We start from the raw sequence: 72,089 nt of genomic DNA, 5'->3' as shown, positions 1-72,089 counted from the left end.
CGTCCAACTGCTTCTGCAGTTCCCGCAACTCCAACGGTGCCATACGATATGGGGCCTTTGAAATAGGCGCAGTACCGGGCACGAGATCAATCTGAAACTCGGTGAGTCGACGATGCGGTAATCCCGGAATCTCTTGAAACACATCGGGAAAATCGCATACCACCGGCAACTGGTCGACGCTCAACTCTAAGGTTTACTCTAAGGCACAAGACATCAATCAAGACAACGGCTCTCCTCTGGGCTCAACAATGAATCGAACGCCGACTATACAAAACGTGACTGTCCTCGCCGAGCAATCCAATATGGCGTGATACTCGGCAAGCCAATCCATGCCTGGATGACATCAAACTCGGACATAGGCAAAGCAAACAGTCGGCAGGCAAAAACATATCCCCAACCAAAACGGGCAAGACAAGCAAAATCGGCCCAACATCAGCCTTCCCCAAGGGAGTCGACATTGACAATCCCTCATGGGCAGACTCTATCGGCAAACTCAATCGGAAAAAACTCTCGGCCACGAAAGAATGCGATGCACCATAATCAAACAACACACGTGCAATGCATGCAGATACAAGAAGTATACCCTCAACGACTCCCCTAATAACTAAGGATCCTGCCGCATAAAATCTAGCCTGAGCCGGCCGAGGAGGTGCCTGTCCCCTCGTGCCGCCGTCCCCTCAGCTGCCGCTGATGGGTCTGTTAGAGTTACTGGAGGTGTCGGCGCCGGTGCCGGTGCCGATGCCGCCGCCGAGGTGGTCTCGGTGGTGAGGGCTGCTGTCGCTGCGTGGGGGCCTCTGCCGCTGCTGTGGGGGTCTCTGCTGCGGCTATGGTGGAGGCTGCTGTGGACCTCTCTGCTGCTGCTGTGGGCGAGGACACTCCCACATACGGTGTCCTGTCGCACCGCACCTAAAACAAGTGCCAGAGAACTGTCTCGGAGGTGGTGCTGGAGGTGCTGGGGGTGCTGCTGGTGCTCGAAAGGCTGGGCGACCTGTGCGCCTCTGCTGAGGTCGACCCTGCTGCGTATCACTAGAAGAAGCCTGCCTCTTCCTGGTCCCTCCTCTGACCGCGATCAGACTGAGAACCGTCCCACTCAGCCTCAAAAATCTGGGCCTTCCGCACCACTTCCTCGAAGGTAGGGAGCTCGTGCCCAATAACACGGCCTCGAAGACCGTAACGTAAGCCGGCCTCGAATCGGCGGGCTCTCCGCTCCTCATCATCCACTAAGTAAGGTGCAAATCTGGACAATGCTACAAAACGAGCAGCATACTGAGCCATCATATCGCCCCGCACCAAGGCCTCAAACTCCAACGCTCACGACGTCGGATGTGATCGGAAAAATACTGTTGGTCAAACCGATCCACAAAATCCTCCCAAGTCCATACAAAGTCAACGCCCGCTGCTCGGGAGACTGTGCTCAGCCTCACCATGGAGAAGAAATGCGGCTAATCGGACTCGCCGCTCAGTCGCGCATCCCATCGTCTCAAATATCTTCTCTACATCGGCGCGCCACCTCTCAGCTACGGTCGGGTCTGGCTCACCCTGGAAATGCGGGGGATCGAGGCGTCGGAACTCTCGAAGGAGGGCACTCGAGCGCTCCTGCTCTGCCTGTGGCCGGTGAAACGATCGGGGTCTCGCTCGCCTCGAAGTGCGGCCACACTGCGGCAGATTCTGTGAATCGGGAAGCACTCACAGATACGGTAGGCTCCGCACCGGTCTCTGGTGGAGGAGCTGCACCCATAGGCTGGGCAGCATGAATCCCTGGTAGGGGAGCGGCATCCTCACGCTGGGCAGTAGGAATCTCGGGTGGTGCAGCAGGAATCGTAGGTGGCAGTGCGGGAGCCGCAGGTGGTGGAGCGGGAGTCGATCGGGTCACTCTCCTGCGCGCCATATCCTACAGAAAAGAGCGAAGGTGCCTATCAACTTTGAAACTCTCGAAGGCACACTCGTTAAGGATCGGTAATAAATGATCGCTAGGCTACTCGAACTTAGGACTTAAATCATTCATAGCAGATATGTAATGTTGTTTTTGGTTATTCCCGAGTTATGCTCTGATACCACACTACTGTCACGCCCCAAACTAAAAAATGGGGCTCACAAAATTTTCGATCGCCCAATCTGGCGCCGACAACCTCCGTAGAACCTCATTCTTGGCTCTCAGTGCCCATTCTCTAGGTTCCGATCCTGGGATACTACGAGGAGGATTTTCAACATCAGTTTGATTCGTAATAAGCATATCCAAAGGCATAACCCACAAACAACAACCAAAAACTCTATCACATTTCCACTATGATAAAAAACTTTACAAGTACAATGAGCATAAGGGAAATACAATTTAGATAGACCAATACTCCATAAGAAGATCTGGCACGCGTCCAGCGCTGCTGCGATCCAACGTCACCTGCACGCAACGGTCGTGCATAAGCTTATAGAAAGCTTAGAGGGTGGTGAAAGTTTATGCTCAAGGTGATAATGTAGCTATACAATATCAGAGTAATGCGGAACATGCTGATGAATGCCAAGAATACCATTAGCCGTACCAAGGCCATGCGGTGCAAAGAATGATGTCGGCCATACCAAGGCCATGCAATGCGAAATGCAAGTCAAGCATACAAATCCTCATCTAAGTCCACATGTCAATACGGCTCAAATCTGGAATATCGGGGTCTAGTACACTCCAAGCCGATTGCCGCCCCATCGCGCGCAATAAGGTGAGTGGAAAAGACCTCACTATCCGCCCGCCAATATCGGGCTCGGCTCGTCAATAGCGGACCCATTCCTCGAGCTGGTCAGACTAGCATTGCCCCCTACTCTCGGGCGGGTAAGGCCGCACCCCCTTCCAACCGACCACGACACAGTGGAAAGCGCAACCGTCTGGTAATCGGCACTCAGCGCTCATGCATCCACTCGGTCTAGACGTTGGAGCAACCTCCTGGTACCATAAGGGTTTAGGGACTTTCACCCAGGGATATCTATCGCACCCCATGTAGAACAGTATTTCCGGTATCCAATCCTGCCAACCACGATACGTCTGTGGAGGCTACGGCCCTGATGTCGCTAGGGCATACAGTAACCATATCACACAATGCGAATGCATGAATCACACTATCCAGTCATGCAGCAATCCTGCGCGTATCGTGCGCTCATGTAGGGCAACACCCCTTGTACGGGAGTCCCTAACAATCTGCCCAAAGACATATGCTATGATCAGTCATCTCTCATATCAAGCATACATATGATGCATATGATCATGAATCATGGAATTTAAATATGTTATATGGGGTGGATGACGTGCATAACGAAGGTGGGCCTAGACGGCCTACACATAACATGCACGAGCCTAACAATGGGCCCTAGGGAAAGTCATAATGCGGCATTTAACCACACTATACTTGCAATGTGGACATCAAACCACCATTGCTCCCAAGGCATAGCCCTGACGTAAACATCATCACATAAATTATTTTGGGATTACACATTGCAATGGACCTTAGGTACATCCATTGGGCCCTTAAATACATCAAATTAGCCAAGTCACAAGGGCCTTATATTCATTAAGTGGGGCCACACCAATGGGCCTTATGTACATTGCAATGGGCTATAACCCGGGGCTTCAGAACATATCAAATAGGCCTAATCTTATGGGCCTTATGTGTATCACATGGGCCACACCAATGGGCCCTAAATGCACATCAAATGGGCCTCAACCCATAGGCCCCAATATGTCTTAATGGGCCTTAAACCATGGGCCCTTAATACCTCAAATGGGCCTTGGGCCCATAATACATCAAATGGGCCTCGACCCTTGGGCCTTGCACATACATCAAAGTGGGCCTCAACCATGGGCCATAAGTACTGAGGTGGGCCTCAATCACGGGCCTCAATATTGGTAACAAATATATGCACAAAATATAGTATATAATATATGTATAGTATATAATATATATATATATATACATAATACATATAATATTATATGAAATATAATATTATATATATATATATATATATATATATATATATACACACACACATCACAGTGGGCCCACACACTCATCACAGTGGGCCCAAGCACTCATCCCAGTGGCTCCACGTCCACCGTCCAGGCGGACGGTGGGAATGAAACACTTACATCAATGTGGGCTCCATGTGGGGCCCACCATAAGGTTTAGATGCCATCCGAACCATTGATAAGGTCACATGGGCCTTGAAGGGTGAGAACAATTCTCACCCTGATCCCACATGACAGTGGGCCCGGAAGGGTTTCAAAGGTAAATGTTCAATCCCACTATTTCACACGGTGTGGGCCACCCGAGTATTGGATCGTTCTGATTTTGGGGTGGGCCCACGTCGATAGTGGCCCACCCGATGAACGGGTTTGATGGCACATAAACGTTAGGGTGGGGCCACGCCAGGCCGTGGGTGGTCGAGCAGCGTCGCCCGGACGGCGTGCGTGGCGTGCTCGCACAGCAGCAATAATGCTTCTTCATTTTTTTATTTTTGTTGTTTTTCCTTATGTTTAGAGTTTTGAAGTGGGGTCCACATCCAGTTAATCTACACCGTCCAGCGTTCTTCCATGGCTCACCACGAGCAAAACAAGTCCAATATTGGACATATTTCAATGTACAACAACTCAAGGAAGTTTTCAATGGTGAAAACCACCATTTGCTACGGTATGGCCCGCCTGAAAGTCTGATGGATCCCATCTTTCAGGTCAACGGCTAAAAAGAGCTTGGGAAGGGAATGGATGGTGTGGATTTAATACATACATCAAGGTGGGGCCTACATGAGGGGACAACCCCCGTGGCAAGCTAATATTTATGTTTTTTTTTTTTTCCAAAACGTCCAGCGGACGCTGGACCATTGAAAATAAATTAGGGGTGGGCCCTGCTTAGGTGGGCCACCTCATGGAAAATGGTGTGGATATTACACACAAAGTGGGCCCCACTTGTAGGTGATTTGGATGGAATACATACCCTATGGTGGGGTCCATTCAAGTGGGCCACACAACCTCATCATCTTACAACAAAATAAAATAAATGAAATAAAATTAAAATAAAAAGGGAGAGAGATAGAGAGTGAGACCGTGTGATGGAGGGACCCCGGCACTATGGGCCCTCCCTTGCACTAAATCATACATTAAGTGGGTCCCATTACAAGTGGGTCCATGGAATTGAAATCCAACGGTGGAGATCCCTTCTCCACTAAAATAAATGGTCTAGATGACCCTAAACATGGAAGGAAATAAACATCATGATGGGGTCCATGGAGAATGGCCCCATCATGGAATGATCATGATGATCCAAGTGGGCCATCGGCCACATCTTAGGGTCCAAAGTGAGATCCACACCATTAATCGGTTGGCCTCACTTGGTCCATCTTAAAAAAAAATGAAAATCTACCCTATTAAGACACCCACCACTTGATCTTCTTGCTCCCTAGGCTTCCTTGGTTCCTTGAGCTCCTCTTTGATGGTGGAAGATGAGAAATGGATGGTTGAGATGAGAGATGAAGGGGGTGGGAAAGGTGGGCCACACAAGTAGTTTGGGAGAAATGGGAGAGGGTCTCATACGTAAGGATTTTTTTTTTTGCTTGAAAGAAATATGAAGGAATAAAGGAGAGAGGGAGAGATAAGAGAGAGGGAGAGATAGCTTAGGTAGGAAATGATGAGTTGTAAGAGAGGGTGGCTAGCATTAAATGCTTGTAAGAGGGATAGGGGTAGGTAGGGTGGCTATAGCTAGGGTAAGAGGAATAGGGGTAGGTAGGGTGGCTATAGCTAGGGTAGGGTGGCTATAGCTAGGGTAGGGTGATGTCATCATTCTCATAATTTTCTAGAGATTAGTGCCACATGGAATAGGTGGGCCCCGCAATACGCGGTCCACGGCCATAATAATGCATAGTCCCCAACTTATGATCTAAGCGTCGGTTTGACGCACAAGACGCGGCGTTGGAATCGCAGCGACGGAGCGGTCGCTATGATACAACTTTCGGATCAAGCCGTCGTCGGTGCGCGGAACCTGGCCTAGGATCGTGTGCAAACACCGGATATGGTACGGATTGGCTACTGACAGATTGGCTACTGACAGGTTGAATAGCGACACCGTTGCTGAAGTGATGTCACCAAGTTCCGTGGGCCTCACCATGATGTATGTTTTGTATTCATGCGGTCCATCCATATGGAGAGATCATTTTAGGGTAAGGTCCACAGAATGAGTCATATCCAAAGCTCATGGACTCCACCAAAGAAAACAGTTGGGAGACTGACACTAGCATTAAAAACTTTTAAATGGCACAAAAGTTTTCAATCAAGCTGATATTTGTGTTTTCCCTTCTTTAATGTCTTTGTTAACTTTTGAAAAGGTTGGATTCGAAAAAACATCATGGTGGGCCTAGGAAGGTTTCAACGGTGGGCATCGATCTTCCGGCTGTTTTCTATGATGGGTCCACTAAATATTTGAATATGCCTCGCTGATGCCTTAAAATAATATCTCCAAATGAATGGATGCCGTGGATACAACACATGCATAGGTGTCTACATAACTTGGTGACGTCACTTCCGTAGCTAGTCTAGTTACTCAACCTGCAAGCATCCAATCCGCGTCCCGTAAGCTTGGATGAAGGGAAGCAGATATCAACTCTGACGCGTAACTTGGTCAATCACGACTGTTTCCTATGTATGGTTCACCTCATAATTAGATCTGCTTTTTTATACATAACATACACATTAAGGTGGGCCCCACGATAAGGGCCACACCGTCTTGGGTGAGTACAGGGTCTCACCTATTATTATTATTATTATTAATTTTTTTTGTTTTGTTTTTTTTATTTTTTCTGTTAGCTTTGTTAGTACACTCACTGTTAGTTCACACTTCACTGTTAGCCACCCCCAGTAGGGAAGACCTCAGTATTGGAACGAGATATCTTTCACTCAGTCTACCCTATGAGTGGCTCGAACGAGTTCACTGGCATGGTTTTCCTCCTCTTGATCAGAGCAAAACACACGTGGGGCCAAGGTTTGGTAATCCAGACCGTTGTTCTGCTGCATCCTACTCTTAACGGACAATGACTTAAAAAATCTCTTCAAAAAACCTTTTGATTCATGACTTAAGATCAATAGCAGAATGAGACATCCATCAACGGTCCAGATCCAACTGAAAAGGGTCCCGCCGTTGGTGGCTAGGATCTTACGATCTTACGATCTTAGGGGTCTGTGGATGAGTTGCATATACTTTCGTATCAAACAGACTGATGGTCTCGATAATCAAAGGCATGGGCCTACTTATCAGAAATGAAAACCTCAGTGTGCTGGACTCGGATTCGGCAGTGACCCCTATAGTAACGAGGTCGGTGATTTAAAAAGCTTTGTGGGCCCACCATTATGTATATGTTTTATCCACGCCGTCCATCCATTTTTCCAGATCATTTTAGGATATGATCCTGAAAATGAGGCATGTCCAAATCTCAGGTGGACCACATCACATGAAATAGTGGTGATTGAATGCCAACCATTAACAACTTCTTAGGGCTCATTTAAATGTTTATTTTCCATTGAACCGGTTGATTAGGTCACATAGACCTGGATGAAGGAAAAATATAAATATCAATGTTAACCAAAACTTTTATGACCCCTCAAGAACATGGAGTGTGAGTTAAATCCATGTTCAAATTGATGCAATTCATCCGGAGAACTCTGTTTAAATCATTCCTGTGATCCCTTCTAATCTCGAATCCCCTTTTCTGTAGTTAATGAGATGAATTGAATCAAGATTTCTATTTTTTTGGTCATCAATCAAATCCCTATTCAAAACATATGACTTGAAAATCATATAACTATTTAGGATTAAGAAGCAATTACAAAGCTTGGGGTAAGAATGAGTTGTGTTTGGAGTGCTGAAAATAATATTAGTATGTTTGCTTGTAGGGATAAGGTCAGATAGAGGAATTGTCTATTATGTTATATCATTAGGGTAGTATTGTGATCCATCTGAGATTTAGATCTACTTAATTTTTTGGCTCATGACTTAAAATGAGCCAGAAAATGGATGGACAGCATGGATAAAACACATGCATCATGGTGGGGCCACAACTTTTTAATTTAGAACCAACTAGTACTGACTTTGGTACTGGAGTAGTCGCTACCGAATGTGGGATGCTAGTATGTGAAAGGCTTTTGCAAGAAGTTCGTGCACTGAAAACCTAGGTATGGCTTACCGTGATATTTGTGTGAAATCCACTCCGTCCATGCGTTTTGTAAGATTAGGATAGGGGTTCAATGCAATACTCAAAGTGGGTCGAAAATGTGAGGATTGAATGTCCATAGTTGAAATATTTGTGGGGTAATATAAATTTTGAATCAATCTATTATTCATGTTTTCAATTCATCTCAATAAGAGTGACATTATGAACCGTATGAATGACATGTTCGAATTGATGAATTGAATCAAGATTTCTATTTTTTCGTCATCAATCAAATCCCTATTCACAACACATGACTTGAAAATCATATAACTATCTAGGATTAAGAAGCAATTGCAGAGCTTGAGGTGAGAATGAGTTGTGTTTGGAGTGCTGAAAATAATATTAGTATGCTTGCTTGTAGGGATAAGGCCAGATAGAGGAATTGTCTATTATTTTATATCATTATGGTAGTATTATGATCCATCTGAGATTTAGATCTACTTAATTTTTTGGCTCATGACTTAAAATGAGCTGGAAAATGGATAGACAACATGGATAAAACACATGCATCATGGTGGGCCCACAACTTTTAAATTTAGAACCAACCGGTACTGCCTTTGGTACTGGAGTGGTCGCTACCGAATGTCGGATGGTAGTATGTGAAAGGCTTTTGCAAGAAGTTCGTGCAATGAAAACCTAGGTGGGGCTTACGTGATACTTGTGTGAAATCTACTCTGTCCATGCGTTTCGTGAGATCAGGATAGGGGACCCAAAAAGAGACCTGATGCAATACTCAAAGTGGGTCGAAGATGTGAGGATTGAATGTCCATAGTTGAAATATTTGTGGGGCAATATGAGTTTTGAATCAGTCTATTATTTATGTTTTCAATTCATCTAAATAGGAGTGACATTATGAACCGTATGGATGACATGTTCGAATTGATGTTTTGAATAAAGATTTTTATTTTTTCGTTATCAATCAAATCCCTATTCACAACAGATGACTTGAAAATCATATAACTATTTAGGATTAAGAAGCAATTGCAAAGCTTGGGGTAAGAATGAGTTGTGTTTGGAGTGCTGAAAATAATATTAATACGTTTGCTTGTAGGGATAAGGCCAGATAGAGGAATTGTCTATTATGTTATATCATTAGGGTAGTATTGTGATCCATCTGAGATTTAGATCTACTTAATTTTTTGGCTCATGACTCAAAATAAGCTGGAAAATGGATGGATAACATGGATAAAACACATGCATCATGGTGGGCCCACAACTTTTTAATTTAGAACCAACTAGAATTGACTTTGGTACTGGAGTGGTCGCTACCGAATGTGGGATGCTAGTATGCGAAAGGCTTTTGCAAGAAGTTCGTGCACTGAAAACCTAGGTAGAGCTTACTGTGATATTTGTGTGAAATCCACTCTGTCCATGCGTTTTGTGAGATTAGGATAAGGGACCAAAAAAGAGACCAATGCAATACTTAAAGTGGGTCGAAAATGTGAGGATTGAATGTCCATAGTTGAAATATTTGTGGGGTAATATAAGTTTTGAATCATCTATTATTCATGTTTTCAATTCATCTCAATAAGAGTGACATTATGAACCGTATGAATGACATGTTCGAATTGATGAATTGAATCAAGATTTCTATTTTTTCGTCATCAATCAAATCCCTATTCACAACACATGACTTGAAAATCATATAACTATCTAGGATTAAGAAGCAATTGCAGAGCTTGAGGTGAGAATGAGTTGTGTTTGGAGTACTGAAAATAATATTAGTATGTTTGCTTGTAGAGATAAGGCTAGATAGAGGAATTATCTATTATGTTATATCATTAGGGTAGTATTGTGATCCATCTGAGATTTAGATCTACTTAATTTTTTGGCTCATGACTTAAAATGAGCTGGAAAATGGATGGACAGCACGGATAAAACACATGCATCATGGTGGGCCCACAACTTTTTAATTTAGAACCAACCGGTACTGACTTTGGTACTGGAGTGGTCGCTATCGAATGCTGAATGCTAGTATGCGAAAGGCTTTTGCAAGAAGTTCGTGCACTGAAAACCTAGGTGGGGCTTATTGTGATATTTGTGTGAAATCTACTCTGTCTATGCGTTTTGTGAGATTAGGATAGGGGACCCAAAAAGAGACCTGATGCAATACTCAAAGTGGGTCGAAGATGTGAGGATTGAATGTCCATAGTTGAAATATTTGTGGGGCAATATGAGTTTTGAATCAGTCTATTATTTATGTTTTCAATTCATCTAAATAGGAGTGACATTATGAACCGTATGGATGACATTAAACATCGCTTTCAACCCCAAGGAGGTTTTAATGGTAAGACCTACCAACATTTTCTTTTAATGCAATACACTTGAGTCTAGGATAATTTTCCTTTTTGATTTAAATTCTTAAAATGATCTCACAAAACAGATTCAAGGGTTAGATTTCATACAAACATAACGACGGGCTACACCTAAGTTTCCAGTGCATGGCCTTCCTGGGCAAAAGCTTCGCAGGAAATCCGCGTCCTGCAAATACTCGGCAGTTGACAATCAATCTCGATATGAGAATCAAATCACAACAACTACGACGGCCTTGTCGCATTCCTAGCTTCCTACGACTGGAGTTATTTGATACTCTGGCAGACCATAACGGTTGATACGCCGGCACTTGTTGTTCGCATTTTATTGGTGATGCGATTGATGATGACAGAAGCTATGACGTTGTTCGGCTTTTGCTTTTTGTTTTTTGTTTTTTTGTTTTTTCGGTCATGTACTTTAACACGTGGCACTCACTCATTCGACGATTTTAACAAATGAACCGGTTCTGGTGGGCCACCCTCAGGTTTCAAAATCCACGGCTAGAAATCCAAAAGTAAAAGCGTTGAAAAATGATACAATGAACCGTTTACTAAGCTTGGTTGCGTTTAAAAAAAGGAATGGACGTCGTTGATAAACAGATACATCACGGTGGGCCCCACAAATATATGGTCGCACCTTACTAGGTACGAGCGGGGTCGGACGCAATCCGCTTCCTTTCAAAGGTTGTAAGAAACAGTGTACCGAGGGCGGCAGATTCTTATTCATCGTTTTCGGCGCGGATTTCCTGCGAAAGCCTTTAAGCTTTTCCCAGGAAGTTCCTGAGCTGGGAACTTAGGTGGGGCCCACCGTGAAGTTTCTCAGGAATCCACTCCGTCCATCCGTTTCGTGATCTATTTTAGGAGATTAAACCAAAATTTAACTGTATCCAAGACTCAAGTGGGCCGTACTAAATGAAAAGGTGGTTAGGGAAATTCTTACGGTTGAAACTTTCCTGGGTTCAAAAGTGATGTTTACATGCCATCCATACCGTTATTAACGCAGGAATTCCTACTGGGATGAACTTAAAACACAAATATTAGCATTATTCAAAACTTCTGTGGTCCCACGAATATTTCAACTATGGATGTTCAATTACAACGTTTTCAGCCCACTTGAGCATTATATACGGTTCATTTTTGGCATCATATCTAAAATGAACTCAAAAAACGGATGGACGGTGAGGATTTCTCACAAACATCCCAGTGGGCCCCACCTGCGTTCCCGGCGCAGGAACTTGAAATCCGCGTCCGTTTTCTAAGCCGGCCGGCCTCCCAAAAACAAAAGGACGCGGATTGCGTGCTACCCCCGCCCGTCCCTAGCTACGAAAAGGAAGTTATGTGGGCGGGCCTACCCTGATGTATCCGTACATTCAAACCGTCTATCACTTTTCTTAGATTATTTTAAGGCATGAACACAAAAATGAGTCATATCCAACGCTCAGGTCGACCGCACCAAATAATAAGCTTGTTGCATTAAAATGCACAAAACATTAAAGGTTAGATGCATTAAATACAAGAGTCATCTATGGTGTGGTCCATTTGATCGTTGTATCTATCTCATTTTTGTGTTCATGCTTAAAATAATCTGAGAAAAAAGATAGACGGTTTAGATGTACAGATACATCACGGTGGGCCTGTCTACCAAACTGCCCGTTCGGAGCTAAGGACGGGCGGGGAGTAGCCAATCCGCTCCCCATAAAAACGCACCGGAAATTCAAACGCAGAAGATCCCCTCCTTATTTCCGATAAAACAATAACGGTACTCCACCGGACTATTAAATCGTACACGGCTTTTCTTTGATTGGACGCGGAGAACTCTCACCGGACTATTAAATCAGTTGCAACCCCGCCCACCTATATCTGTGATAAATCCAACCCGTCCATTATTTTATCTAGCTCATATTATCACATTATGCAAAAAATGAGTCAGATCCAGTACTTAACTAGACTACACTAAAGAAAACAGTGGGAACATAAATGCCCATCATTGAAACTGTCCCGGAGCTCACCATGATGTTTATAAATCCATCCAAACCGTTCACAAGATCATTCTAACTACGATGAATTGGAAATTTAAATATTATCCTGATCTAAAACTTCTGTGTCCACATGAAAGTTTTGACTGTAGGCCTTCCATCCCTACTGTTTCCTATAACGTAGTCCACTTGAGTTGTGGATCTGGCTCGTTTTTTAGGTCATTTTCTAAGATGAGCCGGAAAAACTGATGGCCGGTGTGGATTTTTCACAGACATCGGTAGACCCCATATAGTTTACTACTGTCGAAGCCACGGTGTACAAAAGAAACAGATGGCTAAGACTATTTTCTAACCATCCATTTGCTTAACTACGCTGTGGCCCATTTGGAGAGCGTCACAGGCTCACAGCTTGATCTTTTGGCCAGAAGATGTAATTAATCCGGCCGGCCTGATGTAAAGTCAGAATTTAACACACACGTGCATATTGGCTTGTGTACTTGCATGTGGACATGCAATGCTCCACACGCGTGTGAGCATAGTTAGAGCTGTACACGGGTCACACAGACCAGTAGCTAACCCTAGCTCACACTCGACTCAGTCTCCGATCGTGTCTTGGTAGCTCAGCAGCTCGAGCTGGTTCGAGCCAAGTACAAGTTTGTTAGGCATTTTTTCTAAGAAATAATCTTCAGTATATCACATAATGTAAAATAATAACATTATCTTACAGGCATTTCATCAAACACTTAAGGGCGTGTTTGATTTCTAAAAGCATAGGTAAATACTCGAAAATTTGTATTTATTACCATTTCATCATTTGAAAATCCAAAAAAACTTCTGCATTGGGAACCAGTTCAAATAGCTATTTAAATTTTTTTTAACCTCAAGGTAACGTATATGATATATCAATTTCGTCCATATGTTTTACCACAATATTTTGAGACATGACCCAAAAAATGAGGATGATCCAACACTCAATTGGCCCACACTTAAAGAAACAGTGGCCTCACAAAGTTTTTAACAGTAAGTATTCGATTCCTGTCTTTGTATGGTGTGGTCCACTTGAGTTTTGGATATACTTTATTTTTTTGCTCATATTATAAATTCAAAAGGCATAATGGATGAACAGTGTGGATAAGTAAAATGCATCACAATAGGACCTATATATATTTTGTAATGTTTTAAGTTTCTATGTAAAAAAAAAGTAAGTAGCCAAATCAAGTACCCTGTAAATACGCGGGGAAATAATTATTACCCTTTTGCTTGTTATTTAACAATGCACTGGAAAATCTAATAGGCCTTTAGAGAGTAGCATCAAAATCAAATACTCAAGTGAGGAACTTCAAAATCAAATGGCAGACGTACATTTTCCTTTCTCACCGACACTTCGTTTTGTCATTTCATCAAATACTTGGTGAGCAATATTCATATTAAAATAATTGATTTATTGAGCTGATTTGATCCGAGTCAATTCAAGTTGAGGTTTGATCCCAGGCAAGTCGAGCACAGGCAAGCACAAAGTTGAATTGAAATTTTTTTCGAGCTCTAAAAGCCAGCCCAACTAGGTTTGAATCAAGGGTCCTTACTCTTGCTCGGGTGATAGACTCTCAGGAGTTTCAACTTCCGGTCAAGGGTTCGAGTACCCATAGGTGGTGAAATTCCACCAGCGTCACTGTGTAGGGTGTGTGTAAAAAAATAAAAAACAAAAAAAAAGAAAAAGAAAAAAATAAAAAACTAAGTTTGAACCAAATTTCAAGCCAAGGAAAGCCAAGCTTTTTCAAGTCGAATCGAATGAGATGACCAAGCTAACTCGACTTGTGTACAGCGCTAAACATAGCAAACCTCTAAATAAATAAGAAGCAAATTAGTTATTTATTATAGGGGCATAGCGTGATTATCCATGCGCATGAGCAGTGAAATTGTAGATGATTCTGATAAGAGATTACTGAAAGTTTGTCTTACAATGTTCTTTTTTGACCGTCCAATCGATGTCCATCAATCTTCTGTTTATGATCATACGTTCGGTTGACTATTTTGTTACGATCCATTCCTGGAGGGGACCATGATGCAGACAGTGTAATTAAAGGCTCACGTATGCCATTTTGTTCGCCTGCGTATGAAGCAATGTATTCTATAAGAGCACCGAAGTTTTTCTCAAAGAGGAAAAAAGAATCTTTGAATCGTCGACATAAACGACGATTATATTCCACCAAAATCGGCTCGACGGCATCCATTAGGGGACGCAAATTTCTTACAACCGTTGCTGCAGAGAGTCCATGCAACGAAAAGATCTGTGGGCCCACCGTGGGGTTTTTGTTAAATCCACACCGTCCATTGTTTGATCCAGTTCATGTTATTGCGTGAACCCAAAAATCAGATATTAAAAAATCCAAGTGGGCCACACCATGAGGAACGGTGGAATGAGACGTAGATAAACAAAACATTCATAGAGCCAACCGTGTTTTTTTTTTTTAATTATTATTTTATATGCCATCCAACCCGTTGATAAGGTGAATCCACCAAGATGAACAGAAAACAAACATCATCTTAATTTAAAACTTCAGTGGGCCCGAGTACGGTTTCAATGGGATGTGTCACCATCCCCACATTTCCCTGTGGTTTGGCCCACTTGAATTTTGGATCAGATTTATTTTGTGCTGACGTCCTAATATGATCGGGGAAATTGATGGACAGTATGGATTTCAGAAGAAGATCATGGTGGGCCCCACAGAGTTTTTATTTATTTATTTATTTATTTATTGCATGGGCTCCCTACGATAACCGTAGAAAATTCGCGCTCCCCGTTTTCCTGCGTGAGTATCAGGCAATCATAGGCAGCATTCCGGCATTTTAAAAAAATGTACACGCGTTTCAATTTCTGACAAGTAGGGGACCATGGTTTAGTAATCCAAACCATTGATCTTTTAAAAATCTACTAACTATGAATCATCATACGTGAAATAATCTCACAAATTGGTATTGGGAAGCGTGGAAGTGTGAGTCCTTAAGATCTGATGGTCTACACGATTTTTAGAAAGATTAATGCGCCAGATTCAGCGGCCCACATATTTATTACTGGAGTAGATGAGTCTATTCACCCATTTGATTCAACGGTACAGATGACTCCACGTCACGATTTATGAATTAGATCGTCCCAAGGACAAGTCAAAATGAATAGATTATTGTCCACACAGTATACTCTCGATATTTTTTATGATTGATTTTTTTACGAAAAAAGCCAAAAATGAATATATGGATGAAACTAATTATTGGGTCTTCTTCGTATCTCCGATCCAAAATCAAATTCAAAATTGAATTTGAAAAGTAACTTAAATGAAAAGGCCGAAGAAATTTAAAAACATGGGATGCACCTACTAGTGATTGCTCACTAGTGGGCTCCACTGGTCTACGTCCCACAATTGGAATATCGAAGGGACCACCGTAGGATCTTTAAACATACGGATGTAGACCCTTTTTAGAACGTTAAGATCATCATATCAAGAATATTTTTATGTCATAGATCATCTATATCAGGAAAAAAACAGATCAATGGTCCGGATTACATAACCATAGACGTCACGTGTTGGAATTGAAAATCGGTGTATAGTGTCTCACGTACCCCATAATTCCTCTTGAGTCATATAATACTCTGGCATCGCATGATGCTTGATACGCAGGCACTAAGAAATTACACACATGGCATAATTAACTCAAAAATGACCGACTAAAACGTGAATTTTCATAGTCACAGTCCCAAAATCAGAATGGTTCAGCAATCCTAACCTCTGATTCGTGAGCACTTGTTCGTTAAAATAGGACCGTTGGATTCTTTCATCTTCAACCGTCCAAAAAATGTCCACCTTTGGTTTATGCAGCATCTAACCTGGCACCCGTAATTTTGACAGTTCATCTTGAATTACTGGCGTGCCACGTATGCAATTTGTAAGAAATTTCTAAATGCCTGAGTATTATTCATCATACTCTGCCAGAGTATCAAAAACTTTTTCTATTCTATATATGGTGGTTGAACGAGCGCTATAGGAATTGTCACTGCTCTTGCTTTCTGTCTCTGCTACTGCTTGTTTGGTATCAGAGAAGACAATGTCGAACGGTATTCGGTATTTCGCGCTGAACACTGGAGCGAAAATCCCATCCGTTGGTTTGGGCACGTGGCAGTCTTCAAGTGGCGAAGTTGCCGATGCGGTCATCTCGGCCGTTAAGGTACTCTGCTATCGTCTTCTTTCACTTCCTTTTCTTTTTTCAACTTGATTTGATATTAGCTTGAGTTCCGGAAGGTTCCAGAGCCTGCAACCGATTGTTTTGTACGGATTTTTCCGAAAATGATTTGAACAAGGCGTCCGTGACCGTTCATCATGGTGTCTCTTTAAACCGTCCAATCGGTTTACATGCTCTTGGATCCTAACCATCCAAATGGTAGGGCCCGCTGTGGATGTTGTACAGCTCGGAAATCATGAATATTGATTGATCATAGATGTCTGATTTGCGGTACTATCAAATGGACGGTTAAAAAATAAATTGTTAAAAGTCAAATGAGTGATGTCAAACGGTTAAGATCGCTTGATTGGTTAAGATCCCATCCACAGTGGTCCACAACTTTGATGGTCCAGATTGCTGTAAAAGCATGCAACGGGTGTGAGGATGAGATGACACAGCTTAAGAAATGGTGGTGAACTATTATGGTAGTCCAGCTCAGTTTTGATGTAGGTGTGCATCTGGTGGGCCCCACAGTTGATGCCCCACTACAGAGAACTGATTTATAAAAAAAAAAAAAAAAAACAAAAAACACATTCAATCCTAGCTGTCCAATTTGTGGCTTCAAATGGACATTAGAAATACAAGAAACAGACTTTGTTACTCTGGCAGAGTGTGATGGATGATACACATGCACTTTGAAAATACTTAGAAATTGCTGACATGGCATACAATTCAATTAAATCAAATTAAACCGTCCAAGTTATGGTTCCCAGTTTAGATGTATCAAAATCCAATTATCATGTTCAGTCATTTGTCAGATTATCAGATTGGTGACATTTATTGAACGGTTGAAAATACAGTGATCCTATTTCAATAATCAAGTATCCTGGAATCAGAGGTTGACGAAAGGAAGGACATGTAGAGGTCGAGCACCGTCTTCCTCAAGGATAACTGCTCCGAATCCACGAAATATCTCTGGACTCCTCTAAGAGATGCCTCGAATCCACGAGGAAAAATAGAAATTAATTTTAGAAAATTCGAAATAACTTTATCGATGATGAAAAATGAGTTTACAACTCTTTAAATAAGGCTACGAACTCTAGGGAGAAGTTTGGGAATCATACTATAACTAAAACGCGACTTACTATAAATAGTAAACTTACTATTTATAGACGTTTGTGATTCCTACTAGTGTGCATGGTGTTTGGCCAAAAATAGTAAGTGTCCTATTTGGTCGAACCCTGATGTTCCTTTAACTATTCTAAGCACTTTTCATGTTGGGCGCAACTCCTAAAGCCCAGCGGATGAAGAGTTATACTCAAACTAAAACTTACTATAAATAATAAAAACGAAATTAAAACAGGAATTCGACCGTCAATCTGATGGTATTTTGCAAATTTGGCGTGCACAACCCGGCATAGCGGGGTTGGGTGGCTAAAGTAGCTCGTCTTACCCCAAAATCATATATGGCACGTCGGATAGTTCATTCCAGTTTGTGAGATACGTCCATTTTAGGTTCTGACGATCTAGATCACCTCCGTCTCCAATCGGGCCTTTTCTGGTCCATCTTGGCCATGAAATTATCTGTGACCCGCTCTACATCAGAGGTTAAGATCGTTCAAACAATCTGGTTTAGAGACTATGAATTACTGACAGTGGATTCCCCAAATTAGTTTAGTTTGAGTTATGTATGCCATGTGTATAATTTCTAGTGCCTATGTATCAAGCATCATATGCTGCCTGAGTATCATTAACTCGCCAAAATGCAAAAGGGTCTATGTCCCACATTCTTTAAGGGAATAGACCATAATCAGATGGCTATGATTCTTCAATCAATGCATTCTTGTATGGTGGGGCATCCACAGGCCCACAATATTCATGGTGTGGATTTACCAACTGAGCAACTGATGTAAAACAGAACGCCAGCAAATCGGCATTGGTTCGGGATGGCTGGATGAGCTTTATAACTTTGATGCGTATGTACATGCGTACATAAATACATTCATATGTGCAAAAGAGATGATTTTAAGTTAGTATGTACGTATGCATGTACATTCATTGATACATACATACATATGCACATACACACATACATGCATAGATTGATACATACATATGCACATATGTGCATGCACATAATGATTTTGAGTTGGTATGTATGTATGCATATACATGCATAGATACATAGATACATGCACATACATGTTGCATGCATGAATGTATTTGCATGGGTATGCACATTTGCACAAGCATTCTGTGATGTCTATACAGATCAGTGATGGGAAAAGCTGGACTAGAACCCGAGACATCAATGTTGAAATGTAGGCTGTCTACCACTGAGCTATGGGATCGAACTCAAACGTGTGTTTCCCAAAATTCAAAATGAATTTCGGTCCTGGAAGTCTACGACGATATGGTCTTACGTTGAGGAAAAAATACTAGTTTTCATTGTATTTTCCGATCCAAATTAGTGTTGGTAGGTTTGGGCACTTCAACTCCAACTCACTATACTTTCATGTCACTGCAGGCGGGCTATAGGCATATTGATTGTGCTCGAGCATATACCAACGAGAAGGAGGTAATTACAGGCTTACACTAGCTCTTTGCATGCATTTCCACTGTTTGTTTTAATGCCCGTAGATCATGATGCTGGGTTATGTTTACTGAACCTCGGTGTATTTGTCTCAAGTACACAAGTTTAATAATGAAAATGAACTTGGTAGCAGCTATATTCCAGACACTGTTGCCCCAATTCCGAAATGCTGCAATAATTTTTCTTTTCCATCAATATCATTTTAACTTAGTTGCATCTGTACTTTTGAATCCGGGAGTTCTAATTTCTACAAACATGATTAGTGAATAAGTTAATTTTGAATCTATGTAAAGAGAAATGCTCCGAGTTGCTTGGATAATGGCTAGGATGATAACAAGGAGACTCATAGCAGTGAAAGTCACTGTGCTATGAGCTGCATTTAGACGTGTGAGCAGTCCAATGATTGGCCTTGACCATCTACTCCGCCAAGTCCACTGTTCTAGTCCATTAAGAAAATTTGAGATTGAGTAGATAATCCTAACCATTCAATAGATAGCCTGCAAAATGGATGGTGAGATCATTTACATAAAATAGGTCCTATCTTCACCTGAATCATCCATTTGGAACACCCCCATTTGAACTACTTATGGATCTGATTGATTGCTTCAGTTGGATGATCCTAACCATTGCATCCCTATCTTCCACAAACTGACAGCTATAAACAAGAAGGCTGCAGTTTACTTGGATAGGATCATCTGAACAATGTGGTTTTTACATGGCAAAGGTGAAGTGTGCGCTGGACTGAATGGGTCATCTACATCAATTGGTTGGGTTTTCCAGGAACCAATATGCAGCTCATAACACTATGATGCTTATAACCATCTTGTCTTGCAGTTGCTTACAAAACACTCTGCTTTTTCTTTCATTCAATAGACAATATCTAGCTCCCATGTGTGAAATTACAGTGTGGTTGTGGTAACTGTAGGTTGGTTTGGCTTTGAAGCAACTCTTTGAAGATGGGGTGGTGAAGCGTCATGATTTGTTTATCACCTCAAAACTATGGTGGGTTTTACCTTTTGCTTTGAATGGAAGACTGTAATGGTGACCATACAGGGAGAATGCCACTATCTTTTATAGAGCTTATGCATATGAAGTATTCACTAGAGTGCAGTGTGTGTGTGTCATTGGTTTTTGCTTACATTATCAGTGACTCGATTCCTGTAAAAAGGAATACATGCCTGAGATTTGGACCAATCACAAAGTACCAACCTTGGATGGACCTTATACCAAGCATTATATTGATCAAACAATCTAATCATTCATATTTGAGGATTTTTTGGGAAAAAAAAGTGGATAGCTGTAAAAAAAGGTTAATTATTGATCTTCCGCTGTTTCGTAAAAGATCCTCTAGTTGAAGAGTTGGGTTTTTTGGTAGGTAAGCCTTTTAGGCAATGGTTCATTTTGGTAAGGCATCCTTTCTGATTGTTGCGATCTTGTTCATGTTACAATGTATGAGAATGGAGTCAATGTAACAATCTAAATTTTCTTAAGTAGTTACTATATTCTCCTATTTTAAAAAATGAAAATTTGCATTTGCAGGTGTAACGATCTAGCACCGGAAGATGTGCCTGTTGCATTGGAAACAACCTTGCAAGAATTGCAGCTCGACTATGTTGATCTCTACCTTGTACGTGCTTCATACACTGGTTTGGCACTATTTTGTATATCACTGTAAGATACTGGTTTGTTTGCTTGCTTGTTGAGGAACTATAAGATTCAGCTCATTGGCAAATGTTTGAAGCAGAGGATTTTGTACATGTGGAGCAAGGTACTTTGTAACGGCAACGGTGGCCGTAACAGCCACCACCGTTACAGTTATGATACGGGTCTACGGCCACCATTGTTATAGTTATGATACGGGCTGTAACGGCCATTATGACTTTTTTTTTAAAAAAAAAATTTTAAAAAAATTTTTAAAAAAACTTGAATTAGCCCCGTAATGGACCGTTACAGGCCTATTATGTAATGCCCATTACGGGGCCGTTACTGGTAATTTTTTCTGTAACGGCTGTTACGACCCCATAATGTGTAACAGTTGCCACCATCTACGTGTCATGCATCTATAAGTGTCATTAAATCATAGTCTACCTGTCACGCCCCGAAATTCGAGTACCCGAATAAGGTCTTCGGGACCCGAATCTCAAGGTGTGAGTTAAATATAATACATTAATTACAATCCAATTGATTTAATTAAATTCAATCAACACTCAACATCATCTAAAAGGAAATACAACTGAAATGTTTATTTAATTCAACCCTTTCTACATCGAAATTTGAACATAAACTAAACCTAATAACAAAATGCTTTGAATTAAAACTAAACCTGATAAAAAAAATAAAAAAAAATAAAAATAAAGCTAATAGTAGAGACCCGCCTGCTCGTAATATTCCAGCTCTGCACCTGTGCATTTGTTTTAGTAGGATGAGCATAACAGCCCAGTAGGGTCGTTTCTTACCCAAAATTTAACATGTTCAGATAATATCAATTTTTAAAAGAAGGAATCGAAAACAGATAATGGAATTAACAACGGAATTATGAAATGCAATACATGTAATATTTTCATGAATACGCCTAACATTTGTATTATTTCTTACAACACCGTATCCAAGTGGATGGTCACGTTGCATTAACGCCCATGCACTGGTACCTCATGGTGAGGGACCCATTTATACGTTAGCTGGTCAGACTACTGCTCCAGTTGTACTCCTGACGTATGTCCACGCACACAATTGTACTCATACGCCGTACACAAAGGAGACTCCAAAGGATCCAATGGGTTCTAGGGTCTTTCACCCAAGGGACACGATTGCCCTACTTGCTGACTTTAGGGTCTCTCACCCAAGGGACACGATCGCCCTACTTGCTAATACAACCATATATACATTTTTTTTTTTACAATTTAACTAATCAATAGATAAGCATGAATAACATGAACAATTCTAATATCAACAAAAAATAAATGATGAATAATTTAATAAATTCAATTTCTACACTATATGCAAGTTCTATATGAAGTACATAAATTTGTTAAAATATCAAGTTCTATACGAGCTCCACCCTTGAGTAATAAATCCACATTTAGTTTCTGAGCCTACTAAAATTCATGGTTACTTTCGCATTCTCAGCTCAAATATTTTTATTTATTTATTTTATTTTTGTGGCCCACCATCAAAAGTTGGTTCGGCAATTTGGACGGTCTGATTACCATACCAACATTTCATGGTGGACGGTTGAGGAGTCACCACCATATTAAAAATGGCAGTAAACTATCATGATATTGTTATTTAATAAAGAGGCAGATTGTGGAAATAAATCCATACAACAAACCGAGTAAATGGTGTATCCCAAAGTAATAATTAAAAATGCAGGTATATGATGAATATATACACTACAGAGCCGGAGGGGTCATGACCACTTGCACAAATCCAAAGCCGTTGGTTGATTTCTAGAATACATGCAGCAACTCCAATGCCCCACCATTCAATTTTTCATGGAAAATGGGAAAGCTACTCGCGCGAGTAGGATTTGAATCCTACTCGTGGGTCATGTGCCACACAAGACACGTGTGTGATATCTATTCCATTCATTTGAGAGGTCATGTTTTCTATGTTCCCATTACTTGAAATTTAGCAGTTAAACTAAATAGGTGGACCATACTTGCAAGTTGAATAAGGAACGTTGTTAGCTTTCATTCATTCATGGTGCCTAAGAAAATGGACAGACCTTGCTCTTTTATTTATTTATTTATTTATTATATTTATCTGGGCACGTTGAAGATGTGGATTGCATGGTACATTTCTCAGACTTACAGTTGTGTGCTATGTTCCGCATATGGAGAAGAGTAAGATTGTAGTCATACTCGCCTATCCCGCACTAGCAAAGTCCCATTATAATAAGAAGATCTCCAGTTCAACTGGTTGGAAACATTACGGTCCATCAAGTAAATAACTTCTAACCTTTAATTTACAAGTAAAATCTAACACATTCAATAGGTTTATTATACTATTAGGATCACTTACAAGAAAACACTTACATTCACTCATTAAATGGATAATACTATTTATCAACAGTTATAACTTATTTTCTATTTTTGGTGGATATCCTGACTAGTATATAGGATTGATTTTTCATATAAATGTTCTTCATGTTGTTTTAAACGAATTGAAAGGGTTGGATTTTTAATGAACTTAATATGTCATAAATCTATTGCTAGGTGGACCGAACTTGTGGTCTAGCTTGATGGACTTGAAACATTCTCCATTAAAGTAGTTTCTCATGGTACATCTCCTGACTTTTCATGAGGAGTTATTTGATACTCTGGTGGAGTACGACGATTGACATGCACACACTCTGAAATTGCAAATGAGGCATATGATAACACAAATATAAATCAAAATATAAATTTATTTTGCAAATTTATTTTTATATAGAATTTATAAATCAAAATATAAACTTAGATAATTGGTTTATTTTATTCGGTAAATTTATTTTATTATATATATATAATTATTATTTCAACATTAAATATCAGGAATATATATATAATAAAAATAAAAATAAAATATAAATTCATGAATAAGTAGGATTTCCTACATAAAAATCAACTGATAATAATATTCCAAAAAATAAACATAATAATTAACTGAAAATATTAAATCTCAAGAGAAGATCACCTACCATAAAGTTTGACGATCCGCCTCCGCTCTAATCTCCCTCTCTCTTGATCTACAGAACTTTCTCTTTTCCCCTCTCTCTTGATCTACCCGGTTTACTCTCCCTTTATGATACGATTGAAACTTTGTTTATATCTTTCCTTTCTTTTTAATGGATATGAGGAAAGAGGCGGAAGAGTGGGAGATGTGGGCAGTTTCATTTCGTGGGAGGGTTCGGCGGCCATTACCGTACAAAATGGAAGGAAAGTGGAGAAAGTGGTTTAGCCGTGCGAAAGATATAACTTTCATTATTTTATTTTATTTTTATTTTTTAAGATATAGTGGGTCCCACTAACAATAATTTAAATCTAATCCGTCCATCATATCGGCCTGGCCAAGAGAAGATATAAAGCAAAAAAATGAAACTGATCCGAAACTCAGGTGGGCCACATACAAGCGGACAGTGGGGTTAGTTCCCACAAAAAAATGGGTTGTTACATTCTACCCCCCTTAACAAAAATTTCATCCCCAAAATTTAACATACCTATCATATGAAGAGATGAGGGTACTTCTCTCGGATTTCATCCTCTCGTTCCCACGAAGCTTCGTCCTCGCCATGATGCCCCCACTGAACCTTCACGAGTGGTATCGATCTTGTTTGAAGTACTTGCTCCTTCCTGTTGAGGATACGAATCGGTTGCTCTATGTATGAAACATCATCCCGAATTTTCAGCGGATCCCAGTCAATGATATGCGATGCATCTCTCTCGTACTTCCGAAGCATAGATACATGAAATACATCATGGACGTCAAAAAGTTGAGGAGGTAAGGCTAGTCTGTAGGCTACGAGGCCTACTCTCTGCAAGATCTCGAATGGTCCAATGTAACGTGGTGCCAATTTTCCTTTCTTCCCAAATCGCATAACTCCTTTCATCGGGGATACCTTAAGGAACACATGGTCTCCAATAGCGAACTCCAAGTTCTTTCGGCGATTGTCGGCGTAGCTCTTCTGGCGACTCTGAGCAGTACGTATACGTTCTTTGATGATGGAAATCTTCTCGGATGTCTCTTGCACTAGTTCCGGTCCCAACAATGTTCTTTCACCTACTTCGGTCCAACAACTTGGTGATCTGCAGGGTCTTCCGTATAAAGCTTCAAATGGTGCCATGCCAATACTGGATTGGAAACTATTGTTGTAGGCGAATTCTACTAAATAGAGGTGGTCATCCCAATTTCCCTTGAAGTCGAGAATGCAGCTGCGAAGCATGTCTTCGAGGATTTGATTTACCCGCTCCGTTTGTCCGTCAGTCTGCGGATGAAAAGCCGTGCTGTAATCTAGCGTCGTTCCCAAGGCCTTCTGAAGACTCTTCCAAAAGCGTGATGTAAACCTGGGGTCTCGATCAGATACAATGGACACAGGGATGCCGTGAAGCCTAACAATCTCCTTGATATACTGCTTGCTTAAGTCATCTAGGGACGAAGAAATACGTATAGGAAGAAAGTGTGCTGACTTTGTTAGTCGATCTATGATCACCCATATCGCATCATGATGACGGCTTGTTTTCGGTAGTCCGACAATAAAGTCCATCGATATGTGCTCCCACTTCCACTCTGTGACCTGTAATGGTTGCAAAAGTCCCGACGGCTTCTGATGTTCTGCTTTAACCTGCTGACAAGTAAGACACCTCGCAACATAGTTGGCTATCTCCCTCTTCATATTACTCCACCAATATTGACGTCGTACGTCACGGTACATCTTGGTTCCTCCTGGGTGGATGGTGAATTTTGTGCGGTGCGCCTCATCTAAGATTTCTTGCCTTAATTCAGATATATCTGGAACACATAACCTCTCTTGAAATCTAACTCCACCATCAGAGCCTACTCGCCACTCTAAGTTGTCCTTTCCCGCTTCTTCTATTATTTTCTCTTGTAGCCATACATCATTCTTCTGCGCTTCTATTATTCGTCGCACCTAGAAAAGAAAGTTCTGAATAACTACATCCTAATATAAGAATTAAAGGGTTAATATAAATGGATAATTTAGAAATTACTAACCAGAGTGGGTTGCACCACTAAATTACTGATATAAGCCCGAGGTTCATCGATACGTAGTCTGACTTCAAAATCTTTAACTATATCAAGCATCTCCCATTCTTTAATCATTAAACTTGCCACCAGCTTGCGCGCCTTCCTGCTTAACGCGTCAGCTACAACATTCGCCTTGCCTGGATGATAGCAAATATCGAAATGATAATCCTTCAAGAATTCCATCCATCTCCTTTGCCGCATATTTAGGTCCTTTTGATCAAAAAGATACTTTAAACTCTTGTGATCCGAGTACAGTTCAAACTGCTCACCATAAAGATAATGCCTCCAAATTTTTAAGGCAAACACTACAGCTGCAAGCTCTAAGTCGTGAGTGGGATAATTTTGCTCATGAGATTTCAATTGCCTTGACGCGAATGCTATTGCTTTACCACCTTGCATCAGCACACATCCCAACCCTTGATAAGATGCATCAGTATATACTACAAATCTTTCCCCTTCTGCTGGTAAAGAAAGTACTGGGGCTTCCGTTAATCGCTTCTTCAATTCAGAGAAAGCCTGCTCACAACTTTCATTCCATTTAAAAGAAGTGCCCTTCTTGGTCAAGTTAGTCAATGGCCTTGCTAACTTAGAGAATCCCTCAATAAACCTTCTATAATATCCAGCTAATCCGAGAAAACTGCGCACTTCTGTCACATTGGTGGGCTGTTCCCAATTTAACACTGCTTCGACTTTCGATGGATCTACTGACACTCCTTTTTCCGATACCACGTGCCCTAAGAACTTTACTTCGTTCTTCCAAAAGTCACATTTTGAAGCTTTGGCATACAATTGATTGTCCTTTAGAGTTTGAAGAGCTATTCGAAGGTGTTCAGCATGATCTTCTTGCGTCTTGGAGTAAATTAAAATATCATCTATGAACACTATCACGAATCGGTCCAAATACGGTTTGAAGACCCTGTTCATGAGGTCCATAAATACTGCTGGAGCGTTCGTTAGTCCGAAGGGCATCACTAGAAATTCATAATGGCCATATCGAGTCCTAAAGGCAGTTTTGGGTACATCATCATCTCTAATCCTCAACTGATGATATCCAGACCGTAGGTCTATCTTTGAAAAATATTTAGCTCCCTTCAACTGATCGAATAAATCATTTATCCTCGGCAACGGGTACCTGTTCTTGATAGTCGCCTTATTAAGTTGACGGTAATCGATGCATAGCCTCAAAGAACCATCCTTCTTTCTTACAAATAATACCGGTGCACCCCACGGCGACGTACTAGCCCTAATGAAGCCTTGGTCTTGGAGCTGCTGAAGTTGCTCTCTTAATTCCCTCAATTCAACAGGTGCCATACGGTATGGTGCTCTGGAGATTGGTGCAGTCCCAGGTACCAGATCGATTGTGAAATCCACATCTCTCTTTGGCGGTAATCCAGTGATATCTTGAAATACTTCTGAAAATTCATTAACAATCGAAATTTGTTCTACTCCTTAGGGTTTAACTTCCGAGATGGCTGACAAACTAACCCGTACTCCCTTCCTTTGTGTCCCATGGAATTGTAACGGTGCTCGCCCATCGATATTTAATATGACTATCTTCCTAAAACAATCGATTTTAGCCCGATATAAAGATAACCAATCTATTCCCAATATAATATCGTATTCTCGCATCGGCATAACTATAAAATTAGCTGGTAAATTTACGTTCTCGATCATGATTGGACATGATTTACAAATCTGACTTAGGTCTACTGAATTACCAAGGGAGTTTGCTACCGTTAACTTTTTATCTAATGGAGTAGGTGATAACTCAAGCGAGCATAAAAGGCAGTAAGAAATAAATGAATGCGATGCTCTAGAGTCAAATAACGCTTTAGCTAAGGATGAATAAATGACGATGGTACCTTCGACTACATCGTTGGTAGCCTCGATGTCAAGCTGAATAATCTCATCTGTTGGCGGTGCTGGATCCTCATATAGGGGTGCGACATCATCATAAGTCTGAGTCACTCCATCCTTAGACTGCGCTGGAACATCATAACTCTGAATTGGGCCCTCGTATTGTTGTGTCAAGTTCTTGTACGACTACACTGTATCGTCTCCTAACTGTACTAGGGCGTAGACTCGGCATTGGGCTTGTAGTTGTGGCGCGTGACCTCCCTGCCTCGATTGTTAGTACTATTGAGGTCTAACTGATGGCTATTGCTGCTGAGATAGTCTTTGATATACCGACGAAGGTCCTTGCTGTGGTGGCCTCGAATACGACTATAGCGGCCTCTGTGCATATGGCTGAGGTGATCTCGAGGAAAGATGTGATGCAGAAGGATGTAGTAGAGGTCGCTGGGACATAGATGGCAGCGCATGTTGCTAGGGAGGCTTGAAAGACTGATGTGATGGTCTTGACCTTTATGGATATTGAGTGTATTGTGGTCTGGAACAGAAACAAGAAGTGTGGCCCTTGAGTCCACAACTATAGCAAAATATCAAAAATTGTGGTGTAGGAAGTGTTGTCGTCAGTCTGGCCATCGATGTCGATGTTGTTCTCTATCTCTTAGCTGCATCTTGCTGGGCTGGAGATATATGTGTAATAGTTCTAGCACCACTCTTTACGTCCCTCCTCTGATCACGATTCTTCCAATGTTTGTTGATGTCTTTCTCCACTGCTAATGCATGCTCCAACACTTCAGCGTAGGTCTTTTGTACGAAAGGGGCTAATCGGCTACGAATAGAGGCTCTCAGACCTTCCTCAAATTTTTGTGCCTTACAGGTTTCATCGGACACCAGAAAAGTTGCAAATCGCGATAGCTCCATGAACTTAGCATCATACTGGCGCACTATCATATCACCCTGCTCTAATTTCATGAATTCTCCTGCCTTTTGATTTTTCACATATAAAGGAAAGTATTTATCATCAAACTTCTCACAAAACTGAGCCCAGGTCCAGACTTCAACTCTCGGGTTCATCCTAATGACTGAGTCCCACCAATGATCTGCCTCCCCTTCTAGCATGTAAATAGCCAATTCCGCTTTCTGGTATTCATTGCACTTCATAACCGTGAATATTTTATCAATCTGTTTCTTCCACACCTCGGCCTCAGATAGGTCAGGCCCACCCTTAAATACAGGCGGCCTCTGTCTTTTGAACCTTTCCAATAAACTTCCTATCCCTTCGTTAGCTACATGAACAGTTTGGGTTTGACCTTGAGCTTGAGTCTGTCTTATCTGATAGCCCACAAGAGCTGTAAGATCACCTATGGCCCTAAGAATTCCACCCATAAGTGACCCATTTTCAGTGGTATCAGGACCAGGAACTCCTGATGTGGCTCCGACATCAATGTTTTGATCCGCCATAATCTACGATTAATTAAACATATAAGCTTAGTGTGTGATAACCAAGGTAGGTTGTACTAACTAAATTGAATTCTGCGTATCATTAATAGAATGCATACTATTTAACATCCATAGAAACATGGAAATTTATTGGATTGTAAGAAAGATTTGATGATATAAAATATTAACTCCTGAAGATTAAGAGAATTCAGACAATAACATATATTAAAATTGTAGTGCAGAAAATTCAGATTCTTATGCTACTATTCCCACTAATGATTCTGGTACTTCTAAGTGTCGGATTGATCTAAAATTTTTTTATGAAGATACATATATAAGTCTACTATAATTATATAAAATTTTAGCTTAATACAAAGTCTACAAAAATTTCTAAAATTCGGATAATTAGGTCTGTACAGAAACAAACGATTTCTAACTAGTGTACACATAACTTAATATTGGTAAAGGATAAGTCTATATTTATATTTTTAAATTATTTTTTAATGAAACTATACTTGTTAATATACGACTGAGATTTTGAATCAACTTAAAAGGAGTTTTAATTAATTAGTTATGACTTTTGTAAGTTAAGTAATTTCTGCCTACTATTGCTGTCCAATTTAACGTAATATGCTAAAAATCTTTTAAAAATTCCTTTGGGTCCAGATTTAGTTATTAGTTCAGAGTTAAGTCTAAATAAGATTATATATGATGTCAACATAATATAATGATCTCTAAATTTATATCTCTATTTTTTTTATATCATAAAAGTAAAGGGATTTATGTTTGGGTTACTAATTCTAAGGACAACCCTAGGTCCACAATTTTAATCTAACCTGGCTTTGATACCAAGCTGTCACGCCCCGAAATTCGAGTACCCGAATAAGGTCTTCGGGACCCGAATCTCAAGGTGTGAGTTAAATATAATACATTAATTACAATCCAATTGATTTAATTAAATTCAATCAACACTCAACATCATCTAAAAGGAAATACAACTGAAATGTTTATTTAATTCAACCCTTTCTACATCGAAATTTGAACATAAACTAAACCTAATAACAAAATGCTTTGAATTAAAACTAAACCTGATAAAAAAAAATAAAAATAAATAAAAATAAAGCTAATAGTAGAGACCCGCCTGCTCGTAATATTCCAGCTCTGCACCTGTGCATTTGTTTTAGTAGGATGAGCATAACAGCCTAGTAGGGTCGTTTCTTACTCAAAATTTAACATGTTCAGATAATATCAACTTAAAAAAAAAAAAAAGGAATAGAAAACAGATAATGAAATTTAACAACAGAATTGTGAAATGCAATACATGTGATATTTTCATGAATACTCCTAACATTTGTATTATTTCTTACAATACCGTATCCAAGTGGATGGTCACGTTGCATTAACGCTCAGGCACTGGTACCTCATGGTGAGGGACCCATTTATACGTTAGCTGGTCAGACTACTGCTCCAGTTGTACTCCTGACGTATGTCCACGCACACAATTGTACTCATACGCCGTACACAAAGGAGACTCCAAAGGATCCAATGGGTTCTAGGGTCTTTCACCCAAGGGACACGATTGCCCTACTTGCTGACTTTAGGGTCTCTCACCCAAGGGACACGATCGCCCTACTTGCTAATACAACCATATATACATTTTTTTTTTTACAATTTAACTAATCAATAGATAAGCATGAATAACATGAACAATTCTAATATCAACAAAAATAAATGATTAATAATTTAATAAATTCAATTTCTACACTATAATGCAAGTTCTATATGAGGTACATAAATTTGTTAAAATATCAAGTTCTATACGAGCTCCACCCTTGAGTAATAAATCTCACATTGAGTGGCTGGGCCTACTAAAATTCATGGTTACTTTCGCATTCTCAGCTCAAATATTTTTATTTATTTATTTTATTTTTGTGGCCCACCATCAAAAGTTGGTTCGGCAATTTGGACGGTCTGATTACCATACCAACATTTCATGGTGGACGGTTGAGGAGTCACCACCATATTAAAAATGGCAGTAAACTATCATGATATTGTTATTTAATAAAGAGGCAGGTTGTGGAAATAAATCCATACAACAAATCGAGTAAATGGTGTATCCCAAAGTAATAATTAAAAATGCAGGTATATGATGAATGTATACACTACAGAGCCGGAGGGGTCATGACCACTTGCACAAATCCAAAGCCGTTGGTTGATTTCTAGAATACATGCAGCAACTCCAATGCCCCACCATTCAATTTTTCATGGAAAATGGGAAAGCTACTCGCGCGAGTAGGATTTGAATCCTACTCGTGGGTCATGTGCCACACAAAACACGTGTGTGATATCTATTCCATTCATTTGAGAGGTCATGTTTTCTATGTTCCCATTACTTAAAAATTTAGCAGTTAAACTAAATAGGTGGACCATACTTGCAAGTTGAATAAGGAACGTTGTTAGCTTTCATTCATTCATGGTGCCTAAGAAAATGGATAGACCGTGCTCTTTTATTTATTTATTTATTTATTATATTTATCTGGGCACGTTGAAGATGTGGATTGCATGGTAGATTTCTCAGACTTACAGTTGTGTGTTATGTTCTGTATATGGAGACGAGTAAGATTGTAGTCATACTCGCCTATCCCGCACTAGCAAAGTCCCATTATAATAAGAAGATCTCCAGTTCAACTGGTTGGAAACATTACAGTCCATCAAGTAAATAACTTCTAACCTTTAATTTATAAATAAAATCTAACCCATTCAATAGGTTTATTATACTATTAGGATCACTTACAAGAAAATACTTACATTCACTCATTAAATGGATAATACTATTTATCAACAGTTATAAGTTATTTTCTATTTTTGGTGGATATCCTGACTAGTATATAGGATTGATTTTTCATATAAATGTTCTTCATGTTGTTTTAAACGAATTGAAAGGGTTGGATTTTTTAATGAACTTAATATGTCATAAATCTATTGCTAGGTGGACCGAACTTGTGGTCCAGCTTGATGGACTTGAAACATTCTCCATTAAAGTAGTTTCTCATGGTACATCTCCTGACTTTTCATGAGGAGTTATTTGATACTCTGGTGGAGTACGACGATTGACATGCACACACTCTGAAATTGCAAATGAGGCATATGATAACACAAATATAAATCAAAATATAAATTTATTTTGCAAATTTATTTTTATATAGAATTTATAAATCAAAATATAAACTTAGATAATTGGTTTATTTTATTCGGTAAATTTATTTTATTATATATATATAATTATTATTTCAACATTAAATATCAGGAATATATATATAATAAAAATAAAAATAAAATATAAATTCATGAATAAGTAGGATTTCCTACATAAAAATCAACTGATAATAATATTCCAAAAAAATAAACATAATAATTAACTGAAAATATTAAATCTCAAGAGAGATCACCTACCTTAAAGTTTGACGATCCGCCTCCGCTCTAATCTCCCTCTCTCTTGATCTACAGAGCTTTCTCTTTCCCCCTCTCTCTTGATCTACCCGGTTTACTCTCCCTTTATGATACGATTGAAACTTTGTTTATATCTTTCCTTTCTTTTTAATGGATATGAGGAAAGAGGCGGAAGAGTGGGAGATGTGGGCAGTTTCATTTCGTGGGAGGGTTCGGCGGCCATTACCGTACAAAACGGAAGGAAAGTGGAGAAAGTGGTTTAGCCGTGCGGAAGATATAACTTTCATTTTTATTTTCTTTTGATTTTTTTAAGATATAGTGGGTCCCACTAACAATAATTTAAATCCACTCCGTCCATTATCCCGGCTTGGCCAAGAGAATATATAAGGCAAAAAAAATGAGGTTAATCTGAAACTCAGGTGGGCCACACGCAAATGGACGGCGGGGTTAGTTCCTACAAAAAAAAAAATTGGGTTGACACCATGATGCGGAACCATAGTTTGGTGATATGATGGGCCCTACTTTTGGATGGGAATGCCCTTAAAATCACCCAAATTTGAAGATCCTAACCCTTCCATTATGGGACTAGCTTCCATTGAATGTGGACTACTGCTATATTTTCTCCTTAACTGTCCATTTGTAGGCCTCAAAAGGGTTAGGATCCCATTACGCCAACAACTTGGATCACCTAACTGTGGTAACTATGGTACCACATGCATGTGCATGGCTCTCCAAATCCTCTAGCTTCTCTTGCCTCTTATACTCTTATGTTTAGAATTAGTGGTTAAAGCAATAAACCAAGTCAAGATGGTCACCAATGATTTAGCTGTTTACCTGGTTAAATAGGTGAAAGACATGCAACCGCCTGTGATTTGAGGTGGAAACTATTGCCCTTACCATTATGAAATGGGTTCGTGTCATGTTATCTTTTGTCACCATTTGAAGGGTTGGACTTGAGACCTCCTCGTATATATGTATGTATGTATATAGGGTTTTGCTAACATTCCCTCCTTCCATCCCCACCTTCACGGGGACATTAGCAACGTTCCAAAGCTTTTAAAATACATTGTCAATAGATTCCTTGAAGTGATTTATTTCATAACCTTGGCTTTATTATTTAAAAGGATGGGGAGATTGATGAAGATGTTATGAAAGAGTCATGGCCAGGTGTATGAAGCGTAGATATGCCTTTGGACTGTTGTGTGATATTGCCGCGCCTATGAAATTGAAAGGGAGTTTTTTTGCAAGACAACTATTTGGTCGGCTTTGCTTTATGGGGTAGAGTTGTAGGCAGTTGGAAAGTAGCATGAACAAAGATTAAGTGTTGCAGAGATGAGGATGTCGGGGCAAATGTGTGGGAAGACGGGATAGAATTAAGAATCATTTGAAGTAGCCCATGAGTAATTCTGACAAGAGATAAAATGATGGAGAGAAGATTAAGATGATTTGGTCATGTGCCATGATGATAGAAGATGGCTTTGGCAACAAGGGGAACATTAATTAGGGTAGAAGGGTCTGAGTAAATGGATGGGTGGAAGACATAAAAGGACTTGATCCAGGTAGTTAGGGGAGATGTGAATGCTTATTCACTTAGTGGTGAAAGGGCCTTAGGAATGATTGTCAAAACAAGGTTCTCTGAAGCAAACCCCAGGCAACTAGGATGGTGTTATGATTGATGGTGCTTTTATAAGGGGAACAGTCCTATACAACTCGTCTGCACAATTTTATGGTGCAGAGAGTTGTATTGGAGATGTGGAGTCTCCAAAACACCAACACGGACCATCCATGGGTCTAAGTCACTCTTCAGGGGCAACTATTCCAGAATCATTCCAGCTGAATGGTCCTAGCCATCTTCTGGGTGCCCTTTTTATAACTGTCCATTTCTTACTGATAAGATGACTAGGGTCATAAGATCTCTTGAGAGGTGAACAATCTATCATAAGTCTACTGGTTGGAACAACTAGTTTGACCATAAAACATGTTCTAAATCCTGATTGCCCATTTTGCAAGCCATGGTTGTGATGGTGTGATAGATGCAATTTAGGTTAGGTTGGCCATGTAGATAGGGCTGCCAATGGGCTGGGCCTAAGCCTAGCAAATGCAAAATTTTGAATAGGCCCAACCCAATGGCCCGACACAAAGTGTTCATAATCCGGACTAAAGACAAGCCTAGGCCTGATCCATTGACTGCCCTAAATGTAGAGTGGGTTGGACCAAATGGATGGTCCTGATTGACAAATATACTACCTGATAGTTTCTAATTGCATTTGATGCGTCTCATAATACACTGCAAACTTGTTGTATAGGTTCATTCCCCATTTTATTATGTATGTATAAACTATAATCAATAATGACACCTAAAATTTTTTTTCCATGATTGTAGAGGGACAAAATGTCTTTGTGGGTGAGAGTATAGTCTTTTTCCCTTGCCATGTCCCCTGGGTCGCCTACATGCCAAGGGGGGCTGGTTCTTAAACTATTCTAGATGTTTTGTCTACATTGATGGGTTTATGTCAGCTAACTGTCTTGTGACTGAGGTATGAGTTGTAGAACTTCTATTCAAAACATCTTAAGCCGCATTAGGATATGAAGTTTGAACCCTTGTGGAATAAGGCTATGGGGCATGGGTTCAAGCTAGAAGAAGCAGAAGAAGAAGAAGTTATTGTGCATGGATGGCACGACTTATAGTATTGGGTTAAATGTTCAGGTGTTAGCTTTTAGGCTTGAACTTCCATGCTTTAGCATTTTGATCTGAAGAAATTATAGACCTGAGGACGAGCACACTGTACTCAGGTTTCCAGTTTGTAGGGGCACACCTGTGGTCCATGTTTCAGTCATTGAAGCCATTCGTCTGTTGGGCACCACTGTAGATGGACCATTGTTAAAAATCATCCTCACCATCATCATCATCGTTGCTGTCATCATCATCGTCATGGCCTCGTATCAGCTATTTGGGGTCAGCTATACAAACCCTGTTGTGCTAATTGTTCCTAAGGCCCTATCCTTGGCAACTGAACCATGGTAGAAGAATCTTCTAACTCTACACTTTTGTATTTTCAATTTGTTGCCTCACAAGATACGTTTAAGACAAAAATGCATGAACAGTGTACATTCAATTAAAAAAAAGGCCCAAGATTGGTAGCTTAGAGCTTCCCATCGGGCAGTTTTTTAGGGAATGGTCAATTAACAGAGGATCACTTCCGACCAATGGTACTAATCACTCAACCATGGAGGCACTCGTACAAACAAAAAACCGGAGGATACTACACATATGAGGATCAAATAGTTCCTCTTTGACCTAAGTGATACACCACTATAGTCTAAAGGTTCTAGAGGGTCAAGGGTGTTGTGCATGCACGCCCACACCCACACACATGCCTGCAAAATATATGTATCTATAGACATACATACATAGACATACACACATGTATATACGAGGTTATGAAATAGACGATGAAGGATTTGTTTTTGTTTTTTTTGGTTTTTTTTTTTTTTTTTTGAACATTTAAGAAGGAAGGATATGTCTTCACCGACTATTGGTTCACATTCATTGCATAAACAGTGCTATGATATAGATGATGAAATGCATGCTCAGGCTTAATGGTCTCTAGTCTTTCACATCAGTCTGATAATTAGCATTTAATATTTTGGTTTTATCAAAATTGTAATTAGGTCATGCCATTCCTTTGTAACTGACTTATGCCATTGAATCCTTGTAGATCCATTGGCCCATCCGAACATTTAAGGACATTCCTGGCTTCCAGCCTGAAAGCTTTGCCCCACTCGACATACCTAGCACATGGAGAGCAATGGAACAACTATATGATTCTGGCAAGGCACGTGCCCTTGGTGTGAGCAACTTTTCCTCAAAGAAGCTGGGGGATTTGTTGGCGGTCGCACGTGTACCTCCAGCTGTTGACCAGGTGGAATGCCACCCTGGTTGGCAACAGGACCGGCTCCGTGAATTCTGCAAATCTACAGGAGTTCACCTATCTGTAAGTTGGCAAATCATTATCATCCTTAAATTTTGAAGGGGGGATGTTATTTCTACCCTCCATGAAACAGATATTTCCCTTACTACAATGGTAAGTTCATCATAACAGGTTCTCCTATTTCTTTTTTTTAAAAAAAAAATTCTTCATTAAGGACTAAATTACACTTGTGGGGAGTGGGACTGCCAATTTAATGGAGCGGAAATAATTTTCTTTCCATATATTTTCTAGTTCATACTAATTCCTCATTTACATATAACGAGGGTCACCTATTTGTTAGTCTACGAACTGTTACCATCTTTACATTTTTAAAGGGGAATGAATTTCCTTTTGCCCCCAAAAACTGAAATTTCAATCCCTACAGGGTAATCTTGATCATAACCATTGTTGTCAAATGTGATTGCATATGCGCATACTATGGATGGCATATGCGATCCTAGCAAGTATGCTATGGCATACTTTGATATGCGAGCAATATGCGATCGCATATTTCCCAATGGTCAGAAATATGATCAGTGGGAGCAAATATTTTATTTTTTTCAATTTGGGGCACTTACATCCCCTCCATTTTCACTATTCTTCACTCTAAAGCTCTAAATCTCTCACTTCTCTCTTACTATAATTTTCTCTTTATGTAGCTTGTTGATTGTTTTGTTAAAATTGATGTAAATATAATATAAATAATTAAATATATAACTTAATGAAACACTCAAACTACAATGAAATATGCAAAGTAACCCAATCAAATCATGTGTACTAATTAGGCAAGTTTTCCCTAATTTTTTAGATTTTTTTTTTAAAAATTTGTTTTGGAATTTTTTTTTTTTTTAAATTTCCCTTTTTATTTTCAGTTTTTTTTTTTCAAAAAAAAAAGAAGAGCAATGGCATATGCGATTATGCGATCGCATATGTGATTCGACAATATAGATCATAACAAATTTTCCTGACTGAATCATCCTTGAGCATAGTTTGTAAAGTCATATTGGTTTTGATTTGAAAGGAATCAAGTCATGAGACTGATAGGGGGCCAAAATGGGATGGAGTTGTACCAGTTTTGGTCCCTGGGCGAGTTGCATTCGGAAACCGCTACTTAAATCCATGCCCTTGAGGGCTGAAAGCACCAGTTTTATGGGGTGGAAATATTATTTCCCTTGCTTGCTTCAATCATGGATTTGTGTTTGGTTCGATTTATTGATAACTGGTTTTTACAGGCTTATTCGCCGTTGGGGTCCCCAGGCACGACATGGATGAACAGCGATGTCCTTAAGAACCCAATCTTGAACATGGTCGCAGAGAAATTGGGCAAGAGTCCTGCACAAGTCGCTCTCCGCTGGGGCCTCCAAATGGGTCAGAGTGTACTGCCCAAAAGCACAAAAGAAGCGAGGATAAAGGAAAATTTCGATGTATTTGATTGGTCTATTCCTGAGGACTTGTTGGCGAAATTCTCTGAAATCCAACAGGCAAGTTGTCCTTCCCTTCTATTTCAATGTTTTCTTTTAAAAATGCAAACCGATTTTCCACATTCAATAAACTGCTTTTTGTTTCCAACTATTTGGTTAGACTTGCTACTCGTTTGCCTTTTATTTTGCTTGTTTGACTTCATGGATGTCTCTTTAAGGGCCCATTTGGATACCACCAAATAAGTTACCTTTTCTAATTATAGCAGTAGATAAGTAACTTATTTGAGATGAGTAGGTTTTGTTTATGATCAATTACAAGCAACTTTTTTACTTGAAGTTACTCAACCACCTCAGCTTAATAAGCAGAAACCAAGATAAGTTACTTGAGGCATAAGTAGCTCATCTTAAGTAACCTAAGATCCAAACGCCCCCTAAATGACCATGAATTATATTCTTGCTCATAAGGAAAGTGTATATTTTGCTAAGAAATTAGATTTTGCGAATTTGGACCCATGGTTTGTTGACCCAACTGTTCAAATGATGGTCCTCACCTTGGAGTCCAAGGTTTAAAGTAGTGCCTGATATGTGCTGCATTGCCCATGAATGATATGGCTATATTGGCCTGAAATAGCTGATATAGGGCGATACAACTACGTATTGGTATTGAATGATACAATACACCAAAACTGATGTTTTATCTATCCCAGATTGAAATATTATAACCTCTGATATTCGGCCTTTCCTCCATTGAATGTGGATGTTTGCTGTTTTTTTTTCCTCAAATTTGTATTTGTAGGATAATATTGGAGGGTATGTGATTTTCAGATTTATAGTATCTCCCATCCATGGTGATGCCCATGTCAATGGATTTGATTATCTAACCATTAGCTGGATGAAATCCAACTCATCAGCGTGGCCCTGTAATACTGTTATACCATGAAAGAGCAATACTTGCACTTGGGGTTTTGAATGGAGACGGAATGAATTGCTGAAATGGCATGGTTTTGAGAACAGTATCCATAGTCATGGACACTTCTTGAGGCATGCACCCTTTTTTCTACTTTTGTTAGTAGAATGACTGGTTGCTACCTTTCCACAAAAGGAAAAAAAGTGGTTCTTGCTATTGTTATAATACCAAAGGTGGGTAATTGCATTTACATTTGAGAAGTAGAGATTTCCTAAGCGCACATGGGAGCTCATGTACATGCTGCCACATGTCCCCGCTTGGCCAACTGTGCAATATTCAACCTGTCTATCGGGTGGGTGTGACCATGCAGCTGTTCTCAGTAAAACTTGTATGGTCCATTAATCAGGTGGATATGACTGTGTAGATGTTGTCACTCAAAAATAAATCTTGTGCATTATTAATCAGATGGGTGACAATGTTAGAAACAATTGGATATGTAAAAAAAATTCAGCCAACTTTTTCAGCCATTCATTTGTTTGTAAACTGTGGCCCACTTGATGAGTGAACCCACCTGATCTTTGTGTGAGAGCATCTGCATGTGATAAATGGGCTGGCTTTCATACCAACTAGCCATGCTAGAACGTGTGGCATGCACATGAACTGTCTACGAGGCTTATCAAAGCTCTGAGAAGTATATTTGTGTCAAATCATATTTCATCAATTTCGTAAAATAAAAATTGTTAAATATTAGGGGTGTCAATGGGCCAGGCTAAAGGCAGGGCCGAGGTTGGCCCTAGCCCGGCCCTAGAGCCCTAAAGCTCTGGCCCCTAGCTGTAGCCTCTAATGGACTAAAGAGGCCTTGACCTTGTTCCTTGCCCTAGAGGGCCCGGCTAGGCTGGTTTAGGGCCAGGGCTGGGCCAGGCGTGCTATGTGTACAATTGGCGAGTGTTTGTGAACTATCATACTCTCTAGAGAAATGAAAATTTTTTGTGACACACTTGTGTGAAATAATATCATTCATCAACCAAGTGTATGCCTCATGCTATTATCCACCATATTCATGGACTTGAATGAGTGCATCAATATATGTTTCACCATATGAAGTGGGCACTTACAAGTGGTGGTCCACATTTATCATGGGCTCAAACTGGATTGGCTCAGGTCATCCGATGAAGGTATCTTCCACCCACCATGGGGTGACCATATGAATGATTTGAATTACCGAAAGGTATGCCTATGTAAGTTTTACTGGGCCAGGCAAAAGCTTGATGAAGAGTTGTATATCTTTGATTATTATGGGAAATCAGGGACACCGAAGTCGATGACGGAAACACAATCTCAATATTTTCAATCAAATGCATGCAGAGATTCTCAATTTCAGGCATCTAACAGTTTTGTTTCCTTATTCTGCAGAGGAGACTAGTTAGAGGCCAATTCATCTGTCATGAAACTCACAGCCCTTACAAAAGTGTTGAAGAAGTTTGGGATGGTGAGATCTGAGAAGCAGGCTTGTTGCATGGTCGAGTTCTTGCAACCATTCATCAGAAATTCAAAATGGCCGAGTTCTTGCAACCATACATCAGAAAATATCTCCATCGATTTTTATTTTTTATTTTTACATTACAAGTACTGAATTTGTGTTTCTTTGAAATCCAATTAAAACCCAAAGTTTACCGTCTTTGGTTCCTTTAATCTCCAAACTAAGGGGAAATATTTGGTAGGAAAGAATACACCATTGATTGATAATGTGGTTGGGAAATATGAGATTTGAGTGGTGGGGATGAAAAGGTAGAAATACAAGTATTCTCCTTTCGGGCCAGCATATGGCCATAACTATGGGAGATTTAAGAAAGTAATCTTGTTATTGAGGTCAGTCTTGCTTTGGGGTTTGGTTGGTCTGAGCATAGAGGCCTGCAGAACGGCGGGCTGGGTTTTTAGGCAGGACAACTATTTTGCCCTTGCTTGGGTCTACTGAAAGGCCCAAGGGTCAGCTTAGCTCAGCATATTTGCATTGTGAGCCTTTCTGGCCTGTCTCCCCCTTGATTTTACACACACACACACACACACACACTCTCTCTCTCTCTCTCTCTCTCTCTCTCTCTAATGTGGGTTGCATGCAATATGGATTTGTGTTATGTGCATGTGTCAAAGGTGGGACTAAAGGTAAAGATTTTATATATATAAAATGGTATTTTTGCCTCTTTTAATGTAGGTTTAAGATGGTACAATCCATGTCCTCTCTCATGTAGACAGGGCTTTTTAATTTTCAAAACCAGGGCCATGTGACGGCCTGATGTGCAGGATATCTGTCCTCTACATAAGGTTAGATACACCATCTGGATATCTGGCTCAAACATCATGCTGGTCAACTGATGAGGTATCTGCCACTACACACAGAATGGACAGTCTGGAATGAAAGTTTGATGTTGGCTGACAATCTCTGTGCATGCATGGCCTGGCTGATGAGTGAACTGGTCTGACTTTTGGCCAGATGATCTGCAGTGGGACCTATTCTATTCAAGTATCAGATGCCTCACACACGTGACCGGCCCAACCTCCCATAGTCATGGATATTTGAAGATGCCATGGGAAAACTGAACCCAAACCATGGTAAGAAAGATTGGTTTCAACAGTCGTGGAAAACTTCCATTTCCATTTCCCATTCCTGCACAAGGACCAGTTTAATAGCCTGCAGGACCACCATTATGGGTGCAACTTGGGCTAGTTGGGTCGGACTAAGGTTCAACGTGAGCCCGACCCAAACCCGGATTCCTCTATACTCAACCCTAACCTGACCAGAATTTGCTCAACCAGCACACTACCCAACCTGACCCGACCCAAACTTGGGGGTTTGATCTTTGCAGCCCTACTAGACATTGCAGTCTGCGAGACCACCTTGGTGATCAGTCCCATTCATTTGGTGATCCCAGCGGTGGATGGTGCACAGTACAGTCCAGTAGGACCAGCCATATCATTATGATGAATCCATGGTGGGATCTCAATCTAAACACATTCCACACAGATTTCCATTCAGTTTCAGGGTTGTCTTATCCTGTCCCACTATCAATGATGCACATCAGGCCATTCTGGAAACACCGGCCAGTCGTGATCTCTGCCGAAATCAGATGCTGATCTTGACAAATAGATGGACATTTCAACAAATTCAACGCAGAAATAAGATGCTGATCTTGACTAATAGATGGGCGTTTCAACAAATTCAATGCTTGGATTGGTAATAATCACCTCTATCAAAATTTCATATATGTTTATTATCAGAAACATCATCCCTCTCTCACTGGGAGAAGCCTTGCGCCTTTTTGAATTATATATAGGCGACGGTATATAGTACTCTGATTACAAAATTTTACTAAAGGTAATCAAGAAATCTATTGAGGAAGAATTACAACACTGTCCATAGAACAGCATGACATTATTCTAACGAGGCTTACCGTTTGGTAGACCGTGATGTTGTGAGTCTTGTGACTTCAGATGGAGGGTCCTGTGCGTATAAACCACCCCTTTATCACCATTGACCACCTGCCCGCTTCCTCTCAGTATCCTGCATTTTGGAAACAAAAACAGCCCGGATTGGTTGCTTGGGTCGAACGTGTAAGGATATTCTGACAGAGAATTCAGGACCCTCTTCACACTTGTGCTAGTGTTGGATTAAGATATAGGTTTTGTTGTCCAACTCGGTTGTTGGTGACTCAGGTTGTATCACTGGCACAAGTACAGTGTGGATGAGCCACACCAAACCGGTCTGGAAATTTTAGTGTAAATGAATGCTGTGCAAGTGTGACCGACATGGACAAGCAACACAGCGAGTCAGGGTGAGTCTGCTTTCGATATCGCCAATGTGGATGAGTCTCGCTATATGTATTGCTGATATGGACAAGTGATGACATGTGACTCAGCTGATTGGAATGAATCCCAATGGACTCATCCATTTTGGACTTATGACCTGACTGGCTTTCTAATTGGGCCCTGAATCTTCCCTTCTAGGGCTGTTGTTGCGTCAACTCAATATCGAATAGTATCTTGGATCATGAGTGTGAGAGATCATACTATTATACTGTCCATAAGCTCAATAGAACCTTTGACAAGAATGTTAGACCTTAGGATATAGCAAAGCTTGGAAAACATTACAACAAGTGAATTCTCCTCCATCCAAGGTCTTCCCCAAAGAGCACCCTCTCACAACAATCACCTTGAATCCCAACTCTCACTAGTGATTGACGTTCTTTTTTTTCTTTTCTTTTTTTTATTCTTCTTCTTTTTTTTTTTTTCCATTTCATTAGTGATTGACCTACACCTCTGGAAATTGTTTCCAAATTCAAGATGGATTTCCAAATAAAAGATCCATTTCTCCTCATCGCCATACAATGAGCCCAACCCCTCTCCATATTCCCATATTTCAAGCAATCACCTTTCTCCAAAGTGCCTCTTATTCTTTGCCAAATCTCCACCACCTTTTTGAAGTAGGATTTCTAGAGGATTGAAAAGAACATGGACCCCAAGAAAATATCATAAAGTTGCGGGTCATTTCATGGGAAGCCGCATTTGGAAATTTCTTATGTGGCGTTTTAAGAACGTTTTGCCCATAAAACAACGTGAACCTTAGCTGTATGAAGCTGGGGACAGCATCAGTTGCAATCCTCTAGAAATCCAAAATTAAAGGCCTTTCGTCCAAACTAGCCGTTAGAAAGTATTGTAAACATTGGGGGAGTTACTTTTGTAAACAGGATTAGGTTCAATTTCAAATTGTAAACCCAGCACCATAAAAGGTGCAGTGTTGGATTTTCTGGAGTTTGTAACATACCATCGTGTTGTTAGAAGTCCTTCAACTCCAACTGGACCACGAGCATGAATCCTACTAGTACTTATCCCAACCTGTTATGTCATTAAACAGTCCGGAAATTCAGAAGTGCCAACAAATTGACAATGTCCATGCTCAACACCAGAACTTATTAGAATGGATTGTACCTCTGCACCGAGTCCAAAACGAGCTCCATCACAAAAACGCGTACTTGCATTGTGAAAGACAGCAGCACTGCCAACAAGGATGAAATGGCAAACATAAAATCATCTTCACATGTAAAGGAGTGGAGGCCGAATTTTGGGGATAACCCTGTTAAAAACTAAGGCTGCATTTGGCTTTTTAATTTGATGAAGACTAATAGACCAAAGTGGAGATGGGCACTAACCCCCAACTCGCAATTGCTATTATTTGAAGTTCAAGTCAAAAGACATGGAATTGCAATTAGGGGTTTGGTTATCATGATGAATTAAATGGTGCTATACACCCTCTAAGGTCATTTCCTCTATTATGAACCAAGCAACGACCAATTCAGTTCAAGAGAGCATCCATAGGCAGAAAACAAACACTCACTTTCACCAAGAGGATATGGAGAAAAAGGTCATGTTTCCAAGTATTCAGGATGAGAAAAGTAGTCAAAATGAAGTCACTTCTCTTTCAATTCCGACTTGAAAGCAATGTGATTGCAATTTGGATCCCAGACCCTTGTTATGAATGCTAAGGAAACTTAAATTTGGTTAACTTCATTTTATTAGACAAAAAATGCAAATCAATCCAATAGTGCTTTGAAAAGTGTTTCAAGAAAAACTAGCTAAAATGCAGGAAACTGTTTCAAGAAAAATCTAGCTAAAACTCAAGAAACACAAGGACTAAAGATGCAACAAACTCCTTCTGATCAACTTTCCAGCATTACATACAAATGGCCATCTATCTGGTATTGACAAAGGTAATTTGAAGACTAAAATATTTATGGTACTTTCTCCAAAGTCAATTGTTTTTAAGCATTTAAAAAATAATAATCAAGTATTGGTTGTTTTCATTTTTTCTGAGGTCAAAATTTGAGGCTGAGAATGATTTCTTCATTTTCTGTTTGAAGATCTGGAGAGATTTTCGGTGTGTTGGGTGATGCCTGGTTCAGTGGCACTCCTGATTGATGCTTGGAATAACTGCACTTTTAAAACAAATCTGAGTCAAGGGGGTCACTTTCTCTTCAGGCTAAACGAAGTGTTATCTCCTGGGCCAAGGTGCTCAACTTACATAAGAGAGAGGACCTCGTGGGTGACAAATCCATGTAGTGTAAGAACAGAAGCCTAGGTTCTCCTGAAACCTCTTTACACTAAAGCACGTGCTTTGTCCAAAAAGTATACACATTGAGATTTCAAAAAGATAATGACGAAAGCCTAGATACTCATTGAAAAGAAAACTGCCTATTAGTTTTGTCTGAATGAATCCCTTACAACTCATGAGATGACTAATTAACCTAAACCTTTGAGTGAAGCACTATGGCATGCTACTCTAGTAAGCTATGCATATATTCGGCTCGCTTATGTTTCTAAGACCTGACAGAGTCCTTGGTTCTCTTGCTGGGTGACTACATGAGGAAGAATGGCACTTGCAGATCTGTCAGAGGACGGACTAGGTCACTTGTAGGTGGAGTGCTACTCAAATTCCTTAGTTTGCTTGATTGGGTTTCCTTGTAATTTTGCCAGTGTAGGGTGGGTTCCTCACCATCCCTTCCCCTTCCTTTTCTTTGGTTTGTATCATCTTTTAAATAACTGGAAAATGTTGATTTTGATTTAGCAGGTTCAGTCAGATTTCGTCAAGTCAAGACATAAAAAGAGGTGGAGACAGTAATGAGCACAGAGGAAATACTAAAGCAAGACAGTCAGTAATAACCCATATGCAGTTATGCACAGACAAACAGGACCCTGCTGTTTCCTGCATAGATAGAACATACTTCCAGGCAATTCCAAGTGTCATAATGAAGTGAATCACATAGGGTTAGTACTCATAATAGACAATGAATGATCACATGGGATTAGAATTACTCATAATAGACAATGAATGATCACATAGGATTAGAATTACTCATAATAGACAATGAATGATCACCCTCCGACCAAGCCATGCATAATGTGGACCCACCACGAACATCATTTCACAAGAAAATCACTCATCAAGCGGGTCAACTGTACGATAACAATCAGACTTGACGAGTTTCTGATTCCAATGTAATCATGTTGCCAACTTCATGAGTGTACCAGCTTTATTTTTTTTCACCAGGTGATCTTCATGGTAGGGGGCCATTGTATGCATGCTCACACTGTAACAGGTTGTAAGTGATCATCTCACATTAATAGAAATATCCGTAACTAAGAATAAAATGGAAAAGCACATGTCATAACAAAAGATGCATGGTTCAAGAACAAAGGAAGCGCGTCTTTTATAATAGTATATGAATATGAAATAATAGCAGAAATACATGTATACCTGTCAACCTGACGAAGGAAGACTTCTGCAACTACAGGATCTTCAGCAATTATGCAATCGGTGTGTGCACTGAAAAAGCATCAGGGTACCATAATTAGATCGGTTTATTGCCAAATCCAATATTTACAAATTAAATTTTTTTTATACAGTGAAACAGTGAAAGAAGCTTCTTCATATCTCTCAAATGGAAGTTGAAAATATTTCACCGTCCAAACAATATCACAATTGGGGGTTGAGGTGTTATGAGATGGTAGAGCATGCCTTCCATGGCAATGTATATGAGCAATCGCAGAATGTACATCATCCACAATTTCAACTGTACAAGACATTGAATTGTATTCATGATGAAATGATCGTGCCCCTGGAATATCTAATGCAGCAGTTGCTCTTGGTCCGCCATATAAGGTAACGCCTGGAAAGAGACGCAGGAGCTGGTAAAGCAATCATTCTACATGCAATGGTGTGCTAAAATAACTTTGATATTAATTAACTGACAAAATGTGTTCAAAACTCTAGAATATTGCAGTAAGACACACATCAAAAGCTACAGAATACAGCATACTGGATTTTCTTTTTAATCTGACAGTACAAAACCATTCACAATTTGCCAACTTGCATCCAGCTTCAATGGTTTTAGAATTTGTTTCTCCAAGAGATTGTAAACCTAGCCTAAGATAATAACAGAATGGAATAAAGAGCAGTTCTGTGATAAAGAAGTTTGCTTTCACCTAGGCACTGGCTGATCATAACGAAATTCTGCACCCAAAATTGGGCAAAGCAAGATTTGCCCAACACGCTTCTGCTTTTGATTCTTTCAATAACTCCAGAAAACCCACTAGAATTGAAACAGAGGTGTTTGAGTTACAGCGGGCAAGATTATACAAATTTTCAGTGGTTCCTAAAAGTGCCACATTTAATTGGAAGATGCAAGAATACAAAGGTTACTGTTTTCTTTAAAGATCACGAGTGGTTGTGGAAATGTTTACAGAACACCATTTGGTGTAAGAAAGTTGGACTACAGAACTGCATTGGTACATTCTTGTCAGCAACTGTTGGGAACAGCAGGATCCGACATTTTTCTTATTTCCCATATTTATCCAACCTCACTGTTTATCAGATATAAATTCATAACCCTATCTATCACTGTCAATAGCATATCACTCTGTTTAATTTCTTCAAGAGATATCAGATACACCTTCAAACTTCTTCTTTGAGGTTTTTATAGAGTTCCACGAAGCATGAAGCGAAGCGGCAACAAGTTCAGTTGCAGGAGTGTTTCAGAATGTTAGCAAGTATAAACAGCTAGGAAGCAGGAGTCAGAATGCAAGTCCGAAGTGCAATTAAAAGCATTTAAGGAACCTAGTTAGAAGGATCCTGCAAACTTCAGTTTTTGGAAGCTCTTACGTGTCTCTACTCCAAGCACCAATGTTCCTTAACATTATACTAACCGACTAGAGAACATCTTAAATTACCAGCCATCCAAGGCTGTAATATTTATCTTCACAGTAATTTGTTTCACTTAAATGTGATGGTTATGTGCTTGTTAAAAATATAAGGATATGTTTCCTATCAATTTCCACTAGGCACTAGAGATTTCAACACTTCGACACTTGATATCCATATCCCTCTTTCCATTGAAAATTTTTATTTGAGATTTGCTTAAACAAACCATTCCCAATAAGAACACAATCAGCTTTATTGGTAAGAAAATAGGATACCATTGATTACCTAACAGAAATTCTTTTAACGAGCGCCAGAAAGAAACGCCAGTCAAAAGTTTGAATACTTCCTAGTGATGGAAGGCAGCTGTAAATACATATTTCCTTTCCATGAATTAAATTTTTAAGTTTAAAATTAATCTCAGGCCCGCAAAGTAGTAATTTTGAAACAGAAAGGCGCACCTTGATTTTTGAGTTCCAAAGTAAGCTCATTAAGCTCACCATTCTTTAACAAATTCTCATGTACTAGAAGTGTTTCCTGAGAACAATGAGTTGAATGAAACTCAGCAGCCATGGTATGTCAGGAATGAGCTCAGTTATGAGAAATTTACAGTATACGTTCACAATTAATGTAAAGCTAGATTTGTAACAATGCAATCATACGAAAGCCAGGACAACCAAGCATGCAACTGTCATTCTTAAAGAAAGTAAATAAGAATTATTACCATAGCATTACAGGCTGCAGGATAATCTATCTTTGCGTCCAAAACAATGCGCTTTGCCTTGTCCATATTAGCCGACTTATCAAGGTAAATATGGCAAATTCCATCTGTTCAGAAGACATGGCAACTTTACTGCAAGTCCAATTCATGGCAAAAAGTATAGCTCCACAAGATCGAAGATTCTACGGTACAATATAAAATACCAGCACAATAAGTTGGAGATTTTTATTTTTTAAAAAATCTTACCAGCATGACCAAGAACAGGAATTTTTGTCGACTCCTTAATCTGAGAAACAAGCTTATTACTGCCTCTTGGAATCACAAGATCTATCACATCATCAAGCTGGAGCAGATTAAAAGAATTTAGTGAAGAACCAAGGTGTTAGAAAATGACAGCAACTTCTGGTGTCCTCTAATTTGATTGCTCACCTTGAGTAGATAAGGAATCTCCTCTCTTGAAGACACTAGTCCAATAAGATTTTTACCCACTTTATCTGGGATGGCTTCAGTGATGACCTAAAGAAAAGGAAAAAAAAAGTTTTTTTTTGGAAAGACGATAATCCTATAGAAGGATACTAGGTTTCAACAAACGAACCTTGTGCAAGATTGCATTAGATCGCATGGCTTCTTTTCCTCCTTTCAGGAGAAGCCCGTTCCCACTCCGAATTGCTAATGAAGCTATCTATTCCATGCCACAAAAAAAAAAAAAAAAAAGACGCAAAGATGAATTAGACTCAAAATAGAGCTACAAGAAAAGCATAATTCATCATATGGTCGTACACTATTAATCTCCAGCCTAAAGTTAAACTATCCCTTCCTCCCTCTCTCCTCCATTTGAAAACAGAACATAAAAACATTGAATGAAACAAAATATCAAACTTCAAGCATCAATCTAAGGACATGCATATTTGGTAAATATATGATCCACATCTATAGACAATGTAATGGGCACCGACAAAGTTGTGGAAGATAATGAGATGTCACTGATAAATCTAGATGAATAAGGGCACTGATACAGGATAAATGATTTAATGTTAGCATGCAACGTGGAGATTATGAAAGAGTCCATAAATTAATTCAATTAACAAAAGATGTTAACCTACCAATTAATTAAGAGTAAACAATATGAAATAAAATCTGATTTAATCTAAATCACATGCCTGCATGCTAAGAAATCACATAAATCAATTAAAACTATGACCGATGGAAGGATAAAACTTCCAATTTAGTGTAGGCACATTCCACACTCAATGGACAGATTTGTATGTTTTATGATTAGGGTTAGGAAAGGGGAAATTTTGAAATTAGGAAAATTAGGGTTCATGGGAATTGAGGATTTTGGAATTAGGGTTTTTAGAAATTTAGAAAAATAGGAAATTGAAGATCTAGGGTTTAGAAGGTTGTAATGGAAGGGAAAAGAGGAAGACAAGATATGAAGAGAATACCTTTCGAAGATGAGAGAGGAATGATGTAAGACGAAGAATACCTTTTGAATAAGAGAGAGGAAGGATGTAAGACGAAGAATACCTTTTCAATAAGATAAGAGGAAGGATGTACCTTGGAATCTACCACCAAACAAGTTTCTACCCTTCTACAATTTAATTGGAAGGGAGAGTTTTTTTTTTTTTTTTTTTTTTTTTTTTTTTTTTTAATAATAAAAAACCCTATAAAATAAGGAGGAAAATTCCTTCACGCAAGAGAGCTCCACTCTTCTTCTTTTTCTTCTCAATAAGGTTAGAACTCCACCCCCCTGTGCTTTTATAATTAAAAATTTGGAATTAAATCCAGCATAATTACAACTATACCACTCACTTAAGTAAAGTGACCCATTATCCTAAATAAGAAACCAAAAAACATATATTATCAATCTCAACTATTAAATAACTCCTAAAAATAACAAAAAACATAAAGAAAGTAAGATCAGAGTCCAAGAGGCCCAAATCTAAAAGATTTGGTGGCCCGATGGCCTGATCTACAAGATCCAATGGTCAGATCGACACGAAATAGAAATACTATGACTAAAATTATCAACTAAGTAGCCCACATGCATCATCCCAAGGTGGAGTCTTCCTGATGCACGTTCAATGCATGTGGGGTCTTCAAAATGGCCCGGCGGGCCCCATCTGGAACTCGTCTCCCATCCACAAAGAAAGTTACGCCGATGTGGGTGGTCGTCTCCATCTCTGGTACACTCGAGTAGGTCCTTTGATGTCCCCATTAGGCACTCAAGCATATAATTGTATGCATGCATAGAAGAGAGGAAGAGATTGGAGGAAGAAGATGAAAGAAAGGGAAGAGAGAGAGAGAGAGAGAGAGAGAGAGAGAGAGAGAGAGAGGTTTGGAGAAAATGTGTGTTAGGGCTCCCAACCCCACACACATTTTTATTATAATACTTGAGTTACAATAAAGTGCTCTGCAGGAGCACCAAACACTCTGTGAACATGCACACACAAAAGGACACATAAAAATAAAAAATAAAAACCTTATAAAAGTACATCTATAACTCTCTATATGCATCTCAAAGGAATTCTGTCATCTCCAAGTGCTCTATAAAACAGGATGGAATATGCAGTCATCCACTAGACCAAAACCCAGTCATTAACATCGACCTTCCAAGCAAATTAGGCAGTTCGAAGGACTCAAAGAGCAGGTCCCTGAAAGAACAGCAAGAAGGATTGGACCAAAGTTACTAGAAGTGACAACAGTTCGGCAGCAAACTGCAAGCTCACACTTCTCACAATTGGATTGCAGTTGTTGACACTGGACCAATCTAGGACAGTGGCATGCAATTACTTGGGGGATTTTTATTTTTATTTTTCAATGATCACTAATAATTTTTTTCACCCAGAAAAGATTACAAAAGAAATCAGGACATAATCCTCATCACCTACCGACCAAGACAGAAAAAAACAACCCGACAAGTGCAGAAAAAAAGATAAATCCCAGGACAGAAGACTGTCACGAAGCGGACCGAAAAACTTGGGGGGAAATTTTGTACACCTACAGTCCAACACACGAGATAATTGACACAATTATTCATAAATATGAGCACCAAACATGGAAATGGTTTGCAAGATGTTAGAAAGTACCTGCGCCTATTAAATAAAATAAAGATATAAGATACAATTATGATAATCAAGCCAATAGCCCTCAAGTTCCTCAAGTTGCAGCCAAAAAAAAAAAAAAAAAGTCTAATATCCCAACTGAAAATCCAAGTGGAACCCAGCCCACGAGCTTTTGAAGATCCATATGTTTAGGGTGTTCTGGTGTGCACTAGATAGGTGTTATGCCACCTTTATCTAAAAAATCTAATTTTCTTTTGCAACTTCTGGAGGTCTCCTCTGACCTCTTCTCTATTGAAACAACTCGCTAACAACCCAAATGATGAGTTTGTTATTGAGATATGATCTTCAATTCCCTCTTTCATCTTGTATTCTCTTTCAATATCCATCAGCCAAGATTCTTCTATGTCAACCATTGAACATAATAGCTACCACATGTTCACAACTATGACAATCAAAGGTCCAAGTCTGACTCCACCATAAAAATGCTACCAATCATATGCTAGTCGATATTCGGGCTCCTCACTTATGGATAGTCAGGTTATCGTGCGATAAAGACCCACAAGTTAGGGGGAAAAAATCAGATAACAACATATTTTTGAAAATCTTTCTTATAACATTCAAGCTCTAGAAATCTTTTTTGAAGCACTAGAATTTTAGGTTGCATACTTATTAAATGGAAATGAGTATACAAATTGTGCTTCCTTGGCACACTTCTAAAATGGATTTTCTCTGCATTTGAAACTTCATGTTCCCTACTCTCCCATGCTTTCTTACCCACTCCTGACCCTTCTCCTGTTCCTAGTCTGACTCTTGCTTTTGGAGACCATCTGTCGACTCTCTAACAAATTGGAAAAAGTAGGTGTTCTAACAAATCAAAATTGTTTATGATAAACCTTATTGATAGATACAGTACAAAAAAAAAGGCAATATTACTTTTCTTTTTAAAAACCTAGATGTTGTCAAGAACATAAAAGAGTCAATAGTCTTCCAAAAAAATGAACAAGTCAAGATCCTGGTTCACAATTATTCACCGCGCATGTCTGAACTCTTATTCAACCTACAAGTTATAATAAGCATAGAGCATGCCAAAAGATAAATAATAAATGCTTTTAGAAGGAAAGACAAACAATGAAAAGCTCAACTGGGAGCATATTGAAGAATTTTTGGGAGAGAGTGGGATTCTTATAGTGCTCAACTACTGAAAACAAGTCATATCTTCATACCTGAACAAGTGCATCAGGTCGAGACTCAAAAACAATCAGGAGAACGCCCAAGGGACATGACGTCTTATCTAATACGAGCCCATCTGCAATCTGGATACAAAACTATACTTGAGAATTTTAAAGAGAACGGCGGCCAGTGCAAAAAAGAAGAAGGATATGAGCTAATCTAGATTATAACCATTCTGCAGTTTCTAAAGCAACCTCACTCTAGAAGAATGCCAATCAAGAGACGCAAAACTTATAACATTGGGAAGGAAAGATTAAACAAACCATTCCCCTTACCTCTGTTCTCTTCAAAACATAACCAATCGGCTCTTCCATGTCTGCAAGTACACGGATGGATTTTGACAGACTTGAGATCTGCAAAAGAATAAACTTATATAGATTGGACTCAATGAAAAGAACACAATCCTTTAAAAAGCCAAATGACCTGGAAAGCTTTCAAGAAACAAAGAGAATATTACCATTCTAGAACAACATCCACACGGAACAAATTTGAAAATCAGAATATTAAACTTTTTCAATGTAGGAGAAAATCCAGGCATGAGTAATAGGATCCAAAATATAAAAGTCATCCATTGGACGAACTTCAGTAATTCAGATATGCCTTGCCTTTCCTGGCTTCAGAGTTAAGCGCGATAGTAATGATTTGTCATATCCAGCCTGCTGTGCAGCTGCAACATCGGCTTCATTCTCAACAGTGATCAACTTCTCATTTGCATCCAGGGCATCAGCAATGTCCAGTAAAAATTTTCTTCGGTCTTGCGAAGATAGGCCCTGCAATGAAAAAAAATTGCATATTTCACACTCAGACAATGAGAATCACTTTCTCCAAGAACAAAAAAAGACAGCATGCTTTATACATTTAGGAGTTAAAAGAAGGGACATGCTTAAACTTTAAAGAGTTACACGTGTAACAGCTGCCAAAAAATGCAGAAAAAGAAAGGGGAAATTTTCAAACACAAGAATGCAACCCTTGTCATCAAGGGAAATAATGTGAAGTTACCTGAAGTCGCCTTGAACATTCCCTTGCTGCAACTGCCATCTCCCGGGCGCCAACTTGTTTACGTGGACACCCTAAAATTGCATGCTGATGAAAGAGAGTGCCAACACGTTCTCCTTGAATTACTTTTATGATGTTATCAGTACCAAAACCACTTCAAAAGAGATGGAAAATGAAATAGAGTTCAGCCAGGTAAATGACAGAATACAACAGTAGCTGAGAACTTCAGTTTGCTGCCTAATGTAGGTAAGTGAAGCATTTGACTAGAGATTGATTCGATGCTAACGTTTCAACTTGACATTTTCTTTCTGCTGTTTTTTACGAAATGTCCCAGATTAGTTGATTCCTTGGAAGTTTCCTTTTTCTGATTGATTAAAAAATTTGAAACGCAGCTATATAATTAAAATTTAAAATCGATTGCAAATCCCAAGTTCAATATTGTTCTGTATTTGTAATTAAGACTAAGCAGATACAATTTGCTATGTGAATTAATTGAGCTTACATGAAGCATTTGATTTGAAACCAATTCCATGTTAATGTTTCAACTTGACATTTTCTTTCTAACATTTTTACCAAATGTTCCAAATAGTTGGTGCTTTGGAAGGACATGTACACTAATAAGTAAAGCAAACATTCCTGTTTCTGATTGATCAAAAATTTGAAACCCTACTGTATAAATAATCTTTAAAACAGGCTGCAAATCCAACCTTCCAATGTTGTGCTGTATTTATAATTAAGATTAAGCAGATAAAATTTTCTATGAAAATCTGTGGATCTCTCTCCCTATTGACAAACAATTTGATTAAGGACATTGCTAACCCAAAGAGTTAGACAAATGCTATATGATCATGAAGCCAATTGAGGACATCGTGGAAGTTTTAAAATGATCATATAAACATTATCAACTTGAGGTTTGTTGCTACTATGAATATAGTTGAATTAAAGGAATATCAAAAGCTAAAAGCTTAAGCGCACATCTAAAGTACCGAAAAGGATACTGTCATATATTGAAAAGAATAAAATGTAGAGAAGTACCTGGTAATAACAACAGGGGTCCCTGAACTGGCTGCACAAACAGCAGCTTTTACTTTAGCAGTCATACCCCCTCTTCCTACCCTCGATTTGTCTCCAAATGTTATCGTCCCTTGATGTGTCTCTTTTACATATGTATATATAAGCTTTGAATGAGCTTCACTAGGAGGAGCACTATATAGGCCGGCCACATCACTCAACAGAACAAGAAGATCCGCTTTTAATTCCAAAGCCAATAGAGCTGCTAAACTGTCATTATCCCAAAAGATACCAGAAGAATCCTGCACCAAATTCTCATCATGAGAGAAATCATGAGATGAAAATAATTTTAATTGAAGAGAAAACATGGTTTTTATAAAGATATTATAATGCTCGTTATAACAGCATTACAACACTCTCTGGGGCACGTCTATTATGTCATGGGGGTGCAGTAACGGTCTACATTGTAGCAAGTTATGGCCGCTGAAAGGCCGATATAAAAAGTTATATTGGCAGTTATTCTGGTAGTTTAGGCCTTTTCTTTGCAGAAAATTGCCATTTTTTTACAATATAGATTACATAACCAGTTCAGGCAAGACTAAAACCTCACATCAGCAGCACTCAAGCCTGGGTTCCCATCTAGTTGGGGTGTGCACTAACTAACCAGCTCAACTAACAAGCTGGAAGCTCTTTTTCTTTCATTTATTTATTTCTTTACAGTTTTAATATTTCTAATTATTAAATTACATAATTAACTAAGCTTAATTTAAATAATATTGGGATTTAATAGTAAACTAAATACTAATTATTATTAAAGTATGATATACTTTTCTACCATTCAAAAAATCTCACGGTATCACACACACACACACACACACACACACACACACATCTCAACAACAACATCATCGTCGTCGTCTAAAGCCTTATCCCAATTGCTTGGGATCGACTGTACAAAGGCAAAAAGAAGAAGAAGGAAATAAAAAAAAAAAACAACAACAACCGGGCTGCCAGAAGTTAGCCACACACACACACACACCCTAATCAGGAAGCCCACTCCCGATATACAATAAGGCCCTATAATAGAAGCAGGAAAGACCCATAGCAATTTCTGAAGCAATGATTGGTCCTCTTCCTGGAATGCCTTTGTGCCAAGAGAAGAGCAGCCCCTCCACTGTACCTAGCATCACCCAAGGAATTTTAAAGACATCCAAAATGCCATCCCACAAACCTCTAGCAAAAGAGCAGAGAATGAAAAGATGCTTCACCGATTCCTCATCGTTCATGTGGAGAGGGCAAACATTAGGGAGAACCATAGCCCGCTTACATATGTTATCAATGGCAAGCACTCTTTTCCTTCCTATGAGCCAAGCGAAGGCCGCTACCTTTGGTGGACCTCCATAAAACCAGATTGGACCTGTATGGCAGCACTTCACCTTGATTGATATCCAGGAGATGACACTATAAAAGTATTTCACAGAGAAATTGCCCAATTTGTCTTTCAACCAAATCAAAGAATCCTTAAGACAAGGCATGGCAAGATTCCTTGGAGGCGATCTAAGAGACGCAACAGCTCATCCACCTCGGCATCGGAAAAATTATATTTATATATATAATACAATTTTCAAAAACCAATGGTGGGGAATCTTTAATGGCTGATATTTCAGTTCATAATGCCCAATATGTAATAAAACATATATCTTTAGGTAATAAAATAAACATCGTATAATTTATAATGGCTTATATAACAGCACATAATGAATTCAGCCCCTGGCTATTATAGCACATTACTGGTACTTCAGACCTTGGACAGAAGGAACAGAAGGATTGGAAGCCACACAGTGCAGTACATTTTTTGAGTTCTATGAACTACGTAAGGGTGTAAACATTCCAGACTGGGATGTGCCAAGGTCTCTCCAAGTTTGGCACAGCTTGCTAGCAAAGTGCCCATACCGACAGTGCCAACTAAATTGAGGAGAACTATATTGCCATGTTGGGGCCTTTATGCATATCCAAACCCAAGCTCGGCCCATTAGTCAATGAGCCACAAAAGTCGTACCCAAGCACAGACTATAAATCTTTGGCCCCAGCATAAATCCAGCCCAAAGTGGGCTATTACTGTCCGAATCCAGGTCAGCCAGTACATGATAAAAGAACTAAAGGTAAGCAAGGTGAAGGTGCCACTAAATGAGTCTCCAATGATGGTGTTTGTACTAGTACATGCTGCAAAAAAAATGAAAAAATGAAAAAAAAATAAAAAATAAAAAATAAAAAATAAAAAAAAATCATTCATAAAAAAGCTACAATATCAAAGTTTATTCTTCTTTTGATCATTTTCTGCCATAACTTTTATCATGAATCCTGACAATAATGCCTCCGATGATTCAATAAGAGTCTTCCTGAGCCGCCCCGGATAAATGGGAACAAAAAGAAGTGGAATGGGATTCATGCAGTTGACCCCAATAAATTGGTATAAGGCTTGGATGATGATGATTATGATATGTGAAGGGTGTACTCTACAGCCATAAGAACATAAGAATTTGTGTGGTAATGAAGTGTTTTACATGGAGATGTTCTTCAGTCTAAGCATTGGACGATTAGAGAAATTTTCTATTCATCAAGGGCATGATGAGATCGATTAGGACTTATCTGCTGATTTATGTAGCTTTGCATAAAAAGGCACCCACAAACTACAGAGTAACAATGTAGGCAGAGGGCAATCCAAAAAACTGCATATAACTCTCTAGATATTCATTTATATAGACAAAGACTCCCCATCTACATCTGTTAGGATGTCCAATACATAAGCAGATTACAAAGCATGATAAAGTAAGCAAAGGATATCAAAGTTTCCCATGCTTCACGTGAGGCTTGGTTGGGGACCTTGGTGAGTTGGAATCGTTAAATCTAGTCATGACTTGGCATTGCTACAAACATGTTGACTCAGATGATTAGCATGCAATTCGAACATATGAGAGGCAGTGATTATAGCATTAGGTGATTATTATATGCTATAGCCTATAGAGCATGTAAAATATTATTTTGTAAGTTATTACCACATCACATCTGTTTGGCTCCATATATTGTCTGTGTTCATATAATATAGTTGACCAACATGTTTGTTTAGAGTTAGTAAAAATTATACAATGCATATTTGTGTATTAAATAGAATAAATAACATAAAATTTAGTATTTGTTCTTTCTAGATTTATATATGCAATTGTAATGTAACATATCGCAAAACTTAAGCAATTCAAGCTGATATTGAGGTTGGACCAAGTCTGTTCTGTGATTTAGCTTAGCCCATGTCCTTGTTGACTCAAACTTGATGACTTTGAGTTGCCTCACCCATGTATTTAAAAACCAGAGGATGCTAATGTATTACAGAGCATCATATGCTTCTTCACACAGAAGAACACAAGAAAATAAAAGGATAATGTGGCAAATGGATTCCTTAAAAAAATGGACCTCCAACTACAAGAAAAAAAATACATTCACATGTTCAAGCAAAAGGTAACATGGAAGACAGATACCTCGTATGGAGCTCGTCTGGTACTAATTGAATCATTCTCGTTAAAAATGGGAATAACCTTCAGATCTAACAATGAATTCACAGTTTCAGAAAGCTGCATGCGGAATTCTGGATCCTTAAAATCTCTATCGGTCACAAGAAGCTGTGACGATGACACATCCAACTGCATAAATAAATATTGGAGCTGATAAAAAATTTGGAAGGCAATGGGAAATGTATAACTAAAATGTAAATGCAATGAAACTAGTAACCTAGTGCTGCAGCTAAACCAGGCAGAAGTTGAAAATATGCAGAGGAATGAGAATGTTTCGTATGCAACTTCGTTACATGTTAAAATTGCAATCGAAATGAAATAAATAGAACATTGGTTTTACACCTGACTAAACAAAACATCATAGAGAGCCATGAGGCCACTTTGTCCCACAGCTGCACAAGCCTTTCCGTCAAGTTCTTCTTCTGGTTGTTGGAGATCCGCAAAGCTGCAAAAAAGGAAAATTACAAGCGAATCTCAATGCAAAAGAGCAAGGTTTACATGAATAAAGTTGTGTAACAAGCTACAGATGTGGAAACTAAATTCACTTTCATTATCTTGCAGCAGTTAGTAAGAAGATGGACAAAGGGTAATTAAGAAAGGAAGAGAAAAATCAAGCACACCAAGCATGCCATCATAAAACACAACCATTCATTGTTATTACATCCACCATAGAACTTCCAACTGGTGCTCTAAGTGGATGGGGCCCTTCATTGCCTTTATAATTGATTTCTATTACAATGCACAATTGCACATACAGATATGTATACACACATACTTATGAATGCATATACATACATGGGGCACACACAGATGGTAGTGGTGGTGCCGGACAACCGTGGGGCATATGTAATATGTGGTTGACATCCACCCTCTTGCTCACTCGGTTCCCTGCATGATATGATGACCAACAGGTGTGCACTCTCATGTTTGTCGTTGAACCAAAAAATCATGTCGATCTAAGACTCAGGTGGGCCACAGAACAGGGAAAAGTAGGGAGGGGACACCACCCATTAAAATCTTCAAGATTGTTTGTGGGGCCCACTGTGGTGTGTATATGCCATTCAATCAATGGATCGCACAAGCCCCACCATGAAAAGGGACATTGTGAAAATCAGGCCATTTTAAAACTCAGGTGGGCCACACTAAAAGGTTTTCAGCATTGATTTTACACCATTCCCTATGGTGTGGCCCACCAACGTTTTGGATTCCACCGATTTCTAGCTTATAAGATGAACATGAGGGAACGCACACGATGAATGTAGTAGATTTCATAAACACATCATGGTGGGCCCATAAAAGTCAAGTACCACCACTATCATTGGTAGTACCAGTATCATGTGAGTACGCACACACACACACACGTATGTATCTATATATGTATAGGACAGATATAAGATCAATCATCCTTTATGGTACAGAATGTTGGCTCAATAATTCAGGAGGGCAGAGAGATTGAGAAGGATGTCAATCATAGAATTAGAGTTGGGTGGAAGAAGTGGAGATGTTCTTTGGAGTTTTAAGTGATCATTGCATATACCAATGAAGCTGGAGGGGGAATTTCATAGGATAGCTATAGGACCAACTAATGCAGGGGCATTTTCACACTGGCTCGAGTGGGGTCACCTGTGGGATGCAGGGGCACACTCAGGGTGGGCGGGGCCCACGGGGGAGGTCTCGTGTTCGAGACTCCTCACCAGGGGTGATTAATGTGCATTTCACACCGGGCTATAGTGGGGTAGCCTGTGGGATGCAGGGACACACTCAGGGTGGATGGCTCGTGTGAGATGGTAACCATGTGATTTGGGGCCCACGAGAGGAGTTCGGCCGAGGTCCTAACCCATGAGATGTGGGGCCTGGGCTATAAGATAAAGGGATTAATTCGCCATGCTCTAATAGTTCGAGCTTTTAGAGCAAGTGGTTAATTGTCCTGCATCAAATTGGTATCAAAGCGGAAGGTCTCGTGTTCGAGACTCCTCACCGGGGGTGATTAATGCAATGACATTTTTACACCGGGTTCGAGTGGAGTCGCCTGTGGGATGCAGGGGCACACCCGGAGTGGGCGGAGCTCACAGGGGAGGTCTTGTGTTCAAGACTCCTCACCGGGGGTGATTAATGTGCATTTTACACCGGGCTCGAGTGGGATGCGGGGACACACTCGGGGTGGGTGGCCCATGTGAGGCGACACCCATGTGATTTGGGGTCCACAAGGGAGGTTTGACAGAGGTCCTAGCCCATGAGATGTGGGGCCTGGGCTATGAGATAAAGGGATTAATTCGCCATGCTCTAATAGTTCGAGCTTTTAGAGCAAGTGGTTAATTGTCCTGCATTACCAACCAGGCTTTATGGGACAAAATGTTGAGTAGTCAAGGAACAACATCTTCATAAGATGAGGTTTGCTAAAATGAGGATGTTGAGAAGGATGAATGGCAAGCCAAGGACAGATAAAATTAGAAATGAATGAATCCAAGGGAACTTAGGAGTAACACCAATAGGTAATAAGATAAGGGGAAGTAGACTTGGATGGTTTGGCCATGTGCAATAAGGACCAAGAATTGCACTAGTTAGGAGTGAGTTGGTTCAAGTAAAAGGATCTAAAAGGGCAAGGACATGGGCAGAGGTAGTAAGAAAAGACTTGAGGACCCATGGTTTAATTAAGGATATGGCCTGTGATAGAATGGAATGACGGAACAAGAATCATGTAGCTGATCCCAATTAATTGGGATAGGGCTTAGATGGTGATGATCATGATGATGATGATGTTTATCTACATATGCCGTACATGGTTAAAAGACTCGCTGACTGGAATAGACTTGTTTGCCCCTGAGTTGAGTTGGGACTTGCCCAAGCAAGGGGTGACTTTGGGTATCGAACTGGTTTGAATAAAACCAAATCCGAGTCGACTTGCATGAGTCATCTTCGACTCCTCCAATTCTTAAACCATGATATTGTTAAATACTATAACACATTGGTATTTTACGTTTCATGAAGTCATCATATCTAACACCTTGTGCCATGTCAAACATTGATTGTAGCCAGTTTATATGGGATGCCTATGGTGCCAAAACATTTCGGGAGACTACCAAGAAAGAATTAGATAATGTTTTGCAATAATGGAAAAGATCTAAAATTGCTACTCCTACAATGTGGAAAAAGTTATGCACGAAATGAGAAAAGCAAATCAAACAAACCTGCTGTTGATTAATCTCCGATATCTAAGCCGTTGGCGGCCAACACCAACAGCGCCTGAAGTAACCAAAATAATCTCATAGCTTCGACAGTTCAAATCTTTGAGCTGCAAATGTTTCACCAAGAACATAGTATTGATTCAAAATATGCAGCTGGGAATAGCGAATGTGAAAGAAAAAAGTCCTCAGAAGTTCTACAATAATCTCATATGACAATTGACATGTGCAGTTAATCTTCAAAATTTGATCAGTCAGGAGTAGCAATACCTGCTCACAGAGTGATCCCAGTCTGCCCACTGCTAGTCTTCCATCGCTTCTGGTGACTACAGCTGTCCCAACCTTATTGCCAATAAATTAGATCAGCATTCAGTCAAATATTGAACTTCTCATACCAATTAATAGTTCTTATCTTATACATAAAATCTCAAATTGATTGATTGCCTCAAGGTCCCAAAGAAACTTAGGCATTTTCTTAAGGTTAGGAGTTAGGACACTGCAAGGTGAAAGCACAACACCAACTTCTTATGGATTATACATCAAAATACAGATTTAACAGACAATCCAAACTCATAAGTATACTGAAATCGAATGGAAACTTTCATAAAGCATAAATCACAATGCCAATACTCAAGATGACTAAGCAAATGCTGTACTTTTATGCAATGCCCTAGAAATTTTAGTTGACAAATGCAAAGTTCAGTAGAGTAAATGAACATATTTTGCCTTGCACCTCACAGGTGGCAATGGGGCACACATGTGCGAGATCAGGGCCGCTCATCAGGGCGATCCACCCTTTGTAGATGGCCTTTTTCAATAATCAGGCCCATCTTGTCAGCAGGTGGTCAGATGAGTGCATAGAGTTTGGACCTTTCATTTATTTTGCTCAATCTGGCCACCTGATGACCAAATTGGCCTAAATTTTTAGACAAGCCATCTAAATAGGTGGGATCACCAGATGACTGCTTCCAATCCTGTCGGCATGTGCCTCGTTGCCATGTGTAAAGCGAGAGCGAAAAGAACACAGGCTCGCTGGAGTGCACTAAACATTCCTAATTTTAGTTTGATCACCTACCTCCGATAAACCAAAGAACATTCAAACTTAAGTGAACAAATACATCTTACTGATGTGAAAATAAACCTTAAGATCTGCCAAGAGTACAACGATAAGGATAAACCCCAAGGTCATATTTGGGGTCATTTGGATGCCTGAGACTAGGTAAGTAACCTACGGTTGGTCTTGGCCCGGATTTTGAGCTGTTTTGGGCTGGGCGGTCGGGCCGACCCTACTCAAAATCTGATTTTGGCAGGTCTGGCGTTTGCGCCCCGCCCATTGACTAGGCAAATAAATTTATAAAAAAAGTTACGGGGCAAAGAGCTATGTTTTCACTTACAAGGGACTTTCTTACAAACCAACGGATTCTTTTCTGAAATTTGCGAGGGGGGAAACGCAGCTGCACCCACTGAAGGAGGTCCCCCCCCCCTCTCTCTCATATCGTATGTGACCCACCCTCTTTTTCTTATCCTCTGTGTCGGGGTCCATTCGACGTATGCGGATTGCGTATAGGTGCTACTGGATGGTGGATACGGATTGGCTACTCCCCCTGCCACCAGCCCCGTGACTGGTGGTCGGTGCTATGCGGGCCCCGTCATGAGGTATATGTTTCATCCATGCCGTTTGTCCATTTTTACAGATCATTTTATGGCTTGATCCCAAAAATGAGAGGGATACAAATCTCAGGTTGACCACACCACAGGAAAGCAATAGTGATTGGATGTCCACCATTAAAATCCTCCTAAGGTCCGCTGTACTGTTTATTTGACAGTCAATCTGTTGATTAGGTCATACAGACCTAGATGAAGGGAAAAAACAAAAGATCAGCTTGATCCAAAACTTATTTGACGCTCATTCAACACTGTTTCCTGTAATGTGGTCCACTTGAGATTGGGATATACCTCATTTTTGGGCTCATAATCTATAATGATCTATCAAAATATATGGACGGCATGGATGAAACACATACATCATGGTGGGGCCCACAGAGCACCGACCACCAGCCTTTGGCTAGTGGCAGGGGGAGTAGCCAATCCGTTTCCCTGAATGGTGCTGTGGGCCCCACCATGATGTACGTGTTTTATCCATGCCATCCATCCATTTTGGATCATTATTTCAGGGCATGATTAAAAAATAAAGAAGATCTAAATATTTTGGATCACTATTTTAGGACATGATTCAAAAAATGAGGAAGATAAAAGGTGAACCACAACAAAGGAATCCGTGGTGATTTAATGCTCACCATTAAAAACTTACTGAGGCCCACTGCAATGTTTATTAGCCATCCAACCTATTGATAAGGTTACATAAACCTGGATGAAAGGAAAACACAAATATCTGCTTGACCCAAAACTTTTGTGGTCCCTAATAAGTTTTTAATGGTGGGTGTTTACTCACCACTATTTTCTATGCTGTGGTCCACCTGACATTTGGATCTGCCTCATTTTTGAGCTCATGCCATAAAATGAGTCGGAAAATTGGATAGACTGCATGGATAAAACACAAAATCATGGTGGGCCCACAGAGCAACGCCCATTTTCTATCATGCATGTGAGAAAATAACGAACAGCCTAATCGTCCATTTTTTGTACATGTGGCTTACCCAACAGCTGATGAACTTATGTTTTGAACGAATAATCCACATGGTTGGTCCCACCAGATAAATGTCTCGCACTAACAAACCTCCGTGCCATTGGACCGAGTTAGTCTGATTGATTGTGCCATTGCCAATGGTCTGGATCAACTATCCGTGTGCCCAATTGTATGTACTGGATGCACATCCAGCAATATCTGTCCCGGTACATCAGACCCGTATAATTCCTCTATCACAGTTAGGAAAAGGCCAGACCCAGACCAAATTGTAATGAAATTTGCTTGCATTTACAGTGCGGAAGTGGCCTTCAAGTTGCAGTTATACTCCTTCCATATAGTTTGTTTGTATCTTTCCCTTGTAGTATACTTAGTATTATGAACATATTTTGGATTAAAAATGAGAATTCGTTGTTTCCTTCTTTCTTATATTAAGTTATTATTTGCATTACATGTATTTTAAATATATTGGCCTATTTTTATAGTTCACCTAATGATTAGTTTAGTTTAAAAATCAGCTTTAATTATTCATTTACATGGGGTTTAACAAAATAACGAACTTTGTCCCAAACTTTCTTACTCGTTAATCAGATTTTGGAACCATTTCCTACTCCAATATCTATTTGGTGTGAACATACAGTTTCTTAAATATAACTAACTTATAAGTTACCTAAACATAAAAACCAATTACTTATAAGCATCGTTCGAAGTATCTTAAAATATCCTTGATAGTACTATATCTCTAACTCGGTGATACCGATATCACCAACAGTTAGAAATTTCAGGTATTGACAATTTATCGCTAAGTATTGCCAATATTTTCAACAGTGTAAATTCTAGTGCCACTTGTATCGCTAATGCATCAATATCTCCATCATATCGTTACTATTTTTTAATGATAAATTATAGTTGTCGCTTGTATCTCTAGTGTATCGGTGATATTTCGATAACATTGTCAATGTATTAATATAGCCAAAAATCTAGTTATTAAAAAACATTATTTCAAATTTTTTTTATGGGCGCACGATTGCATGCCGTGTTAAAATTGTTGATGATAATATCACAATTTTATCGTTATCACAATATAGGCAATATTGAAGCTACAATCTTTCATTTCCTTTCCAATTATTAATGATTACTTGCCGAAACATTACGTGCTATCAATATTTTGTAATATTGATGAATGTTTGGTTGTATGATTGGATAAATAGATGGGATTGATGGGATGATTGGACTGATTTCTTATGATAACGAATGCTTTTAGAATCCTACTAAAATGAAAGCTTATTATATATATATATATATATTAATAATTTTTTTATTCCTAAATATATAAATATATATTTCAGCATATTTTAAAGTTTTATTAAAAACTTTCACTATTTTTGTCATTTTTCCTCAATGTTTCTTGGCATTTCTGATTATTAGAAATATCAATATTGTTTCCATATCACTAGCATACCAAACTTCTAGTGATACCGATACTTCAAACACAACGTAAAAGTAACTTACAACTTGTGAACTACTTTAATATGTAAGCAACATACCAATAAATTACAACTTAAAGAACTTATAGGCATCCAATGTGCACTAAAAATGAGTTCATCTCATTTTAAGTTAAACATCAATTGCACATTAGAGGTCATAGCTTATATTTTTAATCCCTGCCAAAAATAAATAAAAAAATGATCCCAAGATTAACTCATTTTTCAAGTGGCTCCCAAACAGGCCCCAAGAATTCACATACTTCCAACATTTCATAACTGCATATAACATATATGTTTCCATGCATCCAAGCAACAACAAATCAATAACAGAGGCTAATGCTCAAATCCACACGATTTCTATAAAGATAACAGCATACAGATTTCTTCGCAGAAAAAGATAGGGTTTGTGAAATCCAGTGCCAAAAACATCGGATCGGAGCTCGAAAACAGGGGAAAACACAGATCGTGATCTGAAATCAAAAGATGAAGAACCGCAGATGTTTTACCTTGACGACTATACGCTTCGCGTCTTTGATGAATTCCCGCTCAGGATCCATGACGTTGCAGAATCTCTCTCTCCCTCTCTCTCTCTCTCTCTCTGGAGAAAACAAAACAGAAACAGGGCCTAAGGTCTGCGCGTTTTTTCAGGTATTTATACGCGCGGGAGTGAGAAGTAAAAACATGGTTGCGTGGATTAGGTACTACCCTCGCCTATTCCAATCTCGAGACGAGCTGGGCTTCGAGGGGTTCCTGTGATGTATTGATTTCATCCACATCGTCCAATCATTTTTTAATATCATTTTAATTTATTATACTAAAAATAAGGAATATCCAAGCTCAAATGGACCAACACAATGAGTATTAAATTCCTACCGTTGAAAATTTTTTGGACGACCACGGAAGTTTTCGATCAAGATGATATTTGTTTTTTTCACTTCATCCAAGTTTATATGACTATATCAAGATGTTTTATGGAAAGTAAACAGCACGGTGGGCCCTACGATGGTTTCAATGATGGGCGTCCTTAGAAAAGTTTCTTCCTGTGGTGTGGTCTACGTTAGAGTTGGATCACCCTTATTTTTGATTCAATAATCTAAAAAAATATGAAAAAAATAGATAGACGGTGTAGATAGAATAAATACATAACAGTAACCCCCTCAGAGCCTCCGCCTGCACCGAGCTTGGAACAGGAGGGGTAGTACCTAATCCGCGCCCAGGACGGTGGCCGAATGCTACGTGGCAGTCTCTGAATGGCTAGCTTTCACCGAGGTGATTTCTGTGCCGCGGAAAATAGATATTGATTCAGTCTGCCTTTTGGCAGATGTCAGAGAAATAATTGAGGAATGTCAATTCCACACGCATGTTCTCAAGCGCCCTAAAGAAACTCAAACACAGATGTAAAAAAAACACGTTTACAAATGATCCATGACGTTTATTTGATTCTGACAACAGACTTTATTTTATATCACAAAAACAAAAACGAAGATTTTATAATTTTTAAGGTTTTATCTAGACCGTTGATTCTTATATTCCATTCATTTCATTTTTCTTCCATGAACGGTTCAAATGATGAACAAAAGAGAGATTTATATATATATAATAGTTTTAAATAATGTTCGAAATCGTTTGAACTCTATATTTATAGGGAAGACGCGTTTGTTTTTCGCGCTTGCAGATTGGCTTCTGGAGTAAACATGCCTCATTCAAATCAGGAGTTCGTTAAGAGGTATGCTCGACCAGGTTTCCTACAATACGACCGCTAGTACTGTCACACGTTGCTTTGGTAATATATCCGATGGATCTGGGCCTCACAAACCGTTGATCTGGATCATAATTCTCTAAGGTTGGAATATCATAATATTTTATCAATGACCCATAAAATGGATGGTCCATATTTAAGGAAAAGCGTTAAATAATCAAAAGGTTAAAAATATTCACATCCAAGATTTGATTCTTTGAGTTTTTTCCTTCTACTATGGGACCCATCATATGAACGGCTTAGATCATTGAAGATTACTATATGGTCCAATATTTTAAGTAAGAAGGCATATTATAACGCGTAGGTACGTATTGTAGAAAACTCCATCAGAGATATTTGTAGAGAAATGCTCGCACACGTGTTTAAAAGCGAAACGGGTCGTTATAGGTAAGCGGATTCCCCGGTGACACTGCCGATGTGGGCCACCTATATGTATTTATTTTATATCCATACCGTCCATCCGTTTTTCCATCTTATTTTAGGTCTTGAGACCAAAAAATAAATAGATTCAAACCTCAACTGGACCACACCAAAGAAAACAGTCCAATAATGGCACCTACCGTTGAAACCTTCGCAGGACTCACCGTAACATTTATTTTCCGTCCGATCTATTCATAAGGTCACACAATCAAGGATGAAGGACAAAAAAAACAGATATAAGCTTGATCCAAAACTTTTGTGGCCCCCAGGAAGTTTTAACGGTAGGCATTCAATCACAACTATTTTCCTGTGGGATTTTTGGATTTGTTTTACCTATAAGGTTATGTCTTGTGATGAGCTGGCAAAGTGTATGGACGGCATGGATAAAACACATAAATCACGGTGGGCCACAACGCCTTCCAGGAAATTTGACCATATGCAAAGTTAGGAAAAGATAATCGTTATCAGAGCAGTAGATAAACAAGAATTTAAATTCTTAGTCAATATCTTTTAATCCATTTCTATTTTTATAATTTTGGCCTATTATTATCTATACATTAATTTTTTATATGATACATATGTCGCCCAAATATTCTGATGAGCGGTTCAGATGTTTCACATGTGTATGAATTTCCACGTGCAAGGTGAGTGAATGTTCAAAGTGCACCGGAGCTTAAGGGCAAAATGGATGGACGACGCAGATCTGATATTTCAAAATGCATGTTTACATTGATACATGTTTAATATAAATAAATGCATGTACGACAACAAAGGAAATAGTGCTGATTTAAATAGGTGGGTTCCTCCGTAATCTCCCGTAGAATATCCTTATTATTTGTGAGAATTATTTAATCAACACTATTTTTTAGGGGTAGTTTGGCATCATGGATTGGAGGGGATTTGAGGGGGTTTCAAATCGCCTCGCCGTTTGGCAACATGAACTAACTGGTGTTTCAAATCTCCTCTTTGAAGGGGTTTGCAATGCACGATGAGAGCTTGGATTACACCTAAAATCATTTCAATACTCATAGGTGTAACATGTGCGTCACTATACACTATCATTCTATTGGGTGCATGGACCGCTAATGGTGATCAGCACCATCCAAAGATTGTCCATGTAAATTAGCACTGTCCGTACTTGTCCATGTAAATCAACGATTAAAAACCATTGGTTAGTTACTTAGACATATTCTTGTGCTCGTGGCCCATCCGAGACTTAGAATTTCATCGTTTTCTAGCAAAGCATATATTTTAGTTGACTTATCACAACCATTGTGTCAAAAATTATATATCTCACTAATTAGAGATCTTAAAATTGATTTAGTAATTAAATTCAAACCCCCATAAACATACCATGCATTGGTACTTTTGAATTAAAGTTGATTCACACTCCATGGTGCCAAACACATCCAGAGGATTCCAAATTTAGTGGGTTTCCAATCATGGGGGTTCTAAATCCATGCTCCAAAATAGGCCCTTAGCTATGTATCAAAGATGGTTATCATGATTTGGATGGTCCACATTGATACATGTTTAATACAAATACATGCATATACCATTTGATATTTAGAAGATAGATTATTACAAATAAGATGTTAATAAGCAGATTCCTTCATAATCCCTTGTAGAATATCCTTATTTTACAAATCCAATTAAAAAAGCCACCTTATTATTTGTGAAGATTATTTAATCAACACAAATTTTAAGCTATGTGTCAAAGATGTTTATCATGATTTGGATGGTCCACATTGATACATGTGTAATACAAATAAATGCATGTAGCATTTGGTATTTAAAAGATAGATTATTACCAATAAGTTGTTAAGAGGCGGATTCCTTTAGAATTCCTCTAGAATATCTTTATTTTACAAGTCCAATTCATGAAGCTACTTCATTAATTGTGATAATTACTTAATCAATACAGCTTGGGCCAAAGATGGTTCTCTTGATTTGGATGTATAATACAAGTAAGTGCATGTGGCATTTGATATTTAGAAAGTAAATTACTATTAATAAGAAGTTTATTAGAAGTCCATGTAGAATAACCTTATTTTACAATTACATTGATTGTTGGGATTGTTTAATTGGCACAAATGACGTGATTTTGAGACGGTGGATCACATTTCATATATACATGTGCATATGATCGACACAAGATATTTAACTAAGTATTAGGTGGGGCCCACTTTGAACATGCAAAATATGAAAAATCAAGTAGCATAATCATCAGGTGAACCACACAGGTATGTTGACTCTAGCTATTAAATTTTTTTGCCACGGTGAGAAATCATATGCATGGTTTGAGTAATTTTAAAGGATCCTAATCCAACGGCTAATGTTTCGTATTCATTTTTTATTTTTATTTTTTAAAATCCTAATTCAACGGCTAATGTATCGTATTGCAATGCAATAGCCTTAACGTATTCTACCAAAACTCTTCCATTTTCATCTATCCACTTGTAATTGCAAGCCCTGGATTTTCTCCTTCATTCAAGAGATTGTCCGGACAGGTTGAAGGGTCAGTAACCAGGATTGGGTACTATCCCTGCTGTACCTAACTAGGAACGAATAGGGCCTCTGAGGGATCTGAGGGGCCATCGTGATGTATGGGTTTTATCCACACCGTCCATCCATTTTGCCATATCATTTTAGAATTGAGTCCAAAGATGAGACAGATTCAAAGCTTAAGTGGACCACGCAATGGAGATAAAACATCTACCATTGAAAAATTTTTGGGGGCCACATAAGTTTTGGATCAAGCTGATATTTGTGTTTTCCCTTCATCCAGGTCAATGTGACCTTATGAACAGGTTGGATGGAAACTAAACATCATGATGGGCCCTAGAAGGTCTGAACGGTAGATATCAATATCACTACTCTTTCATGTGGTGTGGACCACTTGAGCCTGGGATACGTCTCATTTTTGAGCTTGTACCCTAAAATGATATGGCAAAATGGATGGACGGTGTAAATAAAACCAGTACATCACGTAGCCCCTCAAAGACCTCATTCCTTCATATCTAGGGACGGGCGGGGTATTATTAGGGTTGTCGATGGATGGAAGTCCATCAGCCTCGCCCAATAGTTTTTAAAAGAATTTTAAATTTAAAACCAAATTTTTTTTCCCTCTCTTGCTTTTTTACATCATCTGAACAGAATACAAATTACTTCAGGGGTCGTTTGGATTTGGGGGGATTTCAAGTCCCCCGGGTTGTTAAAGTAAATGGGGGTTTCAATTCCCCTCAGGCCTCAACCACATGGGGGTTTGAAATCCTAGGTGAGACCTTAGATTACCTCTAAAGTCATTTCCATAGTTGCATGTGTAACATGTGTATCACTAGACTATTAATCTATTGGACACATGACCCACTAATGATGTCCTAAAATAATTAGATTATCAATTGCATCACTATTATTAATTTAATACGATGACCAGCACCGTCCAAACATTGTCCATGTACATCAACGGTTAAAAATCATTGGTTAGCCACTCGGACATGATCTTGTGCTTTTGGCCCATCCAAGACTTGAAATTTCGTCATTTTTTGACAAGGTATATATTTCAACAGGCTTACCACAACCATTGTGTCAAAAATTATATAAGTTCACTAATTAGATATATTAAAGTTGATTTAGTAATTAAATCGAAACCCCTGCAAATCAACTATCAATAGCTACTTTTGGATTGAAGTTTATTCTCAAAGTACCAAATACAACAAGAGGATTTCAAATCCACGGGGTTTCAAATGCACACTCCCAAACAGGCCCTTGAGCTTTTTCAAGACAGATTGGTCCGTTTCCATTTCTCTCTTCCAAATACTCGCGAGAAAGTAAAAGAGTATTGGGAGAGAAATATGAGATTTTCACTTTTGAACTAAATAAGAACTCAAAATTGAAATATATGTTTTAGTAGGTCTCATGAATATTATTGTTGAATAATTAGTTTTTTCTTTACCTTTGGATTTTATGTATCCCTGCATGCTTTTATTTTAATAATAAATGTCATTGTCTTCTCAAAATAATATGAGGACTGAGAAAGCATATTGAAAGTACATAGGAAAGTTATATCATAGGTAACTATCAGGGATGGTGCGCACCTTTGGACACGTGTCATGGGCGGATTACCTTTGCACGCGTGTCATGGGTGTCTAATAAG

The 72,089-nt window shown here is 39.3% G+C and overlaps 2 protein-coding genes across 9 annotated transcripts; one reads left to right on the top strand and one right to left on the bottom strand.

The window, feature by feature from the left end:
* Positions 1-16,576: 16,576 nt before the first annotated feature.
* Positions 16,577-40,979, top strand: LOC131252777 (NADPH-dependent aldo-keto reductase, chloroplastic-like). 3 transcript variants are annotated; one of them, XM_058253471.1, is made up of 7 exons: positions 16,577-16,741; positions 19,263-19,313; positions 20,254-20,330; positions 20,868-20,955; positions 36,527-36,802; positions 38,011-38,259; positions 40,520-40,979. In XM_058253471.1, exons 1-7 carry the CDS (start codon positions 16,622-16,624, stop codon positions 40,604-40,606), a joined length of 948 nt encoding a protein of 315 aa, XP_058109454.1. In that variant the 5' UTR covers positions 16,577-16,621; the 3' UTR covers positions 40,607-40,979. The 3 variants fall into 3 exon arrangements, with proteins under 3 accessions (XP_058109454.1, XP_058109452.1, XP_058109453.1); XM_058253469.1 differs by lacking the exon at positions 40,520-40,979 and having other exon boundaries at positions 38,011-38,457; XM_058253470.1 differs by lacking the exons at positions 20,254-20,330; positions 20,868-20,955; positions 40,520-40,979 and having other exon boundaries at positions 38,011-38,457.
* A 1,429-nt stretch (positions 40,980-42,408) lies between these two features.
* LOC131252776 (delta-1-pyrroline-5-carboxylate synthase-like) lies at positions 42,409-66,385 on the bottom strand. 6 transcript variants are annotated; one of them, XM_058253463.1, is made up of 20 exons: positions 66,261-66,385; positions 61,894-61,965; positions 61,630-61,733; positions 58,784-58,886; positions 58,409-58,570; positions 54,900-55,177; positions 53,868-54,018; positions 53,474-53,638; positions 53,144-53,221; positions 52,862-52,951; positions 49,169-49,255; positions 49,003-49,089; positions 48,820-48,916; positions 48,577-48,680; positions 48,314-48,389; positions 46,674-46,824; positions 46,413-46,481; positions 44,090-44,156; positions 43,926-43,996; positions 42,409-42,665 (listed from the first exon to the last, which is right to left on the bottom strand). In XM_058253463.1, exons 1-20 carry the CDS (start codon positions 66,309-66,311, stop codon positions 42,542-42,544), a joined length of 2,187 nt encoding a protein of 728 aa, XP_058109446.1. In that variant the 5' UTR covers positions 66,312-66,385; the 3' UTR covers positions 42,409-42,541. The 6 variants fall into 6 exon arrangements, 5 of the variants coding, with proteins under 5 accessions (XP_058109446.1, XP_058109451.1, XP_058109447.1 ...); XM_058253468.1 differs by lacking the exon at positions 66,261-66,385 and adding an exon at positions 63,018-63,099; XM_058253464.1 differs by lacking the exons at positions 43,926-43,996; positions 44,090-44,156 and having other exon boundaries at positions 66,261-66,348.
* Between the last annotated feature and the right edge of the window lie 5,704 nt (positions 66,386-72,089).

Source organism: Magnolia sinica, chromosome 8 (genome assembly GCF_029962835.1).
Source record: "Magnolia sinica isolate HGM2019 chromosome 8, MsV1, whole genome shotgun sequence".
In the NCBI taxonomy this organism is placed as follows: Eukaryota; Viridiplantae; Streptophyta; class Magnoliopsida; order Magnoliales; family Magnoliaceae; genus Magnolia; species Magnolia sinica.
This window is presented reverse-complemented; position numbering and strand designations above follow the sequence as displayed.

Coding starts and splice junctions, on each gene's coding strand:
- LOC131252777 (XM_058253469.1), top strand. CDS start 16,622: ATGTCGAACGGTATTCGGTATTTCGCGCTGAACACTGGAGCGAAAATC. Junction 20,331..20,867: donor TTTATCACCTCAAAACTATG/GTGGGTTTTACC, acceptor TTGCATTTGCAG/GTGTAACGATCTAGCACCGG. Junction 20,956..36,526: donor ACTATGTTGATCTCTACCTT/GTACGTGCTTCA, acceptor GAATCCTTGTAG/ATCCATTGGCCCATCCGAAC.
- LOC131252776 (XM_058253463.1), bottom strand. CDS start 66,311: ATGGATCCTGAGCGGGAATTCATCAAAGACGCGAAGCGTATAGTCGTC. Junction 49,090..49,168: donor CTAATGCAATCTTGCACAAG/GTTCGTTTGTTG, acceptor CCTTTTCTTTAG/GTCATCACTGAAGCCATCCC. Junction 48,681..48,819: donor TCCTGTTCTTGGTCATGCTG/GTAAGATTTTTT, acceptor TCTTCTGAACAG/ATGGAATTTGCCATATTTAC.